The 72089-nt window shown below is 36.8% G+C and overlaps 2 protein-coding genes across 2 annotated transcripts; one reads left to right on the top strand and one right to left on the bottom strand.

Moving 5' to 3' along the window:
* Positions 1 to 58135: 58135 nt before the first annotated feature.
* On the top strand, positions 58136 to 58746 carry LOC127789620 (non-specific lipid-transfer protein 2-like). The gene has a single exon (XM_052318556.1). The coding sequence runs from the start codon at positions 58200 to 58202 to the stop codon at positions 58482 to 58484; it is 285 nt and encodes a 94-aa protein (XP_052174516.1). The 5' UTR covers positions 58136 to 58199; the 3' UTR covers positions 58485 to 58746.
* Positions 58747 to 60994: 2248 nt separating this feature from the next.
* On the bottom strand, positions 60995 to 67440 carry LOC127789586 (kinesin-like protein NACK1). The gene is made up of 15 exons (XM_052318521.1): positions 67225 to 67440; positions 65849 to 66252; positions 65642 to 65731; positions 65463 to 65563; positions 65127 to 65243; positions 64946 to 65027; positions 64779 to 64846; positions 64620 to 64679; positions 64407 to 64531; positions 63618 to 63816; positions 63370 to 63480; positions 63172 to 63264; positions 62124 to 63080; positions 61656 to 61981; positions 60995 to 61568 (listed from the first exon to the last, which is right to left on the bottom strand). The coding sequence occupies exons 2-15, from the start codon at positions 66084 to 66086 to the stop codon at positions 61241 to 61243; spliced, it is 2895 nt and encodes a 964-aa protein (XP_052174481.1). The 5' UTR covers positions 66087 to 66252; positions 67225 to 67440; the 3' UTR covers positions 60995 to 61240.
* Positions 67441 to 72089: the final 4649 nt, after the last annotated feature.

The raw sequence follows: 72089 nt of genomic DNA, 5'->3' as shown, positions 1-72089 counted from the left end.
GCATTGAAGGGATTTTGGAAACCCAGGAAGATCCAAGGGAAATTAAATAAGGGCTTATGTGGAATTTCCAAGTAAATTAAAGGATTTAAGTAAAATAAAGATGTTAAAGTGAAGTTTCATGAAATTTAATGGGATTTATGTGTGATTGTAGAAATTTAAATGGAATAAAAAGGAAAAGGTGGGAAAATGTGTAATTAATCAAAATTACATACTATATATATATATATATTGCACGGTATGTTTGCTAGAAAGAATGATAAACACAGAAGAAGAAAAAAGAAGTAGATGGTACTCACTAGTGACCAAAAGAGCTTGTCGAAAGAAAAAGTAGTTGAAGTAGTGGCCAAAATATGGGAAAGAAGTACCAACTTCGCTAGAAAATAGAGGACCCAAATTCTAGTGAGTTTTCTCATTTTTTGGTCGATTTAATTTGACTATGATTTTCTCAAGAAAGACCTCTAGGAACTGATACAGACCTTGCATATGCTATTTTGTTGAAAAAAGGGAAAGAAAGCTAATTTGGAACAAGTTTAATTTTTGGACAAAATTACAGTGAAAACAGGGGTAGTTCAAGGTTTTAGCTAGAGTGTCTTTTAATTCTTTGATGTATTTATCCCTAATGAAGTCCCTAAACCTTGGTTGGTATTTACATGTGGTTAATTTGCAAGAAATTAAGCTTTAATTGAAGTTTAATACATGGTTATTGTGACCATGGTGTCGTTGCACAACTTTTTGCACAATTCTATGCATGCTCAATGTTATACGTTGAGCATGCATAAAATCCCCAATTTTGATTTTTGTTCACAAGTCCAGAACAAGAAAATCTTATCTTTGTCATAATGTCATCCGCGAGGGGAGTACTCACTAGGAGGGGATTTCACCATTTTTGCTACTCATTTGTTTTCTGGTGAGTGGGAGAATTATACCATTCTCGGACCAAATCACCCCTTAAGACTAGTTTCCAGATCGAGTTTTCTTCCTAGTAGGTGAATCATTTACTCTTTGTGGCACCCTAAGACGAGGTGGGGTATTGCAATGATGGTATCAAAGCATAGAAGCCTAGAACTTGAGTTGATGGACTAGAAGGATGCATGTATAAAGGTCATTCAACACCATAACATTGGGTTTATTCAAGGATTATAAGCATGCATATATGATGGTTGTGAAGCACCAAATGACATCCTTGGAATTAGCTTAATGGAAGGCCACGTGTAGCAACCGCAAGTTGCCAAGTGCCACCTGCTAGATGGTAGGTAACACGCGGCAACCATCAGTTACTCCCTGAAGGCGCCCAATTGCCTTTCTTGCCCAATTAAATTCCCTACCCATCTGCCATTTCGGTTGGAATAATCATCGTGCTTGCACGATTGGATCTCAGGATGTGAACCGGTTAGATGAAAGAAACGAGAAGAAAGAAAAGAAGAAGGGAAAGAAAGATAGGGCAAAGAAGGCCTTCATCTTTGGGCTAGGGTTTCTGGTTTGCTTCTATGTTTCATTCTCTGTAAATGCTCTGTATAGCTTCTTTAGTTCTATGGTTTGATAGGTTTTTCCTTTAATCTGTATTGTGTGATTATTGGGCATTTTTGTTTCACGAACCATTGTTTGTACAAAGAATTTGTTAGGGTTTTAGGAGGGTGTAATCTTCGATTTATATCTTAGTGTAGTGAGCTCTTCTCACTAGAGCTCAACGTGGATGTAGCCTCATTTTGAGGTGAACCAAGTAAAATCTTTGCTTTTTTTTGTTTTTCGTTTCCTTTCATTTCTGTTTTGTGTATAAATGTTTATGCTTCCTATTTTGGCTATCGTAACCAAGGTTGTACGTTCTTTGTGAATACCCTAAGTTCTTGTTGTCTAATCTCAACAGTGGTATCAGAGCCATGTTAAGATCGGCTCTTAGGGTTTTGTAAATTCAATCGGTTTTCTTTCAAATCTAGGGTTGTCGTCAGTTTGTGGGTGGTCTGGGTTTTACTGAGAGTCCTTGTTGATAAGGAGTTTCTTGTGTTGGTCTCAGTCAGTGTCTAGAGCTCCCTAAGTTACCTTCATGTAAGGCAAAGATGACGTCTACCCGATTTGAAATCGGTATATTTGATGGCAAATGAGATTTCGGAAGCTGGAAAAAAAAGATGAGAGTGTTACTTTCTCATCATAAAGTGTTGATAGCACTTGAGGCAAATGATTGCAAATGGTCTGCAGACCAACTTGCAAGAACCAAGGAGATCAGAGAGGAAGCCTGTAATCTGATTTTCCTCCATTTGGGTGACAATGTAGTCTGAAAGATAGATGGTATGTCCACTCCTCTAGACCTCTGGAATAAATTAGATTCATTATTTTCTATCATGACTGCACCTAATTTAGTTTACTTGAAAGGCATGCTATTTAACTTTAAAATGAATACATCTAAGTCAATGGATGAGAACATAGACAAATTTACTAGGCTTGCATTATTACTTAGAGGTATTGATCAAGCATTAGGTGACACTAGTAAAGCTATGATTCTGTTAAATTCATTACCTGATGACTATGATGTTGTTAAGCATGCATTGAGATATATTGGCATTGTATCGAGTCTGGACCTTGTTATCTCAGGTATTAAGGCTAAGGAACTGGAACTAGGAACATCTAAGAAATTTAGAAATAACTTGTTTGTAAAGAGTAAGAATGAGAAAAAACACTTTACAAGCAACGATGATCAAACTAGTGGGTCATGGCAAAAGGGTAAAAAGAAAGACAAAAAAGGTAAGCAAAAATGGAAATGCTATCACTGTGGGAAAGAGTGGTATATTAAAAAATATTGCTATGATTTTATCAAAAAACAAAAGCAAGGGGGAAATACAAACACTACAAAAAATTTGATTTTTAGCGGCGGGTTTTTCGGCATTTAGCAGCGGTTTTGAAAACCGCCGCTAATACAGGCATCGCACAGCATTTAGCGACGGTTTTTACCAATCGCTAGTATAACCTCCGCAAAATGATATTTTTAGCGGCGGTTTGAAAATCACCGCAATTAGCAGCGGTTTTTGCGGCGATTTTGAAACCGTTGCTATTTACCGCATGCAAGCCAAAATCAAGCGCGCACTAGGCCACGCCCCTGCGCAACCACTGCCCCGCCCCCGCGCACCATGAGCGCACCCACCCATGCGTCTGCCCGCTGGAATTAAATTCCAGCAATGTAATTGCCATGTTTCGATCCCGTGACCACCCCTACGCGCGCGAAACCAGCTGATTTGCAAAGCCTCCTTATAATATATTCGCGCATATTAATTATAAAGTAATCCAACCGCTATTTTTCAAAATTCACTTTGCACCCACAAACTCAAGTTTCTAAAATTACACTTAGTCCCAAATTAAATAAAATAAAAAAGTAATTTTATTTTTAATTGAATTGAATTAAATTAAATTAATTAATTAAACTCTCAAAACACCTAAAAAAGAATTAACATATTAACTTAATTAATTGAACATAAAATGTTTTAAGCCAAATAATTAAATTAAATAAATTAATTGATTAATTAATTTAAAATAAATTAATTAATTGATAAATTTAAAATAAATTAATTAATTGAAAATTTTAAAATAAATAAATTATTTAATTTAATTGAATGAAATTAAATAAATTAATTGATTAAAAAATAAAAAAATTAGATTATTTTTTAAAATTTAATTTAATTTAATTTTTAAATTATTAATTTTTTTTAAATTAATTTTTTTATTTTTTTATTATTGAATTTTGCGGTAGTTTTTGAAAACCACCGCGAAATTTTATTTTTGATTTTTTTTATTATTGAAATTTGCGGCGATTTTGTCGAAACCACCGCTAAATTTAATTTTTGATTTCTTTTATTATTTAATTTTGCAGTGGTTTTGACAAAACCGCCACTAAATTTAATTTTTTTGATTTTTTTATTATTAAATTTTGGGGCAGTTTTGTCGAAACCGCTGCTAAATTTAATTTTTGATTTTTTATTATTGAATTTTGCGGCGGTTTCTATAAAATCGCCGCTAAATTTAATTTTTTTGAATTTTTTTTATTAATGAATTTGGCGGTAGTTTTGAGAAAACTGTCGCTAAATTTAATTTTTTATTTTTTTATTAGTGAGTTTATCGGCGATTTTGTTAAAACCGTCGCTAAATTTAATTTTATAATTTTAATTAATTAATTTTGCGGCGATTTTTTGAAACTGCCCCAAAATATTGGACAAACAGCCGTAAAAAATATATTTTGCGACAGTTGAAAAACCGTCGCAAAATACCATGTTTTGCGGCGGTTTTGAAAACCGCCGCAAAAAAATCGCCGCAAAAAACCTGTTTTTTTGTAGTGAAATGCTAATGCTAATAACTCAAACTGCTTAGCTGAAGTACTTACTGTTTCAGATTTTTCTATTGATAATGAATGGATTATGGATTCGGGTTGTTCTTTCCATATGTGTCCTAAGATTGATTGATTTCAAAATTTTAACAACAAAGAGACTGGAACTGTGTACATGGGTAACAACCAATCCTGTAGTGTTAAAGGTATAGATAACATATCTCTTAAACTGCATGATAACAAAACTAGAACCTTAATTGATGTGAGATATGTTCCTAGTTTAAAAAGAAACTTGATATCTCTTGGCACTTTAGATGAGCTAGGGTTCTCTTATAAAGCAGAAAATGGATCCATCTATGTGCTTAAAGGAGATGAACTAATACTAACCGGTGCTAAGAAAAATGGATTATATGTTTTGGATGGTTGTTATTTTCCCTCTGTTAATATTCATTCTGCATGCATAGCCAAAACTGATAAGATAGAATTATGGCACCTGAGATTTGGCCATATGAGCTTGAAAGGTCTTAAGGCACTGTCTAACCAAGGTTACCTTGGATCAATGCCTATTGGGTCCCTCGATTTTTGTGAGCCATGTGTTTTAGGCAAGCAACACAAGCTAAGTTTTCATAAAGGAACTCACCTGGCGAAGGTATGCCTAGAATATGTTCATGCAGACTTTTGGGGGCCTTCTCAAGTCCCTACCCACGGTGGTAACAGGTAGTTTCTATCTATAGTAGATGACTTCTGTAGGAAGGTTTGGGTTTTTCTATTAAAACTAAAGATCAGACTCTAGAGAAGTTTAAAACTTGGAAGAACATAGTTGAAAATCAAATAGATAGAAAGATTAAAGTTTTAAGAATAGGCAATGGTCAGGAATTTGGTAACAAGGAATTTTGATGAATTTTGCATTACCCAGGGAATACTTAGGAATAGGACTGTTAGATATACACCCCAACAAAATGGGGCAGTTGAAAGAATGAATCGGACCCTACTTGAAAAGGTTAGGTGCCTCCTATTCACCTCTAATATGCCTAAGTCCTTTTGGGGAGAGGCTTTATCAACTGTTGCCTACTTAGTAAACATAAGTCCTTCAACTGCCCTAAACTTTAAATGCCTTGAAGAAAAATGGACCGAAAGGAAAGTAAATCTTAATTATCTTAGAGTGTTTGGCTATGAATCTTATGCTCACAAGTCAGAAGGTAAATTAGAACCTAGGTCCATTAAGTGTGTGTTTGTTGGTTACCAAGAAAAGACCAAAGGCTTTAGACTATGGGAAAGACAATCTGATGGGATAAAAATCATTATCAGTAGAGATGTCATATTTAATGAAGCCATTTGCCCTTGTAAAATTATAAATACAGAAGAAACCAACATTCCGAGAAGTCCAAATGATTTTGTTATCCTAGAAGGGTCTCAAATCGAGGTGGAGCAAGCTGCAAGTAATATCAACCTTCCAGCTGCTCCAATATAACCTAACCTAGGAGGTGTTCCAGTCCCTAACCAAACCTCTAATCATGATGACTATCAAGAGGAATAAAAAGATGAACCTGGGACTGAGGTGGAGCATCATAGCTCACCCCAAGATCTTAGTGACTATCAGCTAACCCGTGATAGGAGCGGGAGGGTTTCTAGACCCCTTACAAGGTATGTCTATTCAAACCTAGTGTATTGTGCACTAGTAGCTGTGTTAGGATTAAGGAGTAGTGAGCCATCCACTTATGAGGAGGCTGTCAGCTTCAAGGAGTGTGTAATGTGGCAACAGGCCATGGATGAGAAAATATCATCTCTTAAAGTTATTGGTACCTGGGAATTGGTCCCTCAACCACATAAACATAAACTGATCCAGTGTAAATGGTTGTTCAAATTAAAAGAAAGAATGTCTCCTACTGACCCAATTAGGTATAAACCAAGATTAGTGGCAAATGGGTTTACTCAGAGGGAGGGCATAGATTACACTGAAATTTTCTCCCCTGTAGTTAAATTCAAAACCGCTCGCATGATGCTAGCAGTTGTTGTTCAATTTGATCTTGAATTAAAATAGTTAGATGTCAAAACAACATTCTTGCATGGAGACTTAGAGGAGAAAATTTACATGGTTCAACCTTCTGGATATATTGACTCAGATAAGCCTGAATATGTCTGTTTACTGAAAAAGTCTCTGTATGGCTTAAAATAATCCCCAAGACAATAGTATAAAAAGTTTGATAATTTTGTCCTAGGGATTGGGTTTATTAGGAGTCAATATGATAACTGTTTCTATTTTATTCTCTCTAATGTCCTTGTTTACCTATTGTTATATGTGGATGATATCTTATTAATTAGCAAGTCTAAGTCTAAGATAAATGAATTAAAACAAATGCTTAACACAAATTTTGATATGAAAGACTTAGGGCCAGTTAAGAAAATTTTAGGAATGACAATAGAGAGGGATAGAGGTAAATTCAGCTTAAAGGTTCATCAAAATGACTATTTAATGAAAGTTGTGAGAAAATTCAGCATGCATAATTGCAAGCCAGTGAGTGTTCCATTAGCTGGACATTTTATCCTAACCAAATCTAAAAGCCCATCATCCAACTCAGATCTTATTAAAATGGAAAATGTTCCATATGCTAATGTAATTGGAACCATTATGTATGTCATGATTAGTACCAGACTTGATCTATCTTCTGTTATTTCTTCCCTTAGTAGATTCTTGTCAAATCCTGGTAAACCACATTGGGATGCTCTAAAATATTTATTAAGATACATTCATGGCTCTATAAATGTTGGTCTAAGCTACAAGAAAATATTTAACACACTTGATCTTGTTGGGTATGTAGATTCTAACTTTGGAGGTGAAAGAGACACTTGGAAGTCCACTGTTGCTCTGTTTTTCACCTTGGGTGGAAACTGCATCAGATGGAAATCACAGCTGCAGCCTCTGGTTGCACTATCTTCCACTGAGGCTGAGTATGTAGCAGTGACTGATGTTGTCAAAGAGGCTATTTGGATTCAAGGTATTCTTTAGGAAATCCACTTGCTTCAGAGCAAGGTGGTGGTGTATTCAGATAGTCGAAGTGCGATTCATTTGACCAAGAATATAGTCTACCATGAATGCACAAAGCACGTGGATGTCAGGTATAATTATATTAAAGATTTGGTGGCTAATGGCATTGTTATTATACTAAAAGTGCCTACAGAAAACAACCCAAAAAACATGGGCACAAAGGTGCTAACTACAACAAAGTTCAAGCGTTGCTTCAACCTGTTGCATGTGGGTATTGGTTGATCACATCAACCAGAGCTATGAAGATGAGAATTGTAGCAGGCTACACTTGAGAGGATCTGGATTCACCTATAGTTTGTTGCTTCAAGGTGGAGATTGATGGTTGTGAAGAACCAAACAACGTCGTTGGAATTAGAAGAATTGAGGGCCACATGTGGCAACCGCAGGTTGCCAAGTGCCGCCTACTGGATGGCAACACACAGCAACCATCAGCTGCTCCCTGATGGCGCTCAATTGCCTTTCTCGCCTGATTAAATTCCCTGCCTGTTTACCATTTCTGTTGGAATAATCATCGTACTTGCACGATTGGATCTCAGCCCTTCATCTATGTAACGACCCACTCCCACTATCGGGCGCCACCGGTGAATAATCACCCGACAAACCACAACTGAAGGTTTGAACTATGTTTCAACAGGAAACGCCCTGAGTGGGGACTAGGCTTCATCCTTCCCTTCGCTCCACTTGAGGAATCGGTTCCAAACACAGACAAGATAACACAGCGAACTGAGATCTGAAACCTAAATGAGCCTCACATTTCTTCAGCTCGCCTCATAGCAAGCTAAAGGTGACCTAAGCACAAAACTAGCATAACACACATTTCTATGAGTATTAGGGATTTATGGGAACATACCTTGCTGATCTTTACTTGATCTGAACTTGGCTGCACCAACTAAAGCCATATACATCCAGTAATTTCACAATCAACTATCCCACTATGATGATTACAACAAACTAGATACCATCCAGTGCTCAACAACATTCACATTCAATTACAAGAATAAATATACATGATAAATGCATAACATACAACTCGGGCAACACCTCTAGTCGCCACAACAGCCTCCCGGCACCATCCCTGCTTGCATCTGGACTTGCATTATCTACAACATGGGGTAAGACCTCATGAGTCAAAAAGACTCAGTAAGGGTGCAATGCAGAAGTAAATGAAGCATGAGAGAGAGCATGTAATGCAAAGATGCAATGTAAAATGGGTAGCTTCCATGCCCTCCTAACTTCCATAAGTTAAGGCATCAACCAACCTTTCCCACAACACCAGTCTTCCATATGGCCATAGGTACACTAGAACACATATCATGAAGATGTTGACCACTACACGCAATTCATAAATAAATACTTAAAAATGCAAGCAAGACCCCCACCATTTGGGATCATCCCTTACCTGGCTTGAAGTCTCATCTCTGCCTCGGCGAGAACGCTAGCCCGAACTCCGAACTCTTTTAGGATCACCGTCTCCTCGGTCAAACCTAGATACCAATCATACCAAAAACCCCATAATTCAGAAATTAAACAAGGGGTTCAATTTCGCCACACTCCGAATTACCACCCAACAATAACTCAACCAAACAACCCCAACTACGGGCATAAACCAACCAACAACTCACGCTCCATTATCTCCCATAATGAAAATATCTAGAAAATAATTAAATTAATTTACCTCGATTAAATTTGGATGAAAAATAAAAAGAAAATGCCCCACCCGACGCTGCCTCTTGAGCTGCAACCACGCACCTGAATTCCCATTTTAAGCCTCTGGCACACTCCTCGAGCCCCAATTTAATTTCTAGAATTTTCTAGCATTTTTTCTTCATTTTTCTTCTATTTTTCATATTTTCTTTTCTTTTTCTTCTTTTTCTTTTCTTTTCCACTTCTTCTTCTTCCTCTGATCTTTCTCTCCCGCACGGCCACTGCTTCATCCTCGCGCATAGCCGCTCCTCCATTCACACAACCACCGGCCACTCCTGGCTTTTACCGCTGTAGCCTCTACCCGCGTTGCCATCGCCGGCCACCGCCATCAGCGCGAGCAACCACCATAGCTCAACCCTTCCTACGCGCTGCAATTGCTGCGACTGCCATGGCCGCTACAACTGGCTGCTCCACCACCTTCAGCCGTCAATGCCACTGCATATGCTCGTCGCGCCTCTAAACGCCATAACCAGCCACCATCATGACCTCCTGCTACTCGCCGCTCGCTTCCCTAGTCACTGCTCAACACAGCCACTTTTGGCCGCTGTTGCTTGCTACCCGCCATCGATGATGGCGAAACCGACTAGCCATTAACCACCCCCAACACAAGCTCTCACAATCTCTCTTCTCTTCCTCAGCTCTCTCTCTCTCTTTCTCTGTGTTGAGACTATCAGAGGGAAGGCACGAAGCTTCCTCCCAAGTTCACGCCTGTACATATATATATATATATATAATTACACATTTAACCACAATAATTCTCTATATTCCACTTAAGGATTTATCAATTACACTTAGAAATTTTTTATAATTGCACTTGGACCCTCCAAGCCTTCAATAATTATCATCAAGCCACTCTCAATCTTAATTTCTTCGAAAATTAATATCCGACTTTTACTCGATAAAGTTGATTTCGTCCATGCGCCTGCATGAGACCCCCATTTCACTCGAAAACACTTCAGAGTTGTCTTACTCGTAAAACCGGACCACCCCTAGGGTTTCCTTAACTTCCCGAAGATCCCTTACGACAATTCGGTACTGGCACCCATTAGGGCTTATACAAAATTTATTTCGAAAATTATTCCCAATCGGACTACTTCGCCCCAGGACCCTTACCAATCTCATACCCTCTTCCCTGGACATCCAAGTCCCGAGGCATTCCTTAACGTCAATTAAGTAAATTTTATTAATTAATTTCCTGAAACTGCCTTTCGGGCTTCCCAGACCACCTGAGGTTCTTTCAAATCACTGAAAATTATTTATTTTCCAATACCATGTAATATGGGGTATTACATTCCACTTCTCTTAAAGAATTTCATCCTTAAAATTCACTTTGCCCTACTCTTTTACCCAAGAAAACCACATTCTCGAGCAATTCACTGAACTCTCGAATTCGAGAATCTCAAAGCTTAACCATTGCTCACCATTCCTCAAGCTATCCCCACCTCGAGGTTTCATTTAGGTTACTAATCCTCCCACTCCTAAGGATATTCATCATTGATACTGCTTTGGCCTCTCGCCAAGTCACATTACTAGTCGTTGGTCTTGCCTACTGCAAACGATGTCCATCTCTGAATGGATTTCAATTGTCTCACAGTATCATTTTGTCATCCGCTTCCCATTTTCCACAACAACCCAAACCAAACACGATCATGCCAAGCACACTCAACAACATTGCATCATAAATCAGTCAACAACGATTTTACGCCGATCACACATGACAACGTTTCTTTTGCCAATCACACATAGCTACGATTTTACATTGATTAACCACAGTAACATCTTAACACTGATCAATCATAGCAATGTCACTTCTAATGCCCATCTGGCGTGTTGACACCCATGTATCCATGGCATTTCGTCATCAACCACATACATCCATAACTTGAGTCGATCCCTATAGTAACATCTCATTATCGATAGACTATAACTATACTCGCACCATATGGGAAGCAATTATCTAGCTCTTCTAGCCGCACTAAACTATTCCTCATACGGTCTACTACCTTGATCAGCCAACCTTCACTTATTGCCATGACTTGAGCATAACCCACATACCCATACATCATAGTGGGTACTTCATGCTTTAGCCAATAACGTGCACTACCCAAGTCCACATCTCAAGCTTAACAATGCACGCGTCATAACACTCTCCCAACTAGGCATTCTTTTCACATTCAACAAAAATATTGAGGCTTTTCTTATTGGCCAATACCACTCACCAACTGGGGTCACTTACCCACACCTGGAAACTCTTATTGGGCAACCCTCTTGAATGTTCTGCATCCATACCTCAATTTTCCACAATCATGCCACATGCTAGGCCTTACTCCAACTGTTAAACCCTACAACGAGTAAGGGATCCTACCATTTGCTTTATGGTTGTGAAATGTTTAACCCCAACCCTCGTCATCCTTACCGTGCATGCCACAGATCTTCGACCCCTGCCCACCTGCATAATTACTATGTTGCCCTGAGCATTAGGTGAGCTAACACCCAGTCCTCACGACCGTGTTACTTCCATACAAGCACATCGGGGCCCAACACTAGTCTCAAGCAGCATAGCCCAGGTCCGCCACTGATTGCATCGCACCTGTAGTATGACTTCGAACCTTCGAGTCTCACCTCCACTACCTTAAGTCATCATGGTTACACCACCACCCATGTAACGATTTTCTAGCCAAGTTTACTAGCCTATTTTCAATTCCATTGGAACATTTTCGAACTCCATAATTCCTCGACACAGCCTCACCCTCATAGGGCACGAGACTACATGGCCATCCCACAACAGCTTCCTTCTCAATTTGCATCTAACACCTGACTTTGCAAGTCTACCATGCCCAATGGTTCTCTTTAACCTCCTCGACAATGTCATCACCATGACCACAACGAGCCTCTTCCCAAAGTCGTAGCATCTTAAATCTCATAGATCGTCTCAACCACCACGACCTCAATCTTGGATTAGCCGTTTCCCTCATTACTTTTCCATTCCTTGAATAGCTTACTAATCCCCAAGAAACTTTGGCTTCTCCCGGATTTCTCTTGCACTTTTCACCTCCAACGAGCTCACACCATTTGGTTAGCAACCACATTGGATCTAATGCAACCATCGTCGCCTAAGACAACCTCCCACCATCGCTTGTCGCAGCATCTAACTGCCACTGTGGCTTTAGAGCCACCATCACCATTGACTGACCACTCTCACGACGTCGCAAGACCATGGCCAACTGTTGCTCACCATTGCTGCGGTCACCAGTCGGCGCCTTTAGTCACTACCGACCACCCTCAGCCGGTCACCAATTTACTCCACTAGCTGCTTTCTTGTACACCCATTAACCCTAACCATAAGGTTAAATCTCATCAATTGTCGACACACCAGGTCATCCCCCTAGCTGTATCACTCACAGCTATCGGGTGATCTAATTATCACCTGCCCTATTCACGGAAACCAATCTCATTCTCATGAATTACTCACTTGGGTTCTCACTACCCATCGGTGAAATCTCAAATTCACCCTCGACATCCCTCTAATCCACTCCATTAGATTTTATTGAATTACTGGGCTTGCAGCCAACACAACATTCCTCTAGGCATTACTCTAGCTACAGAAACCCTCTCAAGCTTAACAACTTGACTATTAGCTATGCAGCTCAACCTCCCACCAGCTCAGCAACTCAGCCCTCCCCTAACTCGGTAACTCGGCCTTTCACCAGCTTGGTAACTCGACCCTCCGCCAGTTCGACTACTCGCTAAGGAGCAACACTCAATCAAGCTTATCCCTACTTCGACTAACCACCTTCTAGAATTTGGATCTCTTTCTCAAACCAACTGATCTAACCACCAAATCTCACTGAACCCTCATATTAGTGGCATACACAGCAATCAACAAGGCCTTACGTTCACAGTCCTTGAGCCTCACATTCCTAACATTGCCATTATAAGTGCTTTCACCTGGCAATCGATCCTGTGTAACAACTGGGAACCCATCCAGTGTTACATGAGGATGGCTCCTCATTTTCACATCGACACATTCAAGATTAACACTCGATTATGCAACTGTGACCCTTCACAGATTCCGCAACCATGCCTTAGCCACATGTTTAGAGATCTATATACCTAAAACCCTCTCACGTTTCAATATTCTCATCTCATGGTTGGTTTTCATCTTGTAAGTCTTTCCCTCCATGACACTTACTTCACATGAGCTCTGGGGTCACTTGCCAACTCCTCCAATCAACCCTATATTCCCACCTCGCATAGGGTCACGTTGGGTCCACCATCCCAATTTACCAGATTAAACACGATCAGCTCCAGGCACAATGTGCTAAGATCCTTTAACAAGGAGCATCATTACACAACTTGCCATCATTCCACAAGTCCTCACTCAACTTAGAACTTAGGCTTAGCCCAGACATAACCTACAGTTCGCTCCAGATTTTCAGCGTCTAATCGTCTCCACTATAGATTGGTTACTCTCCATAGAGGGCCACGATCCCTCGTCATGAGCTAACCCCATGGCCACCTGCCATCTACATCTGCATTAGTGGTCCCTAGCATTAGACCCATCACTGGTAGACATCCCTGTAGCATTATTCCATGCTAGAGCCATTCCTCGTTCCTTGGGTTCCACTATCTTTAAACATCTCGAGACACCACATGGTCTCAACATGCGGCGAACCATTTCATCACTGCTTCATTGCCACAAAGGACTTAACCCCCACTTGGGCCTTTGTGCACTTCGCACAACTTGGCCCCCTTGCACTTACCCAGATCGCAATTCTCGACTACTCAACTGAGCTCACCTTCGACACTAAGCGACTAATCACCACGACACACGGGACGCGATTACTAATTGAGCTACCCTAGCTCCTCGGTCATAATAACCGTCACGAAAGATTTCTAGTCCTACTAAACTTAGACCCTTACTCGACATAATTCTTATTGTGCTGCTCTAGTTCCTCGACATCTGATCATCACCTACAGTTCACTATGTTACTCCGGTCAATGGGTCACCCGCCCTAACAGCAAGCCAACCCGCTAGTCATCTACCACATGATCCATAGCATCAGATCCGTCACTACGAGCCTTGCACCCGTAGCATTAATGCTACATTGAAATCCCCCGCAAACTACAATGGTTTCACCACCATCATCTAATTAAAGCAACCTCATTAGGTTGTCCTTACCTTGATAACCTCAAGCTCACACCATGAGCCTCCTTACTCCTCAAAACTTTTCATCTCTTATAACCTAAGAGCATTTCAAACCAATCCAACTCTTGAGGCCTTGCGATCTTACCTCCTAAGATCATACCTCACGGCCTTTAACCAAATCAAAAAGATCCCACTTCCCATAACAATGGATCCAGTCCATCAGAAATCTCTTATCATTAAGCTCATCCCAAAGCTTGACTACCTAGGTTCCGGCACCTATTACCCGGAACACAAACCGTCACCTCCTAAGTGAGTCGAGACCTCTTGTCTCTCTTTGCATACCCTCGTATGCATTCAATCGTTACGCCTAGCTCAGCTTTCCAACATGCCTTGCTTGGCTCCCAAGATATTGGAATTACAACCCGGGGCCTCTACATCGCTCGACCCGCCCCAGCACCCTTAGCATTCAAAGTTGGCATTTCCTATGCGTGCATAGCCCATGGAGGTCTTGTTGCCACAGCTCTCCCATCACTACACTTAGACCAACAACTTGTTCCCACCCTTCATTGGGTGGCCTCCACGTTACCCTAACAAGGATCTCGTGACCTTAAGCGTCATCCCTAACCTCAAGCATCACAATGAGGGTCTATTCACCTTTCATCTCCCGACCTTAGGCATCCCACCAGACCCCAAGCGTCACTATGAGAGTTTTATTGACCCTTCATCCATCAATCACATGAATGGTCCCTTGGCCCTACACAACATGGACTTCTAATCCAATGGCTCTCGCATGTATGCCAACACATGCCCAACTCTGACATTCCCGATCTAGATTCCCCTAAATCACAACTCAACTTGCTAAGGATTTTCCAGCTCGTTCAAATGCATGCTAGGGTCCATTTGCTACACACCTATCCTTCCATAGGATAGACCTTGTTTCGTCATGAAACCAACTAGGGTCCACCCGTACCTTAGGTACATCCCCTCCGGGATCGACACAACGATAGGAACGCATCATACCAGATGCTTCCAACATGCATACTTCACATATGGCTCTACCTCGAAGTCCCATTGCAAGCAACCTTACTCCCTAGAGACCACTGCAAGCAACCTTACTCCCTAAACATCGTCACATAACTAGTTGACGACTCCTTTCCTTGAGCCTTGAGCTAACTCCCATTATAGTTTATTATATCTCAAGCACACAAGCCTTAACTCACCTCACCCAAGCTTCAACACTTCAATCTCAAGGAATTCCCATCCTTATACACTTCATATCTCCCGAAATCCCACATTCGGGTTTTCTTTGCACTAACACCCACACTTGGATTTTCAGTTCTTTCATTGCTCGACCCGTATACGCTTTACGAGTATATCATCTCAACCATGATACTTTCCTATTCCTAGAACAGGAATATCCAAACATAGCATTCAACCCATTGCAGGCCTTATCACCTCGACCCAATCCCTAGGGTCCTTGGACCACATATCTAACCTTTAAGGTCATCGAATCGATCTCACATCCAACCTTGAGATCACACACAACCGTTCCCAACCCCAACTTAGTAGTTAGGACATTTTGACTTACATCCCAATTATGCCAGACAATTCCCAACTCATAACTCTGGCAATTTTGCTCACCTCAATCACTTAACTAACCATACATAACACCACTAACACACTATCTTTCCCCACTCATACAGCTAGCCATGCTCTAATACCAACTATAACGACTCGCTCCCACTATCGGACGCCATCGGTGAATAATCACCCGACAAACCACAACTAAAGGTTTGGACTATGTTTCAACGGGAAATGCCCTAGGTGGGGACTAGACTTCATCCTTCCCTTCGCTCCACTTGAGAAATTGGTTCCAAACACAGATAAAATATCACAGCGAACTGAGATCTGAAACCCGAGTGAGCTTCACATTTCTTCAACTCACATCATAGCAAGCTAAAGGTGACCTAAGCACAAAGCTAACATAACACACATTTCGCTGAGTATTGGGGATTTTTTGGAACATACCTTGCTAATCTTTACCCGATCCGAACTTGGCTCCACCAACTAAAGCCATATACATCCAGCAATTTCACAATCAACTATCCCACTATGATGATTACAACAAACTAGATACCATCCTGTGCTCAACAACATTTACATTCAATTACAAGAATAAATATACACGATAAATGCATATCATACAACTCAGGCAACACCTCTAGTCGCCATAACAGCCTCCCGGCACCATCCCTGCTTGCATCTGGACTTGCATTATCTACAACATAAGGTAAGACCTCATGAGTCATAAAAACTCAGTAAGGGTGCAATACATAAGTAAATGAAGCACGAGAGAGAGCATGCAATGCAAAGATGCAATGTAAAATGGGTAGCTTCCATGCCCTCCTAACCTCCATAGGTTAAGGCATCAACCAACCCTTCCCACAACACTAGTCTTCCATATGGCCATAGGTACACTAGAACACATATCATGCAGATATTGACCACTACACGCAACTCATATATAAACACTTATAAATGCAAGCAAGAACCCCACCACTTGGGATCATCCCTTACCTAGCTCGAAGCCTTATCTCTGCCTCGGCGAGAACGCCAACCCGAACTCCAAACTCTTCTAAGATCACCGTCTCCTCGCTCAAAGCTAGATACCAATCATACCAAAAACCCCATAATTCATAAATTAAACTAGGGGTTCGATTTCGCCACACTTCGAAAAACCACCCAATAACAACTCAACCAAACGACCCCAACTACGGGCATAAACCGACTAACAACTCACACTCCATTATCTCCCATAATGAAAATATCTAGAAAAGAATTAAATTAATTTACCTCGATTAATTTGGAGGAAAAATAAAAGAAAAAATGCCCCACCCGGGGCTGCCTCCTGAGCTACAACCACGCGCTTGAATTCCCATTTCAAGCCCCTGGTACACTTCTCGAGCCACAATTTAATTTTCATAATTTTTCTTGAATTTTCTAGCATTTTTTCTTCATTTTTCTTCTATTTTTCATATTTTCTTTTCTTTTCTTTTTATATTTTCTTTTCCTTCTTTTTCTTTTCTTCTCCACTTCTTCTTCTTCCTTTGATCTTTCTCTCTCCCGCGGCCACTACTCCTTCCTTGCGCACGGCCGCTCCTCCACTCGCACAGCCACCGACCACCCCTGGCTTCCGTCGCCGCAGCCTCTACCCACATTGCCATCGCTGGCCGCTGCCATCGGCGCGAGCAACAACCGCCTGCAACTGCCGCTACTGCCATGGCCACTGCAACCGGCTGCTCCACCACCTCCAGCATCGATGCCATCACCTATGCTCGTCGCGCGTCTAAATGCCATAACCAGCCACCATCGTGACCTCCGCTACTCGCCACTCGCTTCCATAGTCATTGCTCAACGCAACCGCTTTTGGTCGCCGTTGCTCACTGCCCGTCGTCAATGATGGATAAACCGACCAGCCATCGGCCACCCCCAACACAAGCTCTCACGATCTCTTTTCTCTCCCTCAGCTTTCTCTCTCTCTCTCTCTGCGTTGAAACTATCAGAGGGAAGGCACGAAGCTTCCTCCCAAGTTCGTGCCTGTACATATATATATAATTACAAATTTAACCACAATAATTCTCCATATTCTACTTAAGGATTTATCAATTTCACTTCAAAATTTTTGATAATTGCACTTGGACCCTCCAAGTCTTGAATAATTATCATCAAGCCACTCTGAAGCTCAATTTCTTCGAAAATTAATATCCGACTTTTACTCGATAAAGTTGATTTCGTCCCTGCACCTGCATGAGCCCCCCATTTCACCCGAAAACACTTCAAGGTTGCCTTACTCACAAAATCAAACCACCCCTAAGGTCCCCTCAGCTTTCCGGTGGTCCGTTACGACCATTCGGTACAAGCACCCATTCGGGTTTATACAGAATTTATTTCAAAAATTATTCTCATTCAGACTGCTTCCAGCGTCATTAGCCTCTCCTCGGGATGCTGATCAATCTCATGCCCTCTTCCCTGGACATCCAAGTCCTAGGGCATTCCCTAATGTCGATTCGATAAATTTTATTAATTAATTTCCTGAAACGGACTTTCGGGCTTCCCGAACCACCCAAGGTTCTTTCAAATCACTAAAAATTATTTATTTTCCAATACCATGTCATACGGGATATTACAATCCATGCTTTATGAGGCCTGATCCCAGCCATCCATCATTGCTTTTAATCTCACCCCTCGAGATGTGAACTAGTTGGACAAAAGAAACAAAAAGAAAGAAAATGAGAAGGGAAAGAAAGATCGAGCAGAGAGGGCCTTCGTCTTTGGGCTAGGGTTTCTGGTTTGCTTCTATGTTTCATTCTTTGTAAATGCTCGGTATAGCTTCTTTAGTTCTATGGTTCGATAGGTTTTGCCTTTAATCTGTATTGTGTGATTATTGGGAATTTTTGTTTCATGAACCATTGTTTGTACAGAGAGTTTGTGAGGGTTTTGGGAGGGTGTAATCTTCGATTTATATCGTAGTGTAGTGAGCTCTTCTCTTAGAGCTCAACGTGGACGTAGCCTCATTTTGAGGTGAACCACAGTAAAATCTTTGCCTCCTTTCATTTTTCGTTTCCTTTCATTTCTATTTTGTGTATGAATGTTTATGCTTCCTATTTTGGCTATCGTAACCAGGGTTGAACGTTTTCTGTGAATACCCTAAGGTCTTGTTGTCTAATCTCAACAATATATAAAGGTTAAGGGTCTGACTGATAAGTCCATAAAGATTCTACAAGTTTGTGAGTTATGTATTTTGTTGTATACTTATTATTGATAGCTTATTTGTTTGTTTAAAATATGTGAATTTGTTATGATTAGATTTGATTGCTAGTCAACTTGTGGATTTTTAGGACAAAATGGCACATTTAGGACAAGGAGCTTCACGAGAGGGCATAAAGGACTAGCGTCGCCATAGGTACTCAAGGTGGATGGACAAAATACAAATGAAGAATGTTACGGCATGGTGAGAAGCTCAATAACTACCTCCCTTGGGTTGGAACATAAGATGCAAAGTGTACCTACTCTGGTGCAGTAGCTTGAATCTGACTTGGAAAGTATCAAGTTCGTGATTAACCTCTTGCTTGAGAAGTGGCGAGAGATGCAAATGTAGTGAATTGGTTGAAAATGTACCTAGATATGGATCCACCAGTATTTAAGGGGATGGTTGATGTTAGTCCCAACATGTGGGTGAGTATGGCTTCGAGCAGACCACAAAACTTTTAAGAGCACCTAAATTGTCCTAAGGATTAGTGGAGTAGAAGTGTGACTTTTATGCTAGAGGATAAAGATGGATTGTGTGACGGTAAACTATGCAGACAACAGTGAGGTTTTAGAAGACCCAGTGCAAATGGAGTCCAACATATTACCCCCATTATGTGGGCTTAGTTTGAAATTGCTTTTAAAGCAAAGTATATGTTTGTTAGTTGGGGAGAAATGCGCTGAGAGGAGTTTATGAGGTCAACGCAACCAAATTTAATGATTATGGCCCATGTACCAGGTAGATGAATAGGAGAGGGCCTAATGTTTTATACGTGGATTGTGCACTGAGGTGTAATAAGCCATGAATGTTTAGGACATACAAACATATTACAAAGTAGTGAACATGAAGGCCACTACATTGGAAACAAATATGATTAGTCGAGGTTTCTTGAGGATTGCAAAGGAAGCTATAGGAGATTTTAGAGGCACCAAACCTGCCCGAGACAAAGACTAAAGGTTTAAGCAACTGAGGCCATTGAAGTTTAAAAGGGGTATTGTTTGCCTACAATGGTTGCAAGCATCTGGGTAGAAAATGTCAAAAGGATGAAGAATGATGCTATAATTATGGGGAGGTAAGCCATTTTGAAAAGGAATGGCCAACCAAGAAGGATTCTAGAAGAGATGACCACAGGAGAAGGATAGTGACGTGTTCCAAGTGCCATCAACAAGGGCATAACTCTTGAGATTTCCCCAACAGGAAACCCATAGATGGAGGAAAAAGATTGGAAACAAAAAGTGCCACCACTGAGAAGGGCATACAAAATTACAAGGTCAGTAAATAGAGGTTATCCCCGAAGGTATACAAGGTATTTTTCTAATTCTCCATATCCTGGTACATGTTCTAATAGATCCGAGTGCCACGTATTCATTTATATCACATGTTATAATAGAAAGCTTGAAACTAAAACTGGAAGAATTAGAACATAGAATGGTCATAGCTACCTCGATGGCATAACTTATCAAAATTGATTGGGGTATACGATTGTGAGGTTGAAATTATGGGCTTGACCGATCTATTTGTATTAGAGATTCATGATTTTGATGAGATCTTTGGAATGGAGTTTTTCTCAAGGTACTAGGCCCAAGTAGATTATCATAAGAAAATGGTGAGACCTAAAGGGTAGTGTTAGGATTTAGGATAAAAAATAAACCACAATCAAACCATCAACATAGGTAAAAGATTTATGTGAAAAATTCAAATTGAAAAAAATTACAGGCATAAAGAACAAAATATCACTATGATGATATTACTACAATAATAGTGAAATGATTGCAATAATTCTAGAATATTGGGTATCTATTTATAAATTTACCACTCATCTATAAATGTATATAAAAAATGACTAAACTATATAAATTTATATCCTGATCAAAAGATGAGACACGAAGAAAATAAATCTTGATAAGCCCCGGAGATAATCTTAAATTTTAGATGTATCCCAATCACAGTTAAATTTGAATTCTAGGTCACAACTATCACAAACTCTATATTGACACGAAATTTAAATATGAAATTATTCATAGTTCTTTCTTCCAACAAAATCACCGACAATTAATTTTCTTGATGAATACCAACCAAATTCACATAATGCACACTACAGTCAATATCTTTAACCGTACTCAAAGCATAGGCAACAAGATTTGCCTTAGTATATCTTTACTAATTTAATAACTCTTCCTTCACCAATGTACTTATAGCCCTTTAAATCAATAGTACTCAATGAGATAAGATTTCTCTTAAGGTTGGGATCATGTTTGACATCAGTTAAAGTTCTAACAATGCCATTAAACATCTTAATTTTAATTATTTAAATGCCAATAATTTTACAATAATTGTGTCTCATGAACACATCACCAATAAATAATGTTTTATATGTCGAAAATCAATCCCTATTAGGAGACATATACTGTGTCAACGATCCAATTTTCACAAGACTTGGTAATTTCATTAATTATAATTAAAAGTTCCTTATCACTATTATTTTTAGCAACATTAGCTTCGACTAAAGTCTTTTTCTAGTCAGATTCTTGTTTCTTAATTTTGTTCTGAAACTTTAAAAACTCATTTGTTATGAGTCTTTTCTTCTAAAAATAGTTATAGGTTTTGTCTTTATTTCTAGACTTGGATCTGGTAGTGAGATACCTTAATACTAGATTTAGATGACATTGATTAGGGAATAAATCATATGATGTATTGTTATATATTAATAATAAAGACAAGTTTTCATAATTCATTACTCTCTCATTTTTGTATGAATCAGTCCCTAGATATCTTGTATGAGATATCATTCTTAATTATGTGTTAAGAATATGTGATCATATTTTCTAGTAACATGATTTCTTAAATGTTTTGAGTCCTTAAAATTTTCAAATGGGGACTCTGATTAATCAATTATGGATTGACACGCTAGTTTACTACCTCAATTAGTATATGAGATACTAATAGAAATAGTGGTGAGTCACATACCACAGAGCATGTCATGTTTATAGTAATCTCGTAGGTGGTTGTTAGAAAACAACGCACTGAACGTGATGCCGATGACATATCATATGGCATGGTGGATAATGATCTTATCGTTTAGCTTCTATAGTATAACTGATCCTTTGATTTAAAGCGACACGGTTGTTTTGTTTATTAGTGTGGGAGATTTGTTAGTGCGCCCAACCATACAATGATGAGGTGGGGACGTTTATCTTATGTCTTGTTTTCCCTTTGATGATAAAAAAACTTTATATATTTGGTATTTAAAAATGAATTATATTTCATTATTGAAAATTGAAAATGATCAATCCAATCAATGGCAAAGGATAAATATACTTTCAATGTATGCAAAACCCTTTGTATTTATTTTTCCTGTGATAATGTTTTCATAATAAAAAAAACTTATATATTTGACATTTGAAAATGAATTATTTTTCATCTTTGATAATTAAAACTGATCAATCCAATCAATTGCTAAAAAATAAATACGCTTTCAATATATGCAAAATCTTTTGTATTTATTTTGTAATCAAACGTATTTTTGGAGTGTAAAAAAAAACTCTTTCAAAATCATACACCCTTTTTAAAAGTGTAAGGAAAACATGTTGATGACGAATACATTTGGACAAAACTTTAATAAATATTGTTTGAAAAATATCCATCACCATTTTAAATGAGTTCATTACTTGAGTATACAACAATTATACTAATTATAAAATGAGACACTCAATTACATATGACTTTATACTCAATTAAGAGAATAAAATTTTTGACTTGATATATTTAATTGATATATATTACTGGAGTTTTATGGATTTGTACTCGATTAAAAAGTTATTTATCTTTTGTATCATCTATTACACTATTTTGATCATCATCATTAATAAGCATCTTCTTATTTTCCCATCAAATCAAAACTTAATAGATGACTCAACACCACTGTATAATGTTGACTTGTCAAAATTATCGACTGTTTTTATAAAGAAGTCAATCGTTTGTTTAAAGCCATGAGTGTGATTTACTATTAGTGCGACAAAAAAGTTCTGGATCGGGGCATCATGAATGATTAGGAAATGAGTTTTTTGATGTGTTATCTAATCACATTGATAAAATCAGACACAATTATTGGGTTTGTTAGTTTATCATCCTATGATCACTATAAATCGTTTGTATCTTTTACATTTTTAAACTCTCTCAAATATTACATAATATTTTTATTAAAAAACTCTTTTACATAAAATCATATCATGTTTATTATTATAAAAATATTTTTAAGATGATCCAAATTTGTATTCACTCAATTTAATCTCCTTTTTGTGTATGTGATTTCATATATATCAAAGTCTGTCCAACATTAATGTGCCCCTCATTTGATGCTTCATGGGTCTTATTAAATTGCGAAAGTGTCGCCATTGAATTGGCTATCCTCGGAGAGTGATGCACTGTAGAACTGACTGCTTCCATTACTAATACTGTCGGTTGTTTTATGGCCCTATCCATTCACGTGGCACTTCTAAATGCACATGTACTAATGATGTGGGCAACTGGCATAATCAAGATAAAAGAAGACTTTTTTGTAGTTTAAATAATTTTCTAACATTTTTACGGTACTTTTAATTTTACTTGCTCATAACAAAGAAAACTAAAAGCAATCAAACCGATAATATATCAGAAAAAGAAAAATAAAAACAGTAAGGGAGTTTGTCGTGACATCATTTTAATTGATGGTTTGTTTTGGATAACATGTTGATGACGAATACATTTGCACAAAACTTTAATAAATATTGTTTGAATTTTGGATTTCTCTTGCATGGGTCTTTCGATGCCTAAGTCAAACGTGATAATGTTGCAGAATGATTCAGATGCAGTGCAAATGTGTTAGGTGGTATCTTCCAAATAGTAGAAAGCCTTTAGAAGGGTACTTGCGAAAGAGCTAGAAGGGAGCCTTTGGATTTGGCAGAAAGATTTGGAAGATGAAGAGTCATGGGGTATTTATAACCGTCGAAGGATCGGGACATATGTCACACGGACATATAACCGTGGCATGACACTTCAGGTGAGGATGTCCGACTATCACTAGGTCATGCTTCGAGAGGGCCAAGCCTTCGAGGAAGCTAGTCCCCGAAGGGTTTGTGGAGGACTACCCAAGCCTTCCGAGAAGTTGGTCCTCGAAGGGTCTTTAGAAAGTTCCTCGAGTCATCGAGGAACAAGGCCCTTGAAGACCCTTTTAGGAGAAAGCCCTCTCCCAGGCCCAAACTAACTTCTCTAAGGGAACTCCCTCAAAGGCCCTTCGGAGGAAGTCTCGTGGAAGGTATATGTTACAACATGGAAGGTTGAATATTATAAATACAAGCCATTTTGAAGTTCAAAAAACAATTATGAAGGAGATTGAGCTCAAACATTTTCTAATTTCACTACTACATTAAATTTCCACGGTTATATCTCTTAATGTTTTGTTAAGTCTTGTTCATTTCTTATAAACTTTATTTCAGTCTTGTTTTAGCAAGAGATTAGAGAGATATTTTTATCCTTATAACCTGTATTTATTGTTCTTTCTACCGGGTTGTACTAGAAATCTAGCTTGGTAGCTAGTTGGTTGTATTGGATAGTGGTTTGGTAATTGAAAATATTTTTTTAGTGAATTTGAAAATCTCTAACTAGGTGATAGAGTAATGGATGTAGGTTGGAAAAAGTTGAACTACTATAAATTGTTTGTGTTCCTTATATTTTTAAACTCTCTCAAATATTACATAGTATTTTCATTAAAAAACTCTTTTGCATAAAATCATATTTTGTTTATTATTTTAAAAATATTTTTAAAATCATCCAAATTTTTATTCACTATCCCTCTTAAGTTTGTGGTGCTATATAATCAAAGTCTATCTAACATTACTATGCCCCCCATTTGATGCATCATGGGTCTTATTAAATTGCAAAAGTGTGGCCATTGATTTGGCTATTCTCGACTTGTGATAGACTGTAGAACTCACAGCTATAACTATTAATGTCTATTGTTTATGTGACCCTTTCCATTCATGTGACACTTCTAAATTCTCATGTACTAAGATCATTTCCAACGGGTTCGCAATCTCCAATCGCTAAGCCATTTGTAGCGACCCAAACCCAAATTTAACCATGCAACGCTGCTCGCCATCGCCAAAATTTTGGCGAAGCTCAAAACCATCGCTAAGACTAACGACCCAAATTTGTTTGCTATTTTTCCCCACCACAACGGCCATCAACACCATAAGAGGATCGACGCATGCGGGGAAGGCAAAATCGACCATCGGTGAAAGTTGCAGACATGGTGGAAGACAACTTCGACCACTAGATCCGGCGGTTGCGGTGACTAGCGAAAGCGACGACTGTGGCGATGAGCAGCAGTAATGGTGATGACGACGAGCAAAACCGCAATGACGTCTTCTTCCATAAATTTTGGGGAATTCTTCGACGTCTTCTTCGAGCAAGAGGAGCAGCAAGTTTTTAAGTGATTTTGGAGAATTTTTTTTTATTTATTTTTGTATTGGATGATGGATATTGTGTATTTGATTATTAATTTGTGTATTAGTAAAAATTATAAATAAGAAAAAATAATAGAATTGAAGTTTATTAATAAATTAATAAAATAGAAAAGAGAATAGTCACTACCAAAAATTTAATTTTTTGCGGTGGTTTTAAAAATCGCCGCAAAACACGGTATTTTGTCGCTATTTTTTTAACATTTTGCAGTGGTTTCCCAAAATACCACTAAATTTAAAAATTAATTTAATAATTAAAAATTAAAATTAAATTTTGTGGCGATTTTTTAAAAATCACCGCTAAATTTAGAAAAATAATTAAATAATTAAAAATAAAAATTAAATAACATTTGCGACGGTTTTGAAAAACTGCCTCAAAATTTATTAAAAAATTTAATTTTGCGGAGGTTTTTTGAAAATCACTGCTAAATTCAAAAAATAATTTAATAATTAAAAATTAAAATTAAATAACATTTGCGGCGATTTTGAAAAACTACCGTAAAATTTATTAAAAAATTTAATTTTGCGGCTGTACGGCCACTAAATTTAGAAAAAAATAAAATTAAATAACATTTGCAGCAATTTTGAAAAATCGCAACAAAATTCATTATAAAATTTAATTTTAAGAAAATAAAAATAAATTTAACAAAATTTTAATATATAAAATTTGAATAATTTTAAAAAGAAATTTTAAAAAATATATAAAATCTTCTTTTTTATTTTTTAATCAATTAATTTATTTAATTTAATTCCATTAATTTATTTTTAATTTATTCCATTATTCTTTTAAAAAATAATCAATTAATTTATGTTTTTCAATTTATAGTAAAGAATATAAATTATAATTCTGGAAAATAGTGGATGTATTAGTATATAATTTATATGAGTGAAAATTTAATAATAATGCTTCGCAGCTCAACTGGTTTTGTGCGCGTATACGCATGTTCTGGGTTTGAGTCTGGAGAAGGGCAAAGAGCATCACCACGTGGAGCACAGACATGCTGCCACGTGGGGCAGGGGTTAGGCACGCTGGTGGGGTGGATATGGGCGCGAGGCTGGCCGCACGCACGAGAGGGTTGTAGATATTCAAATTTTTTGAATTTTGAAATTTCAAAATTTTTTGAATTTTTGCGACTGTTTTAAAACCACCACAAAAATTTAATATTTTAGAATTTTTTTTGCCGTTAAATATTTTAAAAATCGTCATTAAATCGCTTATTTAGTGACGGTTTTGAAACCGCCGCAAAAAATATGACTTAGAGACGGTTATTCCAGCAGTTGCTGAAAAACGTCGCTAAATGCTCTGTGATGGCTGATATAGCGACGGTTTTGAAAATCGCCGCTAAATTACTTTAACTACCATCAAATGCAAAAAAAAAAAAAAAAAAAACGTCATTAAATGTCATTTTTTTGTAGTGAGTGAGTGTGGTTGGAGCATACATAATTTTTGAGACAAAATAGAAATAGAAATAAAAATAGAAAGTGAATTATTTATAATATAATAGGGATTGACAAAGGAAAATGGGTTGGAGATGGTGTAATGATATGAGCAACTATCATAATCAAGATAAAAGGCAAACTTTTTTGTAGTTTAAATAATTTTTTACGTTACTTTTAATTTTAAAAACTAAAAGCAATCAAACAGATAATATATAAAAAACTAAATAAATAAAAACAACGAAGGAGTTTGTCATGAGATCATATTAATTGTTGGTTGATTTGGATAACATGATGACGAATACGTTTGCCCAAAACTTTAATAAATATTTTTTTTGAATCATGGACAAACTATTTAAACTATAATATCTAATTTTGATGGCCCTCAAAGTGTTAGGTCAAACTTTTTAAAATGAAAAAAAACATTTTAAAAAGAAAAAAACATGCATAAGTGTTTTCGATAACTGAAAATAAGTCTATGAAATAAGTTAGAATAAACTATCATACATCTATCTATCGATAATGAATGCATACAATCGAAATCTAGTAAACTATTAAATGATTCCATCAAATTGTCGATTGTTTTTGATAAACCTTGAAAAACCTATTGGTTGTTGATTGTGGTTTTCAAATTTCAAATAAATTGTTGATTGCCTTATAAAATGGTCGACTAGTTATGTTTGAAAAATTATTAACAATTACTTTTTTGCATACTAAATTTTTGTCATTTTTGCTCTCCAATAGCTAGTTTTATGCCTGGAAGGTTGAAGACTATAACTACAAGTCATTTTGAAGTTTAAGAAACAATTAATATGGCCATTGAGCTCAAACATTTTCTCATTTCACTGTTACTTTAAATTTTCACTATTTTATCTCTCAAAGTTTTGTCAGGACTTGTTCTTTTATTATAAACTTTATTTCAACCTCATTTTAGAGAGATATCTTTATCCTTATAATTTGTATTTATTGTTTTTTCTACCCGCTTGTACTAGAAATCTAGCTTGATAGTTAGTTATGTTGGGATGAGTCGTAACTTAACCCTAATCAACCCTTTATAACTTAAACAGACAAACCGATTTCATATATAAATAAATGGACTGAATCATACATAAACATAAACAGAATCAAAAAACGTAAACACCAAGGATTTACCGTGGTTCACTCGTTAAAGAGGGTTACGTCCACGTTGAGCTCCGACAAAAGGGAGTTCACTGCACTATAGGGATAAAAACGTTTACAGCCACCGATTACAAACAAAAAACACTCTCCAATCTCACTGTACAAAATGATCTCTTAGAAATTAACTAAGTCCCATAACCACAATCTAAGATCAGAGGCCTACCACTTAGAGTACGAAAACAAACAGAACATCTATACAGAGAGAATGGAAAACCAAAAAATGATCAACAAACCCTAATCAAGACAGATAATCGGAGGCCATCTTCCATCGCATCCCGATGCAACTGTAGCAGATATAAAGGAGATTCAAACGGTACAGATTGCATCGTATAAAGGTGAAGCAGAGCATCGACGATCGGGGAAGAGGCATTCTAAAAGACAAAGCACAGCATGCCAAATGAAATGGCAAGACGGTTTCCGTTTTGGCCCTCCACCCAGGGCCCAAAACGTTGCCATTTTGGGCAGCCATGGGGGTTGCTAAAATGACCCTCCTGCTCTGCCAGAAACACTGTCGTATTGAAGCTTCACTTTCAACAATCTCCACCTTGAAGCTTCAATCATTAAAGGGACAATCCCCTAACAGTGCAGCAAGCTACAACCTATGCCATCATTACTCATGTTGTTTGGTTTTTCAACCAACTGTGACATGCAACAAGTCCAAACAATGTTTGAACTTGGCTGCAGTCACAATTTTTGTCCCCATATCAGCTGGGTTGTTTTCTGTTGGGACCTTTTGAATACTTACATTTTCTTTGGCTACTTGGTCCCTTACAAAATGGTACTTTACATCTACATGTTTGGTTCTCTCATGATATACAAGGTTCTTACATTAATGTATGGCACTCTGACTATCAGAAAATACTACAACCTTACCTTGTAACATATGAATCTCTTTTAACAAATCTTGGAGCCAGATGACTTCTTTGAAGGCATCAGTGACAGCCACATATTCTACCTTAATGGAAGACAGTACAACCAGAGGCTGCAATTGAGACTTCCAACTGATGCAATTACCTCCTAAGGTAAAAAGAAAGAAGTTGTAGATTTTGGAGAATCCCTGTCACCAGCAAATTCAGAATCCACATATCCAACAAGATTAAAAGCATCACAATTTCGTTTATAAATTAACCCAATATCAGCGGAGCCATTAATGTACCTTAACACATACTTTAAAGCTTCCCAATGAATTTTACCAAGGTTAGACATGAATCTATTGAGTAAAGATATTGAAAATGTTAGATCAGGCCTAATACTAATCATTTAGTACATTATGGTTCCAATGACATTAGCATATGGGATTTTTTCCATTTTAAGTATTTCAGAATCAGATATAGGACACTGTTTCTTAGATAAAATGAAGTGACCAACCAAGGGAACATTTATTGGTTTACAACCAGACACGCCAAACTTTTGAACAAATTTTAACAAATAATCGTGTTGATGAATTTTCAGACAAGAGTTACTCCTATCTCTTTCAATAATCATTCCTAAAATTCTTCTAGCAGGCCATAAGTCTTTCATATCAAAGTTGGTATTTAACAGAGATTTTAACTCACATATTTTAGACTTAGACTTGCTAATTAATAAAATGTCATCAACATACAGTAGCAAGTAAACAGGAATATCAGATAACATAAAATAGAAACTGTTATCATATTCACTTCTGTCAAAACCAATCCCAATTGCAAAGTTATCAAATTTTTTGTACCACTAACGTGGGGATTGTTTTAACCCATACAAAGACCTTTTTAACAAACAAACATGATCAGGGTGTTTTTTGTTAACATAACCAATAGGCTGATCCATATAAATTTTTTCTTCTAAGTCCCCATGCAAGAAAGCAGTTTTAACATCCAGTTGTTCTAATTCTAAATTATACTGAACAACTATTATAAGCATCATTCGAATAGTTTTAAATTTAACAACAGGAGAAAATATTTCAGTATAATCAATACATTCCCTCTGGGTAAACCCTTTAGCTACTAATCTAGCTTTAAACCTTAAGGGATCAGAAGGTAACATACCTTCTTTGACTTTGAACAACCACTTATATTTTACCAGCTTCTGCTTCTGAGGTCTTGGGACCAATTCCCAAGTGTTGTTGGTCATCAAAGAGTTCATCTCTTCATCCATAGCCTGCTACCATTTTAAACAGTCATGGGAGCTGACAGCCTCCTCATAGGAGGTAGGCTCACTACTCCCCATCTCCAAACCTGCCACTAAGGCACAATAAACTAAATCTGAGTAGGAATATCTTGCAGGAGGCCTTATAGTCCTCCTGCTTCTGTCCCTTGCTAGCTGGTAGTCCCTTAGGTTTTGGTGAGGAGAGTCATATTGCTCTTCCTCACCTTTAGGAGCTACAAATGGCTCCTCATGATCACTTTCATAATCAGATGGTGGGTCAACTTCAGGGTTTGAAACATCTGAGGAGGAAGTAGCTGACAGACCAGGAACAACTGCCGGTTACTCCACCTCATTTTGGGTATTACCAATTATAGGGAAGTCATCTGGGGTGCTAAGTGTGGGATAGTCTTCCAAATATTCTGATTTACAAGGGAAGATAGATTCATTGAATATAACATCTCTGCTTATTATTATCTTAACTCCACTTGAACTCTTATCTCACAATCTATATCCTTTTGTACCATCTTAGTACCCCACAAAAACATATTTGATGGATCTAGGATCCAACTTTCCTACTGATTGGTGGGCATATGCCTCACAACCAAAAACCTTGAGATAATTGAAATTTAATTTTCTACCTGTCCATTTTTCTTCAGGACACTTTAAGTTTAACACAGTGGAAGGGCTACGATTTATCAGGTGGGCAGCAATGGAGAGGGCTTCTCCCCAAAAAGTTTTAGGTAGGCTAGCTGTAAATAGAAGACACCTAACCATTTCTAACAAGGTCCTATTCATTCTCTCAGCCACCCCATTCTGTTGGGGTGTGTTTCTCACGATTTTATGCCTAACAATGCCATGAGAGTCACAAAACTCATCAAAGTCTCTATTACAGAATTCTAAACCATTGTTAGTTCTTAGAGTTTTAACCCTTTTGTCATATTGGTTTTCTACTAAGGCTTTCCATGTTTTAAATTTGTTTAAAGTCTGATCCTTAGCTCTAAGAGGAATAACCCAAACCTTCCTTGTAAAGTCATCCACAATGGATAGAAAGTATCTGTTCCCACCGAGAATAGGCTTTTGAGAGGGACCCCACAAATCAGCATGCACATACTCTAAGTATACCTTCGCCAGGTGAGTTCCTATATGGAAACTCATCCTGTGTTGCTTGCTTAGGATGCATGACTCACAAAAGTTCAAATGATCTGTAGGCACTAAATCAAGGTAACCTTGGTTTGACAGTGCCTTCAGACCTTTCTGGCTCATATGACCAAATCTCAAGTGCTAAAGATCTGTCTTATCAGCTTTAGCCATGCATGCAATTGAACAATTAATAGGGGGTAATGAATAACCATTTAAAACATATAAACCATATTTTTTAGTACTAGTGAGAATTAGGTGTTTATCCTTAAAGACATGCATATTCCCATTTTCTGCTTTATAAGGATAACCTAATTCATCTAAGGTTCCAAGAGATATGAGATTTTTTTTTAATCCAGGCACGTATCTAACATTAGTGAGAATCTTAATTTTGTTATAATGCACTTTCAAAGATACATCACCTATGCCTTGAACACAACAAGTTTGATTGTTACCCATATAAACAGTTCATGTTTCTTTGTTACTAAAATTTTGAAACCACTCAATGTTTGGGCACATATGAAATGAACAACTAGAGTTCATTATCCATTCATTAGCAACAGTTGAACTAGAAACAGTAAGAATTTCAGCTAGGTTATTGGAGCTGCTTGCATCTACCGATGCATCCCCCCCTTGTTTTTGTTTTTTTAGCAAGTCATAACAGTATTTCTTTATGTGACCCTCTTTCCTACAATGATAGCATTTTCATTTAGGCTTTTGCTTACCCTTTTTACCCTTACCCTTAAATCCTGAACCCACAGTTTGGTTACTATTTCCTATATTATTTCTCTTATCAGGTTTACCTTTAACATACAAGTTGTTGGCTGGCTTCTTAGAGGCATTTAATTCTAATTCTCTTGCCTTAATTCTAGAAATAACAAGGTCTAAACTAGGCACGATACTAGTGTATTGTAAAGCATGTTTAACCACATTATATTCATCAAGCAGTGAATTTAAAAGGATCATAGCCTCACTGGTATCACCAAGGGCTTGATCAGTTCCTCTTAACAATAAACTAAGTTTGGTAAACTCATCTATGTTTTCATCCATAGATTTAGAAACATTCATCTTAAAGTTAAATAGAATACTCTTTAAGTAAACTAAATTTGGAGCAGATAAAACAGAGTATAACTAATCAAGTTTATTCCATAGTTCAAGAGGAGTATTCATGCCATCTACTTTACGTATAACACTATCACCAAGATGCAGAAAAATAAGATTGAATGCTTCTTCCCTTACCTCAGCAGCTCTTGCAAGCTATTCTGCTGTCTATTTTTCTTTGTTGGATTCAAGTACAATAAGCACTTTATGATGAGAGAGCAGGACTCTTATCTTTTTCTTCCAACTACCGAAATTGCTTTTACCATCGAATGTACCGATTTCAAATCGGGTTGATGTCATTTTCGCCTTGCACGAAGGTACCCTAGGAAACCCTAGACATTGACCAGACTTACTCAGCAAAAATAATAGACCAACAAAAGACTTACAGTAAACCCTAGGAATCCAAGAAAGACGATACCACACCAGTAAACCATAACTGAGATAAAACTTAGTCGTAGGTACTGCGAGTATAAAGGCTCTGATACCACTGTTGGGATGAGTCGTAACTCAACCCTAATCAACCCTTTATAACTTAAACAAACAAACTGATTTCATATACAAATAAATAGACTGAATCATACATAAACATAAACAGAATCAAAAAAACGTAAACACCAAAGATTTACCGTGGTTCACCCGTTAAAAAGGGCTACGTCCACGTTGAGCTTCGGCAAAAGGGAGTTCATTGCACTATAGGGATAAAAACGTTTACAGCCACCGATTACAAACAAAAAACACTCTCCAATCTTACTGTACAAAATGATCTCTTAGAAATTAACTAAGCCCCATAACCACAATCTAAGATTAGAGGCTTACCACTTAGAGAATGAAAACAAACAGAACATCTATACAAAAAGAATGAAAAACCAGAGAATGATCAACAAACCCTAATTAAGACAGATAATCGGAGGCCGTCTTCCATCGCATCCCGAGGCAACTGTAGCAGATATAAAAGAGATTCAAGCAATGCAGATTGCATCGTATAAAGGTGAAGCAGAGTATCGACGATCAGGCAAGAGGCAGGCTAAAAGACAAAGCACAGCACGCCAAGTGAAACGGCAAGGCGGTTGCCATTTTGGCCCTCCACCCAAGGCCCAAAACGTTGTCGTTTTTGGCAATCATGGGGGTTGCCAAAATGACCCTCCTGCCCTTCTAGAAATGCTGTCGTATTGAAGCTTCACTTTCAACAAGTTAGTTAGTTGTATTGGGTAGCGATTTACTACTTGAATTTGAAAATCTATAACTAGGTGATAGAGTAGTGGATATAGCTTGAAAAGAGTTGAACCACTATAAATCGTTTGTATCCCTTACGTTTTTAAACTCTCTCTAACATTACATAGAATTTTCATTGAAAAACTCTTTTGCATAAAATCATATTTTATTTATTATTTTAAAAATATTTTTAAGATTATTTAAATCTTTATTCACCCAATTTACCTTCTCTCTTGAGTACATGGTGCAATATATATCAAAGTCTATTTAACACTAATATGCCCCCATTTAATGCTTCATGGGCCTTATTAAATTGCGGAAGTGTGGCCACTGACTTGGCTTTTATTGTGTGATGGACTGTAGAACTAGCAACTATCGTAACTAATAATGTCGGTTGTTTATTTTGCCCTTTCCATAAACTTGGCGCTTCTAGATCCACACATACTAGTGATGTGGGCAATTGGCGTAATCAAAATAAAAAAAAAAAAAAAAGAAGTTTTTTTTTGTAGTTTAAATAGTTTTCTAACATTTTTTACGTTACTTTTTAATTTTACTCGTTCGTAACAAAGAGAAATAAAAACAATCAAGCCAATAATATATCAAAAAAGAAAAATTAAAATCAATCAAACCAATATTATATCAAAATATACCCAAAAAAAATTATTATTATTCAACAATATCATTTAACCACTACATGAGCCACAAGGAAGAGAAGAGATGCTTGAAGCTGGGATGGAGTGACAATTGATGCTACCTGAAAATTATAATTATGTTGGTTGAGTTTTGTGGGCTTCAGTGAGACAATGAGAGCCTTCAATTTATTTTTAAATTTTAAAATAATTAAATTTATTAATTTAAATATAATTAGGTGGCATGGGAACCATTAATCAATCCTATACTAATCTATTGACCTCATAAATTAACTTAAATAAGATGTTTTAAAAGTCAAAACACTCACTATTGGGACATATCACAATTTTTATTCATATAAATATGTCGCTCGATATAAATTTAACATATTAAAAATATTTAAAATTGTAAATAAATTTTTTACAAAATTTAAAACTAGTCTAATAATTTGAAAACATAAAAAAGCTATGGTTTCAATGATGAAAATCGTACCACTTTACTAAATATTATTTTTCCATTCGAGTAAGGATTTGGTCACCTCTTTTAATGAGGTTGAACACAACGCCTAACGGGATCTCTCTTCTTTACCTATTTTGTTTTTCGTTCTTTTTTCTCTCTCTTTCTCTTTCTCTAATAGCGATAGTCGACGTGCAAGAGACAAGGCGATGAGGGTTGGTGATGATTGTCGCTACTAAAGCAAGAAAAAACAAAAAAGAGAGAAACAAAATCAATGAGAGAAAAAGGTTTTTTTTTTTTTTTTTTTTTAACGGAAGTTATGTTAACCGCGTTAGAGGGTGAACAAATCCTCACTCTTCCCATTCCAAACAAACACGCAATGGGATAGAAAATCGTACCACTTCACCAGATTTTTAAAGCAATTTAGTACTGGTGAAGGTTTGACACGTGAGGCCCACAGCGCCATTTTGAAGTTCAAGAAACAATTGTGATGGAGATTGAGCTCAATCATTTTCTAATTTCACTGTTATGTGTCTTAATGTTCTGTTAAGGCTTCTTCATTTATTGGAAACTTTATTTCAATCTTGTCTTAGCAAGAGATTAGAGAGATATTTTTATTCATGTAATCCGTATTTATTGTTCTTTCTACCGAGTTGTACTAGAAATCTAGCTTGGGTAGCTAGTTGGTTGTATTGGGTATTGGTTTGGTAATTGGAAATATTTTTTTAGTGAAATTGAAAATCTCTAACTAGGTGTTGAGTGGTGGATGTAAGTTGGAAAGGGTCGAATCATTATAAATTATTTGTATTCCTTATATTTTTAAACTTTTTTAAATATTACATAGCATTTTCATTAAAAAACTTTTTTGCATAAAATCATATTTTGTTTATTATTTTAAAAATATTTTTAAAATCATTCAAATTTTTATTCACCATCCCACTTGAGTGTGTGGTGCTATATAATCAAAGTCTATCTAACATTTCTGCCCCATTTGATGCATCATGGGTCTTATTAAATTGTGAAAGTGTTGATTAAGCTATTCTCGACGTGTGATAGACTGTAGAACTCACAGCTATAACTATTAATGTGGCCTTTTCCATTCACGTGGAACTTTTAAATTCTCATGTACTAAGGCCATCTCCAACGAGTTCACTACTATCTCCAATTGCCAAGCCATTTGTAGCGATCCAAACCCAAATTTGACCCTCTAACGTTGCTCGTCATCGCCAAAATTTTAACAAAGCACAAAACCATCACTAAGACTGGCGACCCAAATCCGTTCGCTATCTTTCCTCATCACAACGGCCATCGACGCTGGAAAAGGATTGACACAGGTTGGGAAGGCAAAATTAGACGTCGGCAAAAGTTGCAAACGTGGCGGAAAAGAACTTCGACCACTAGATTTGACGATTGAGGTGACTAGCAGAAGTGACAATGATGACAACGAGCAGAACAACAATGGCGTCTTCTTCGAGGAGTAGGAGGAGTAGATGGAGCAGAGTTTTCTGGTGATTTTGGAGAATTTTATTTATTTATTTTTGTATTGGATAATTGATATTGTGTATTTGATTATTGATTTGTATATTTAATTATTGATTTTATATATTTAATTATTATTTTTATTTATGCGTGTGTTTGATTATTTTGTGTATTTAGTTATTATAAATAAGGTAAAATAATTAAATTAAAATTTATTAATAAATAAATAAAATAGAGAAGAGAATAGTAAATGTAGTTGGTGTATACACAATTTTTGAGATAAAATATAAATATGGAATAAATTGTTTATAATATAATAAAAATTGAGACAGAAAAATGGGTTGGAGATGACCTCGTAGACTGGAGATGACCTATTTATGTGGGCAACTAGCATAATCAAGATAAAAGGTAAACTTTTTTGTAGTTTAAATAATTTTTTAACATTTTTTTACGTTACTTTAAATTTTACTTGCTTATAACAAAGAAAACTAAAAGCAATCAAACCGATAATATATCAAAAAAAAGAAAAATAAAAACAACAAAGGAGTTTGTCACGAGATCATATTAATTGTTGGTTGATTTGGATAACATGTTGATCGAATACGTTTGCCCAAAACTTTAATAAATATTTTTTTTGAATCTTGAGCATAAACTATTTAAACTATTTTAAATAATATCTAATTTTGATGGCCTTGGAAGTGTTAGGTCAAAGTTTTAAAAATAAAAAATAAACATGCATTATTGTTTTTGATCATAGAAAATAAGTCAGAATAAACTATTAACTGATTCACTTAAATTTTCAAATAATTATTTTGAGCTATCGACTGATACACTAAAATTGTTAACTGATCAAATTGCATGCTTTATGTATCTATGTGCCGATAGTGAATGCATACAATCGAAGTCTAGTAAACTATCAAATGACTCTATCAATTTGTCGATTGTTTTTGACAAATCTCGAAAAACCTATTGGTTGTCTTTTACTTTTTCTAAAAATCTATTGATTATGGTCTTCAAATTTCAAATAAATTATCGACTTCTTTATAAAACAGTTGACTGATTATGTTTGAAAAATTATTAATTGTTATTTTTTTGTATACTGAATTTTTGTCATTTTTGCTCTCCAATGACTAGTTTTGTCCACGAAAGGTTGAAAGCTATAACTACAAGCCATTTTGAAGTTCAAGAAACAATTAAGGTGGTGATTGAGCTCAAACATTTTCTAATTTCACGGTTACCTTAAATTTTCACTATTTTATCTCTTAAAGTTCTGTCAAGACTTGTTCTTTTATTATAAACTTTATTTCGGCCTTATTTTCGCGATATCTTTATCCTTGTAATTTGTATTTATTATTTTTTTTTTCTAACAGCTTGTACTACAAGTCTAGTTGATAGCTAGTTAGTTGCATTGGGTAGCGATTTGCTACTTGAAAATGTTTTTTAGTAAATTTAAAAATCTATAACTAAGTGATAGAATAGTGGATGTAGCTTAAAAAGAGCCACTATAAATCGTTTGTGTCTCTTGCGTTTTTAAACTTTCTCTAATATTACGTAGCATTTTTGTTGAAAAACTCTTTTGCATAAAATCATATCTCGTTTACTATTCTAAAAATATTTTTAAGATTCTATAAATTTTTCTTTACCCAATTCACCCACCCTCTAAAATATGTGGTGCCATTTTCAAAGTCTATCAAACATTAATGTGCCCCCCATTTGATGCTTCATGGGTCTTATTAAATTGCGAAAGCGTGGCCATTAATTTGGCTTTTATTGTGTGATGGATTGTAGAACTTACACCTGACGTAACTAACAATGTCGGTTGTTTATGTGGCCCTTTCCATTCACTTGGTGCTCCTAAATCCACACCTACTACTAATGATGTGGGCAACTGGCGTAATCAAGATAAAAATAAAGCTTTTTTTGTTGTTTAAATAATTTTCTAATATTTTTTTACATTAATTTTTTAATTTTACTCGTTCACAACAAAGAAAAATAAAAAAAAATCAAGCCAATAATATATGAAAAAAAAAAAGAAAAATTAAAATCAATCAAACCAATATTATATCAAAATATACCCAAAAAAATTATCATTCTTCAAAAATATCTTTTAACCACTACATGAAGAGAAGAGATGCTTGAAGCTGGGATGGAGTGACAATTGATGCTACCTGAAAATTATAATTATGTTGGTTGAGTGTTGTGGAATAAAATGAGACAACGAGAGCTTTCAATTTATTTTTAAATCTTAAAATAATTAAATTTATTAATTTAAATATAATTAGGTGGCATGGGAACCATTAATCAATCCTATATTAATCTATTGACCTCCTAAATTAACTTAAATACGATATTTTAAACGATCCAAACACTCATAGACGTATCACAATTTTTATTCATATATAAATACATCATTCAAGATAAATTTAACATTTTAAAAATATTTAAAATTACAAATAAAATTTTTACGAAATTGAAACTAGTCTAATAATTTGAAAACATAAAAAGCTACAGCTACAATGATGAAAATCGTACCATTTTATTAGATATTGTTTTTGTTATGGGGTATTTCCCAAATCACTTCTTGTGGGCTGGATGAGATCTAGCAAGTCGACTCAATCTCTTGAATCCCAATAGATCTAAGGCCGAGCTCGTCAGAACAAGATCACGCGTCGCAAATAGCTAAGCTCAAGTCGCAGAACCAAGCGAGCTCCCAACGATACTTCCAGCTCGCTGGCCTAATCAAACGAGCTTATCAGCGATACTTTTAGTTCGTTGGCCTAACCGTTCAGCTCACATAATAACAAAGTTGTTGAATAAATGAAGGCATGATTCATCTACTTTACCTAAGGCAAACCAGATCCCTAGTAATAGAATGAAAATTATAAACACCCCCACACTATTAATAGGGGTTAAAAATACCATTATAAGGAGATAGGCAATAATGATATATTGTTATTCTGTCGGAATAGGCAGATAACAGTCGTGCATTAGGCATTATTTTGGTCGACTCACGTAAAAATTTCCCTGTGTGTGACTTATTAGTTGTTCTCATTTGTTCTTCCTCTTTGTATTTTTGCTCATTTTTCTCATTATGAGCCTACGAATCACAATCGACCAACTCCAAATGTCGATAATTGTTTTATTCGAGTAAAGACTTGATCACCCCATTTAATGGGGGCGAACACAATACCATTAGTTGTTACTAATAAGGTATCTCTCTTCCACTCACTTTTTTTCTCTCGTTTTGTCTTTTTTTTTTCTATTCCAATAACAACAATCAACGTGTGAGAGACAAAACGATGAGAGTTGGTGGTGATGGTGAGTGCTAAAGTAAAAAAAAAAAAAGAAAAATTAGAATGAGTGGGAGAGAGAGGCCCTTTAATCAAAATTAAGGGGAGATATGGTTAAACGTGAACAAATCCTTTACTCTTCCCATTCTAAACAAAAACACGAAATGGGATAGAAAATCGTACCACGTCACTAGATTTTTAAAGTAATTTAGTACTGGTGATGGTTTGACACGTGAGGCCCACAGCGGCACGTGGTGGGGTCTACAAACAATCAAGTGTTCGGCACGATAACTTAAGAATCCCATGTCTCAAACCTCAATCAACTTAGCATTTGTCACTCAACATCACGCTACATTACATTACCTACATTAAACATATACAATAGTTAATTAAATATTAATTTGGCCACGAGGTTTAAATTCATCCTTTTGGGTTTATTTAAGTATTTATATATTTATTTTAACAAAATCTTAAATAAATTTTATGATTGCTTCTCAATTTTATATAGTTTTTAATTTTAAAAGGATAATTGAAATTCATTGAATATTTACATATTTATTTTAATAAATTTTATATTTATATTTTAATTTTTATACTTATTTTAATATTAAATGAGTAATTAGAACCCAATGTAGGACTCATTGTCATCCCTATTCGAGTTCCTCCAAAACCTCTTAGGTTTGTGACACATCACTAAAAAAATAGTCTAATGGTGAATAAAATAAAAGTTAATTAACATTCCTCTTAAATTATCTCATAATTAAAAATTAATATAATTATTATCTTAGTTATTAAGTATTGTTACCACACTATAACAATTAACATTTATTTATTTCGAAAAAACTCAACCAACCGTCGGCATGGTTAGGCGAGGATACAAGGTATGTTGGAAGAAGCCAACATAGCTCGAATGGGTCCTCGATCCGTTGTTTGGGAGGGCAGGAAAATATTCTTGAAGAGGTAACTCAAATAGGTTACTCTAGAGGAATGGTTTGCAAGGCATAAAGTAGTCAAAGGGCACGTGGTGATTTCTCCCACGCGAGCCTTCAAATGCTAACTTCAACACTGCTATAATGAAGTAGAAGATCCAGATGCAATGTGAATGAAATGTGCAGTTGGTTGTCTTGAAGGGTTAGGATTCTCTCAAAGAGTCGTGTGAAAGGGTTGTTCGAGTCACCTGAAGAGTCAGGAAATATGAGAAAAAGGATAGAATCGAAATTCGAGATCAAAGATTCCAATCCCTTGAACATGAGGGGTTGAGGGGAATTTATTGGCATGACTGTGACACTGGCACACACATGTGGGGGACACGCGGCTCCTTGAATTCCAAGTTGTGTAGCTCTCCCGATTGCATGTGATTGCCCAAATGCTAGATTTACATTTCATCAAATATATGTAATTGGCACTAATGATGTAATCTTGTTCATAAATAACAAGTTATATTTTCATTCATACTTTTTATGAATGAGTCCCTAAATTTCTTGGTAGAGATCTTATTCTTAAGTGTTAAGAATATGTAACAAAGATCTTTAGTTTGGGATTTCTTAAAAGTATTCTCGATTCTCAAATTTATCAAAAGAAGAATATGATTTATCAATCATGGATCAACACGTGGGCTACTACCATTAATTATCATGAGATGTTAATGATAATAGATGGTGAGTCACGTGCCATATTACATGAGATGTAGATAATAAACGTATGGGTAGGTGTTAGTTAAACATCTATTAAATGTGACGCTTGTAACATGGCTACGAGAATTAATGATCTGTTACTAGTTTTCGATTGTGTATTTGATCCTTTCATTGGAAGCGATAGAGTTGTTTTAGGTACTAGTGTTGGGGATTTATCATTGAGAGGAACCATCAAGTATAAGAAGTGGGGATGCTCTCTATGTGGTTTCTGTGTAGTGGTGTATAGAGGCAGATGCTCACTAATGCGATCCATTGTCTTTTATCAGATGGGAGTGAACATCCTATATGGTCTCAGTTGGTTGTGGTTGGAAAACCCCTATCTAGGGTAAACTTGATCAAAAAGAAGTTTACAATTGTTGGAAGAAGTTTCATGATGCTATCTCAATCACACTGTACTAGATCTAGCATAGTTATCGAGTCTTGTGAGTTTAATTAGTCCATAACTTTCACTCAATTAGGATATTAGTCAATGGAATGATTATAGTGCACAGTAATCGAAGAGCCTTAATAGGTTCATCCGAAGTATAGACTTCATTGTCATTAGAATCATCCTGAGTCTTGGCGAGAGGATACTCAGGATCTTTTAGGATACTTTAGGGAGTTAAATAGATCCTCTTAGTACGCCGAAGTGTTTGACCGGCGTCAAAAAGTTAACGTGTCCTGATTGCTACATGGATGTGAATCTAAAAAGTCACACACACACTGAGTAATGTATCATATTAGTGAACCTTTGCTATTAGGAACTTCATAATTTTGTTTTTGTTGTTCAACTTTGCCTACCTCTGCAATATGAATTCCATGATAAGAATGCCATAAGAACGCCACATATAGATACTTGAGAAATCATTTGTGCTACATTATTTGAGGAGATAACTATAAGGTTATCGTGCGAAAAAGAGATAACTAGGGGCGAGTATTCCAAGATGTGTTTGCATGAAAGTATTTAAGAAGGCATATGTGCATTTTTCTAACACCATTCAAATCCTCTTTTATTGCAAAAAGATACTTCATTTAATGATATTTTTGTTAACGCGGTTTTGCAGGTCTTAACTATATCCACAACAATACCAAAAAGAGAATAACAGTAAAAGAAATAATTAATGAGACAAATGATAATTCTTATTTTGCCTACATCCACATATCCTCGCGTACATGGATATTTTCTTTATGTGGTTTGAAACATCTCACCTATGTCCGCAATACATATGAGGTATTGTGGAGTCTTACCAAATTTTCCTTTCCTTTAGTGTCCATCATCTCCACTTTATTTGAGGCTGAACGTGGAGATTTACTTTCATGGACTCATCCACAGTCCCTTAGCTAGGGTTTAAGATTGTCTTGGTTGGTCGAGAATGAGTTAGTCAAGTTTGCCATCACATGCTAGAAACTCCAACTAAACTTGTGAAATGCATCTAGATCTCTTCCTCAAAATTTGTTAGAAAAAGGAAAAAGGTGAACCAAACTCGTAGGTGAAGTGTTTCCTTAAGGAACCTCGAGTGCTCATTCCTTCTTTTCTTGATGAGCTATTGATGTTCTACCCTTGTGTTTAGTTTTGATGATGAAAAACAATACCTTATTTTATCCCTAAGTCATGAGTCAACCCTATGGTTTTCAACAAAAATCAATTTCAAATGCTTTGTTAAAATGAAATCCAAAAAGATTTATGATTTTCTATATTAGTTGGAGATTTGCAAAGTCAAGTATTTAGTCTTAAAATAATCTCTTAAAATGATTTTCAAATTAGCTTTGAAGTCGTTGGTCAACATAGAGCTAAAATTGTTCTAAGACAAAAGACCATCTTTGACATATATGTGTTTGATGAAAATCCAATCTTAAGTATGAAAAATCATTTATGTTAATCTCATACTTCAAAATAAGCTTTCATATTTTGAAACGTGCATGAAAGGTTTTGGCTTGAAACTTAATTGTATGAAAAATCCTTTAGTTCATGCATCATGTCTTGAAACTCATTTTCATAACGTTTCAATATTTTTTCTAAGTCTGGAAGACTAGCACCTTATAAAGAGACATATATGAAAATGTTTCCTTTTTAGAAAACTAACTCCCGGTAATTCAATAGCTAACATTCATTAGTGATAAAATGATTTTTAACGAATTTTTCAAGAAATAGAAAGTGTATATCTTGGAGGTGGTAAAATTGCAAAATCTTAAGTTCCTACTAAAATCTAAATTCTACTTTTTTACTCTTATAGATTTTGATTTTTTAGATATTTTTATTGAATCCAAATGGGGGGTACTTTCTTATTTACATTTATGTATTAAAGTAAATGGAAGGTAAAATATAAATTAAACAAAATAAGGACATTTACTTAAATTAAAGAAATGTAAATATGTGGTGATGTTTTGTATTAATCAAGTGTGCTTCTACATGTTATCTGTTAAGTTTCTAGATTTTCCAAGAAGATAGTCGACTATGTTGTTTAGTGCTGTCGACTATGCATAAGGATAGTCGACTATGCTTGTTTAATCTGTCGACTATATATGGCCTTTGTCGACTATATTTCATTCTGTCAACTATTGTGTAAGAATAGTCGACTATGCTATTTCATCTGTCGACTATGTTTGTTCATGAATTTCAAAATTCTCTTTGTAATTTTTGATCTGTCGACTATGTAAAAGGATCTGTCAACTATGAGAAGTTTTGGTTGAGAAATAGTCGACTATGCTTTTCTGTCTGTCGACTATGGCTAGTTTTATTTGATAAAATAGTCGACTAACATATTTTCTCTGTCGATTATGTGTTTCGCAAAAAGCTTCCAACGGCTATTTTTTCAAATCCCAACGGCTCCAAATGGCTATATTTCTCTTCAACTTTGTGGGACACTTATATATACATGTCATGGATGATCAAGAGAAGGCTAATGGACGGGAACGAATTGAATGCTTACATTTTATATTCATTTGTATTTAAAGTGTTTTGTGCTTTCATTGTTATACTTTTCTCTCCAAGGCTTCGTTCTATTATTGTTAATACATTCATTTAAGCCTTGTTTAATCTTGAGAGACATTGTAACTAAGAGATTCATCTCTTAGATTCTCTCTCATTCTATATTTCCTATGCTTCTTAGTTTGTGTAGCTAGATGACCCATTTTGAGTGGGAGGTTTTGTATTTCCTAGCTAGGTGCTAGAGGGCTTGCTTGTATAAGCAAGAGGTTGTAATTCCTAGTCTTGGACTAAAGGACCTACTTGGTTTAAGTAAGAGGTTTTAGTGGATGGTTTGAAAAATCCTTAGTGAGGAGCTAAGGTAGTGGATTAGGTTTGGTTAAGCCGAACCACTATAAATCCTTGTGTTTTCTTATGCTTGTGTTCTTTGATATATTTATCTTTCTAAGCATTTCATTATTCCTCCTTGGTTCTCATATTTATCTTTGTTCATTTGTCATTTTTATGGTTTACGCTTTAAAACTCTAAAACCTCAATCTATATCAAAAAGTTTTTATTTTAAGTTCTATTATTTAAGTTTTTAAAATAACCAATTCACCCCCCCTCTTGGTGTGTGCCATAGAACCTACCTGTTCTAATAGCTATACCTTTCGAATAAGATGGTATGCTCAAAGTCAACTTTGTGTTGCCTCAATGCATCATTAGACTCTCGATAGACGCTAGATAGGCAAAAGGAGTGTTGCACTTGCACAAAAAAAAAAAAAAAAAGAGAATAATTAATAGATGAAGCAAGAGTAGTCTCTCCCACCGTAGTTGACATGATAATGTGGCTTACTAAGGTTTGTGGGTATTCTCAATGATATTCTTTAGCTGAGAAGCATCATTAAAAGTAACCTTTCATGTTTCCCCTCGCATGCAAGCTTGTGTATCTTTAGAGGTATCATGCGAGGGGGGCCCTGAGATGTTTTTGATGAGCATCTTTAAATTTTCCTTTTGTCACTTCTTCATTGCATCATAGTTCTTTTTAAGCTCCTCGTATTCTGCAGAGGAGAAGGATTATCCGAGAAGACATTTCCTTCGACTGGATGACCGAGGAACTTGCTGAAGGGAGTTATTACCTGAAAGAACCTAGGGATGTTCTTTGGGGTCATCATGCATCTTGTTGGAGAAAAATGGAATTAAGCCAAAAGAAGGTTTCCTAGAACAGTGCAAAAGAGTTCTTCAGGGAAATATGGCGAATGACTGGAGGCTGGTTGCCTCAAAGAAATGACGCAAAAAAGTTCTCCAAAGGGCCTTATAAGGCATTCGAAAAATAGTCTTTGAGCTCCGGGGGCTAGTTATTCTAGCTCAATGGTTCTCCAGTTCGGGTGCTCCTTGCATATACCATTGAATTTGACTTTTTGCTCATTCTTCACTGACAATGCCAAATTGTTATTGCCAAACTATAACAATTAACATTTATTTATTTCAAAAAAACTTAGCAAACAATAGGTAGGGCCAGGCGAGGATACAAAGTCTATCTGAAAAAAGCCAACACACTCAAAATGGGTGCTCAATTTGCTATCTAGGAGAGTAGGAAAACATCCCCAAATAAGTCACCTAAAGAGGTTGCTCAAGAAAAGCGGTCTGCAAGATAGAAAACAGTTAGAAGGCATACAAAGATTTCTATTGTGCGGGCCCTTTGATACTTTAGTCAAACACTATCCTAATGAAGTATAAGATGCAAATGCAATGCTAATGAAAGATGCAGTTGGTTGTCTTGAAGGGTTGAGATTTTCTCGAAGAGCTATGCAGGAGGGTTGTCAAGGTCATCTGAAGAGTTAAGGAATAGGAGAAAGAGGATCGCAATGGAGTCTGGGATTGGAGGTTCTAATCTCGTAAACATGAGAGGTTGAGGGGAATTTATAGGCATGACTAGGACACTTGGCACATAAGTGCGGGGGATGTGTGACTCCTTGAATTCTAGGTGGCACGGCTCTCTTGAGGTTAATCTCAAAAGGACCTTAGTGAGAAACTCCGCCGAACGAATGATCCCACCGAGGAAGAAGGCCTAAAGAAGGGTAGGCCACGTTGTGCGAAACAACGTGGGGTAAAGTAGTGCGGGATCTAGGTCTCTTTTAAGACTTGCCTGAGAGGATTGTTCGACTAAGTGATGCATGTAGAACAAGTCTTTAGGGGATTGGACCTGAAAACCTCTTCTAGGGGTAGGCTTTCTCCTTAGATCCATCATTTCCTTCTTCTAGGACTTTTCTCAAACTTCTTTGGGGGAATTTCCCTAAATGTAGGTTACAACATTAAGAATACAAAACAAGCTCCTGAAAATAAATAAAGCTAACACCCATAACATTTTTTTTCAATATTAATCTCTTCAATATAATATCTCACACTTTTAATTATTCATTTCTCGTAATCTCAACTTATTTTTATTTTCAATTATTGTTATTACTCAATAGCTGGCTATAAAATTTCTTTAAAATTATTAAGTGTTGCTGCAAAAAATATAACAATTAAAATTTATGATGTGGGGTCCACTCGATCTTGGTGTCTAGTGAAGTTAGGTTGCCATAAGAGAAGCTGCCTCAAGGGAGTTCACCACTGGGATACCCGCCGCAAGGATTTAGCAACAAGCTCCTTTGCCACAAAGATCTTCCTTCGCCACAAGCTCTTTCACTACAAACTCTTCGCCACAAGGTTTTGTCACAAGCGTTTTTGCCACAAGCTCATTCGCCACAAGGTTTCCCCATAAGGCTTTAACTTCGTTGCTAGGTCTCACTGCAAGCTTTTTTGCCACAAGCTCCTTCGCCGTAAGGTTTTAACTTCACCGTTGGGTCTCACTGCAAACGTTTTTGCCATAAGCTCTTTCACCACAAGGCTTTAACTTCGCCACTAGGTCTCTCCACAAGCTCCTTCGCCACAAGGTTTCACCACATGGCTTTGCCATTAGCTCTTTTTTCACAAGTCTTCGTTACTAGCTCTTTTGCCACAAGCCTTCGCCGCTATCTTTTTTGCCACAAGCCTTCGTCGTTAACTCTTTTGCCACAAGCCTTTGCCGTTAGCTCTTTTTCCACAAGCCTTCGTCGCTAGCCTTTCGCCACAAGGCTTTGCCATTAGCTCTTTTGCCATAAGCCTTCACCGCTAGCTTTTTTGCCACAAGCCTTTGTCGCTAGCTTTTTCACCACAAGGGTTCGCCACTAGCTCTTTTGCCACAAGCCTTCATCACAAGGATTTGGTTTCACCGTAAGATCTCGCCGCAAGGATTTGGCCCTGTTGATGCTCAGAAAATGGGTTAGAAGGGTTGCAAGAATCTTTCCCCACGAAGACCCTCTGATGCCAAAGTCAGTATCGGATCCCAATGACTATTCACGAAAACAGTAAATATGCAGTCAAAGTGTTTAAGTTTTACCAAAATTGGAAGTCCTTTTCAGTGTCATGTAGCTGGATATTTATAGGGCACAATTCTCATGGATGTTTGGTATTGACACGTGTCACTTGCTAAATGAACCATGTTCGAGGTGTGTGGCTGCAATCAAGTCTTTGTCGCAAGGCCGCTTCCGCAAAGGGGGGCTCGAGACACACTACCTCAAGGCCTTGCCACAAGGCTTGCTGCAAGGCCGCTGCCGCAGAGGGGGGCTCGCAGCACACTACCGGAAGGGCTTGCCATAAGGCTCGCCGCAAGGCCGTTACCACAAAGAGGGCTCACGGCACACTGCCGCAAGTGGGCTTGTGGCACACTTTCGTGAGCCTTTTCATTTTTTCTTTAAAAATTCTCATTTTTCTCAACCTATTTTTCATGGCATAACAATTACCCCTCACAGCAATTGCCCCTCACTCTTTTGTTTTGTCTTTAGACAAAATTGAAGAGTAAAATATCAGCTAAGGAGCTGAGACTAGCACCATAACTCAATGAAGTTCTAGGATACCCAAAGATCTTACGTCAGCCGGGGGCTTAGGCTTAGGTTCTAGATTATCTCTGGGCAACCAGGCCCTTGAGAGATAGGTTTCGCTGCGGGATTCTTGTCGGGAATCCGAGCTTGCCGGGAGACTTAGGCGCTAGATCAGCCAAGGAATCAAGTCTAGCTTGGAGCATAGCACCGAACTCAATCAAGAGATCCCAGTGAGCCTACTAACACAGGCTTCGGTGCATCCGGTAATCCTAGGAGGGATCATAGCACATTAGCTATTGTGTTCTCCATGTCCGTCTTTCGAGGTTAGTCTACCTTAGGGAATCTGGGTTTGGCCAATGGTTCGGCACGAGATTCCTACTAGACATCCAAGTTTTGCTAGGAGACCTAGGCACCAGATCAACCAAGGAGTTGGGTCTAGCCTAAAAAGCATAACACCTAACTCAAGTAAGGGATATGGGTGAGTCTGCAGGCATAGACATCAGATGTTCTGGTGATCCTGGGCCAACTTGTGGTCATCGACACCAGATTGTAACTAGGTGACCCAAATCCGTTAAGCGGGATCATGACAGAACTGTCATATGGTTGTTCCATCTCTCTTCATGCCTTTCTTGGACTAGTCTACCTTAGGGGATCTAGGTTTGGCCAGTGGTCCAGCGCGAGATTCCTACCAGGCATCTGAGCTTGCCGAGAGACCTAGGCGTCAGATCAACCAAAGAGTTGGGTCTAGCCAAAAAGGCATAGCACCGAACTCAAACGAGAGATCTGGGTGAGTCTGCAAGCATAGGCATCGGATCTTCTGGTGATCTCGGGCCAGCTCGTGGTCATCGGCACCAGATTGCCACTAGGCGACTTGACCTTCGGGAGCAGGCTCATGCTGGAGCTATCATGTAATCACTTCACTTCTTTTCCACCTTCCTAGGGCTAGTTTACCTCTGGGGATCTGGGTTTGGCCAATGGTCCGACGCAAGATACCTACTAGACATCCGAGTTTTTCGAGAGACCTAGGCGCTAGATCAACCAAGGAGTTGGGTCTAGCCAAAAAGGCATAGTACCTAACTCAAACGAGGGATTTGGGTGAGTCTGCGGGCATAGGCATCGGATGTTCTGGTGATCCCGAGCTAGCTCGTGGTCATCGACACCAAACTGCCACTAGGCGACTCGACCTTCGAGAGCGGGCTATGCTTAAGCCGCCATACCTGCATCATGTTCTATAACACATACAAATAATCTGGGCCCGTGGAGATTTTACGTGGTTCGGCTTATAGTTTTGCCTACTCCACGGGAATATAGGGGGTATACTTTTTTATTTATTGGGGAATTTTATTATAATAGAAAATTAAAGACAATCCCGGCTCCTAGCCGGGTTGAGTAATGCTTCTGGTGATAGGCTCGGCTTTGCGTCTCATGCTTCGTCCCCTTCCCTAGGGTTAATGATTGGTGAAGCTGGGAAGTACCTCTTGAGATGCACAGTGTTCCAAGCTTTTCCTATTGCCTCGCCTTGTAGCGTCTGTATTGTGCACATGTTGGGGTCTAACATCTTCTTAATTTTGTAGGGTCATTCGCAATTCGGGCTGGGTTTCCCTTCCTCTTCTATTACCTTCCCCTATGTCCAAAATTTCCATTTGGACGATAAACTGTTCTACTCGGTCAAATAATTCAGTCACGGAATTTGGCTTGGAGAAGGCTAAGGATCTTCTAAGCGGGGCGTATGTAGTTCCGTTTAGTAGGGCTGACGCTGCCAATCTAACTGGGAGATCCTTTACTTCCTGAGTCGCGGCTCTGAATCACTCGATATATTGCTTTAGGGATTCATTCGGCTTCTACTACAAGCTCATTAAATATATAACACTTTTCTTCTTTGGGAGATAGACGGAGAATGCATTTTGGAATTCTTTCTTCAACTGTTCGAACGATCGTATATACCCTGCTGGTAATTTAGTGAACCACTGCTGAGCCTGTTCTTTCAGGGAGAGTGGGAAAGCCCTGCACCGAGTGACCTCATTCCATCCATGCAACACGACCACTGCAACAAAGTGTTGTAGGTGCTTCTCTAGGTCCTCCCTTCCTAAGTGTACTGAAAGTTACAGCTGTTCGAACCTTGGTTGCACTGATTACCTTTGGAGTTCTTCAGATAGAGGAAACCCCTTTGGGGGAGTTTCCTTTGGCACTATTATTACCCGATTCTGCTCTAGCACCTCTTCTATGAGACGTTTGATGTCAGAAGCCCTGAGTGTTTCATGTTCTGCTTTATTTTTGCAAAGAGATGGGACATAAGGAGTACTTGAGTGGGTGTTTTCTACTGTTTCTTTATACATGGGAGCTTTTCTTGCCCTCTTGTCATGTATCCTTCTCGAGTCTATCATTTCTGGGACTTGGTTATTTGGCCATGGAGTTCCGATTCTTATCCTATACTGTGTGGTCCTTGGAGGGTTGTCTTGGGATCTCCGGTGTTCTTCCCCTGCATCTGTTTGTCCCATGTGGGGAATGTGAATGTCCAGCATCAGTTCATGTAGCAAAGCAGTAATTCCCTATAGTTTTCTCATATTCTCCTCATTATTCATCCTAAGTTCATCATTCTGTTGTTTCAGTTCCTCAAAATCCCTCTGTAATTGTTCATAATCTGAGAGTAAGACTATGGGTGGAGCTTTCCCCGTGGGACTTGGAGGTACTGAAGTCGCCAAGGGATTTCTATTTGGAATTGAAGACTGTCCAAATGAGTGTTGTTCCTACATAGCGGGAGTTGCATGTGGGATTCTCCTCAATCCAACTACGTGTACTTTTCCCTATTTTGAACTCACCATGCCCCCCAGTCTAGCGGTTTGGTGGCCTTCGAGCATAGGAAGGTTCCCTGAACACACTTCATTGTCTAGGTGATCTTCTGAAAATTATGATACCATAGGGTGTACTCGACTGAGGCTTATTGTAGCTCTCGTCCTGGTATGAGCGCTTCTTCGAGTGGGCTAGGCGGGTTCGCCAAACCAGTTGATCTTGTCCCTCTCGGCATCTGGTGTTAAGATTGGATTTTAGTTGCGTTTCCCACAGACGACACCAAATTGTTGTTGCAAAAAATACAACAATTAAAATTTATGATGTGGGGTCCACTCGAGCTTGGTGTTTGGTGAAGTTAGGTTGCCGTAAGAGAAGCTATCTCAAGGGAGTTCACTGATAGGATGTCGGTCGCAACGATTTAGCCATAAGCTCCTTTGACAGAAAGATTTTTCTTCGCCACAAGCTTTTTTGCCACAAGCTCCTTCGCCACAAGGTTTCGCCATAAGGCTTTAACTTCTCCGCTAGGTCTCACCACAAGCTTTTTTGTCACAAGCTCCTTCGCCACAAGGTTTCATCGTAAGGCTTTAACTTTGCCGCTAGGTCTCACTATAAGCTTTTTTGCCACAAACTCCTTCGCCACAAGGTTTCGCCGCAAGGTTTTAACTTCGCAAGTGGGTCTCGTCGCAAGCTTTTTTGTTAAAAGCTCCTTCGCCACAAGATTTCACCGTAAGGCTTTAACTTCGCCACTAGGTCTCGCCACAAGCTCTTTCGCCACTAACTCTTTTGTCACAAGCTTTCGCTGTTAGCATTTTTGCCACAACCCTTCGCCACTAGCTCTTTTGCCACAAGCCTTCGCCGCTAGTCTTTTCACCATAAGGTTTCGTCACTAGCTCTTTTGCCACAAGTCGTAGCCACTAGCTTTTTTTGCCACAAACCTTCTCTACTAATTTTTTTGCCACAAGGCTTCACCACTAGCTCTTTTGCCACAAGCCTTCGCCGCTAGGTCTTGCCCAAGGATTTGGCCTCGTTGCAAGGTCTTGTCGCAAGGATTTGGTTTCGCCGCAAGATCTCGCCGCTAGGATTTGGCCCTGTTGATGCTCAGAAAATGGATTAGAAGGCTCGCGGGAATCTTCCCCCGCGAAGACCCTCTGATGTCAAAGTTAGTATCGGATCCCACTGACTATTCACGAAAATAGTAAAGATGCAGTCAAAGTGTCTAAATTTTACCGAAATTGGAAGTCCTTTTCAATGTCCTATAGCTGGGTATTTATAGGGTATAACTCTTAAGAATGTTTGGTGTTGACATGTGTCGCTTGTTGAATGAACCATGTTCGAGATGTGTGACTGCAATCAACTCTTTGCCGCAAGGCCACTTCCGCAAAGGGGGGCTTGCGGCATATTGCCACAAGGCCGCTGCCGCAAGTGGGGCTTGTGGCACACTGCCACAAGGCCCTTGCGGCAAGCCTTTTGCCGCAAGTGGGCTTGTGGCATACTTTCGCGAGCCTTTTTATTTTTTCTTTAAAAATTCTTATTTTTTTTTAAACCTATTTTTCATGGCACAACATTAAGAAAAATTGTTAACTTGAGTGTTGAAAATGGTATATATTAAATAATATTAATAAAACAAAATTTTGTTTTTTTATTAAATGATCGAATGGACATAAAACATTGAAACAAATGTACTGTAAATATTCATCAGGTACTTGTACTTTACTATGTATAAAAATAAAGCAAAAAAATTACCATGGGAAAAAATGCTTTGAAAATTAACTCCAGTTACAATTAGGTGTTTATTTTATATTTTTAATAATTAAAATAACAATTATGTTAATTTTTAGTGAAGATATAATTTTAAAACGATACTATGTTTTTTATAATGAAGATATTAATTTGTTGGTCGTGTTATAGAATAGATTTTGGTAGACAAAAGCAGTAAAAAAAAATATATTATTAAGAGAGGCACTTTCAAGAAGTTGTCTTTGAGATTGTAATTTCTCCGTGATCATGCAAATGACAACTTATAAACTCTAATCTCCAGATATAATGTCTAATCACTTAGATCATAAAAAAAAAAAATCACTTCATGAAACATTGGGAGGCTCATCACTTCTATTGAAATAATAAAAAATCATTTTAACTTTTTAACTCATCATAACCCAACTAACTTAATAATAGAAAAAAAAAAAAATCAGGTGTAAAGAGCAAAGAAAGAAGAATAGAAGAAGTTTTTTTATATTTTAGTTTGAAAAATAACCCCTATTTATAGGATTTAATAGGTGTGTATGCAATCATTCACAAATGTTACTTCAACTATACATTCATTTTTTTATTTCTTTATCTTTATAATATATACTCTTGTTATTATTTAATAATACCCATATATATATATATAACAATTCCCATTAATTTTATAATAATAATAAAAATTAGTAAATACATAAAATAAAAAAAATAAAAGAGAAGTTCATTTAAATATTTGGAACGCACATCCAAAGGTGGATGAAATCTTGATCCTTGGATTGAATATTGGTGTGTCATGAGAAAAAGCATCGAAACATAAATTAATAAATGGATCAACCCAACTTAATTGGGATGACCTAGCGACAAAAAGCCGCAGGAGATTTGTTGCTAGTGACTGACATGGCTCACAGGCTAACAAAGAAGATTGTGAAAGGTCTCTGCAAAAGGCATTGGCTGCGAGAATACCACAAAAGCCATGAGCACTACTAAAGCAATGAAGGTCGTGAGCTCAGAAGACATTCGTGGGTTTGTGATATGAGGCAGAGATGGCCGTGGGCTCAGAAGGAGCCACGGGCTTGTGATCTTAGAGGGGACGAAGGTGATCTCGAGGCTTTAAGAGGCACAAGAGAGGCCCCGTGGCCTCTCAATACTTACGGAAAACTCCCACAACACCTCATATCCCCAAAATAGTGACACCGTCACCAAAGCATTTCCCCAAATACCGAGAAGAAGGGTGGGAGGGGTCCCACACAACGCAAAAACCAAATAACTTCGACATTCGAAAATTCTTTCGAGAAAAGGATAGACAACTATCTGTAAGAAATTCTATCCCCAAAAAAAGATAAGATAAACGTTATTTATAAGAATATTAATCCTAACTAGGTTAGAAAAGATTAGGATGGACGTTAACTATAAGAATCTAAATCTTAGTCTATTATAGATTATCTATGCTCTTTTATAAATAGGTAGGCACTCATTTTGAAAAAAGTATATCTCTGATACTAGTTAAAATTCTACTCTATAGTTTTTATCATTTTTAGTATTTGACTTAAGTATCGGAGTGTTTGTGCGGGAACCTCCTCACGCTCTCTAATTATTTTCTTTCTTGCAGACTTAAGCAGTTAGATGACGACATCTTCTATCAAATAAATTTATTGTTGTATCTCGATAACAACAAATATGAAACATCTTCACATTATGCAATGGTTTTAATCCTCAAAGGCAGAGCTTTAATGGGTCTTTCGTTGATCCTATCTTAACAAGTATTCTAAGGTCTTACTAAAAATGTGTAGAGAGCAAGCTCTAACTTTCATACTTGGAGAGGTAGACTCATCAAGAGCATCTAGAACCACTATAATCGTTCCTACTTCCATGTAGAAGCTATGAATTCTACCAAGGACTTGGCTGAACCTATGATGTTGTGCAAAATACAATGCATAAATAGATATGGAACTTTAAAGAAATAGTTATATGGTTAAATACAATAGAATAACTCTTACCTCCATTATTCCTCAAATGATAATGGACTAGTAATGCAATAACATGTCATTTCTAAGGATAATACTTGAGTAAATGATTTTTGAACAACAATATATTGATATATGTGTGAAAGAATAGATTTCAAACAAGATTATCTCTAAATTGGTAATAATCTCATACTACAAAAAAATTGATTTTTTGCAGCAGTTTTAAAATCGTCGTAAAACATGGAATTTTGCGACGATTCTCAAAAAATCGCCGTTAAATTTAGAAAATAATTAAATAATTAAACAATAAAATTGAATTTAGCGGCGGATTTTGAAAAACCGTCGCTAAATTAAAAAATAATTAAATAATTAAAATTAAAATACATTTATGGCAATTTTTCAAAATCGCCCTAAAATTGACTAAAAATTGAATTTAGCAGCAGTTTTTGAGAAATCGCCATTAAATTAAAAAATAATTAAATAATTTAAAATTAAAATTAAATTAACATTTGTGGCGATTTTTTCAAATCACCACAAAATTCATTAAAAAATTTAATTTAGTAGTGATTTTTCAAAATTGCAGCTAAATTCAAAAATAATTAAATAATTTAAAATTAAAATTAAATTAACATTCGCAACGGTTTATTAAAAATTGAATTTAGTGGCGGTTTTTGAGAAACCGCCGCTAAATTTAAAAATAATTAAATAATTTAAAATTAAAATTAAATTAACATTTACGGTGGTTTTGAAAAACCGCAGCAAAATTCATTAAAAATTTGAATTTTACTTAAGAAAATAATTAAAAATTAAATTAATAAAAAGAAATATAAAATCTTAAAAAGAAATTTAAAATTTAATTTAAATTAATTGCAAAATTAACTAAAAATTTTAATTTTAAAAAATAAAAATAAAAAGAAATTTAACAAAATTTTAATAATTTTAAAAAATATATAAAATCTTTTTTTATTTTTTAATCAATTAATTTATTTAATTTAATTCAATTAATTTATTTTTAATTTATTCCTTTATTCTTTGAAAAAATAATAAATTAATTAATATTTTTTAATTTATATTAAAAATTATAAAATATAATTATGAAAAATAGTGGTTGTTTTGATATGTAATTAATATACGCGGTTATATAATAAGGGGACTTGGCAAATCAGAAGGTTTCATGCGCGCACTCGCATAAGGGAGGTTGCGGGTTCGAAACTGGGGAAATGAAGGCTAGAAATTTAATTTCTAACATTGCCACATGACTGAGCGGGTCCAGGTGGCTGAGCATGCGCTGGTCTGGGTGAAGGCATCGGCGGGTCAACCATGAGAGAAATTAAATTTTTATTTTTTTTTAATTTTTGCAGTGGTTCTAAGAACTACCGCTAAAATTAAAAATTTTAATTTTTTTAATTTTTACGACAGTTCAAAAACCATTGCTAAATATTTTAAAAATTGTCACTAAATCACTAATTTTGCGCGCGGCTTAAAAACCGTCACAAAAAATATGATTTGCGGTTGTTATTCCAGGGGTTGCTCAAAACTTTCGCTAAATACTCCGCAACAGCTGATTTAGCGACAGTTTTCAAAACTACCGCTAAATTACTTAGTTAAATACAAAAAAAATCACCACTGAATACCAATTTTTTTGTAGTGCCATACCATACCTTTCATGGTTTTACTGATCCTCTCAGAGGAGTAAGGAACCGAATAGGTGGCCACCCCTTGAGTAGAGGAACTGAGAGCCTCTTGGTTCAAAATCGAGAGGTAAGAAGCCCTCGGTGGTGATCATTAATGTGGCCACTTTGTTGAGCAAACGAATCAAGAGCCACTCGATTGAACCAAGTTTTTTTTTTTTGGGGGGGGGGGGGGGTTGTTCCTGCCCTCCGCTTGTGCTCCAATTTTTTACTTCTTTCATTTTTCTTTTTTTGATATATTTGATTCATATCAGTTGATTCGACACATAATTTCTTTATTAATATTTGCGAGCATATCAAAATGTTTTTATCTCAAGATATACTTCATGGTTTGAATTTTAGAAATAATTAATTATTCGTCAAAATAATCCTTTGTGTTGTTCCGGCATTTATGATAAGTTGAATTTGAGGTTTAGTGTTTAGGATTCAAGTTAGTTATGAGAATTTTGTAAGTTTATTGTCAAGAATTTATGTAAAATTTATTTAAACTGTGACATTGAATGTTTCTTGTAATAGACCCACGTTGTCCCATTACTTGAAACAAATAATACAATTTATTTAAAGCATTACGTAGAATATCGGTTGAAGTTGATTGATGTTGCCCCAATTAATTGGATGCCACTAAAGTGGTACGGCAGGCAACTACTAGTGAGAGTTTTCTCTCACTTCCCCACGTTAAAGAGTTACACTTTAACACGAAACTTAGAAAATAAATTCTTATAATTGGAAGAGGCGTGAAGTCGACCACTATACACATTAGTAAAGTTAAGGGTGACAGATTTATCATTTTTAACAGTAATTATAAATTCTCTATAACAATAAAAAAAAAAAATCATTATAATCATGCACAAGAAAATTACTACATTATTGATATATTCACCTCTATTTTTTTATCAAATAAAAAAATAAAAATAATTTTTGTGGTTAAAAGTAATGGCCGCGCGACAGCGTGTGAAGATGGAATTTTATTACAAGCAACACATTAGACATATCTGAAAGGGATGTATTCCTGTGAAGTCGGTCATTTAAGTCTTGGCCAATTGATGGAATGCCAGCATTAGAAAAATATCAAGGTTTTGGGTGCATCCCATGCTTACCTTCCACGTCTGTCTCCACTTCAACTTCACTTTCACCTAATTCTTCTATGCATTAATATGGCTTCAATAATTAATTCAACAGTATAAGTTACTATACATGTCTATATATTTCTACACTTATTTAGAGAGAAAAAATAAGATTTAAGCTCGATTGACACCTTTAAATTCACCAAGGCTACAATAAATTAAACGACGCCTTTAAATTAAGCGTGCCATTTTTAACTTGGGGTTGCTTAATAATCATTCTAGTGGACTATCAAATAAACCTTTGTTAATAACCATTTAAGAGAGTATATATTATCAGCATTCATGTCCTTGTATGCTTTTGGAGAGTATGACAAATGGCCACCTAATTATGCAACCAAGTGACCGACACTACTTAAATTTATTTAAGGACCTCAAATTATTAAAATCATTTCTAGTGTTATAAGTTTGGTTTAGGTGTTGATTGGGATCATCTGCGCCGTTGAGTTCCCAACTTTGACAGCAATTGCCAGTCTCCCAAAATTCCAAATGGCTCCCAAAAGCACGCAATTAATGATGCCTTCCATTAATTTCCACATCAACCCAATACACATATATATATATATATATAATATATTCTGTTTTCTGACTTGTTCTAGATCATCACCTGTCAAATTGAGATGGGCATCATGACAAAAGAAATTAAATAGCAGTACCCAAATGGGTCCAATATGTCTGCGACGTAGCCCCATCCCTAGCTATCCTCAGTACTGTTCACTAAGCAATTTGGTGGAATTCCAATTTCCAAACACGTTGAAACCCCTATAAATTGAGAAGCAGCCCAAGGCCACAAACGTACCCGCATCCCCCTCTCTCTCATTTGAGCCTTGAATCGGTGTTGGTGGTGAAAATGAAGGCAGCAGCTGTGGTGGCGGCGGCAATAGTGGTAATGCTGGTGGTGGTGGGGCAGGGGCCAGAGGTGGCGGCAGTGACATGCAACCCATCAGAGCTGAGTCCGTGCGCGGCCGCACTCACTTCCAATACTCCCCCAACAAAGGTGTGCTGCGGCAAGCTCAAGGAGCAGCAGCCTTGCTTTTGCCAGTACCTCAAGAACCCTAATCTCCAGAAGTTTATCAGCTCACCCAATGCCAAGAAAGTCGCCTCCAGTTGTGGGGTTGCCGTCCCCAAGTGTTAGAGATATATATATTCCTTCTTCTTCCCTATCTTCATGCATGGTTATATATATATATATATGATTGAAATGAAGAGGGAGAATTCATAAGACTTAGGCTAGCGTATGTCTGGTTCTATGTATCCTCATACATGCCATCATTGTATGAGCATTATCTAGCACCTAGTAGTTATGGGGGGAAATAAAGTCAGTTCTCTTGTGCTGAATCAGTTCTTGCCACTCTATGTACTAGTTCTTGAGATAATGGCACTATCTTTAGTGGTGATGCGTGCATGCTGTCTTTTGGTTTTGAAGATTTTGCTATTTTTCTATAGAAACGTTAGAACTCATAATATTAAGCGGCGGGCTCAAGGGAAAGGCTACTAAAGCCTATGTCTAAGGCCCTCAAAAAAGGGCCCAAAAAGTTTTCAAAAACCAAACCCTACTCAAAAAGGAGATTGTAGGCCAATTTTTTTTTTTACTTTTAATTGATAATTGAAAAGAGAGTGAGAGGGAGAGAGAGGAAAAATTATAAAAAAAAATAAAAAATATATATATATATTTTATTTTTTAAAAAATTCTTAAATTACTAATGACTTAGAACCCAAACCCTTGAGCCGCCCTGATATTAAGACATGGACAATGCTAGAGTTGTCTGAACTTCCTGCCCAAGAGGGGGAAATCCCCTCCTCCTTACGCCCCTTCTCAGATGCTCTGTTGCAGAAACTATGAAGGACAAATAAATCATTTTCCTACAGGTATTCATCCAACAAATATTGTAAAGAAACAGATCATTTAGGTTCAAGCTGGAGAAATACACAATCTAGATCCCTGGGATTGGAAGGATCCCTAGAGCTAGCAAAAGGAATTTGACCTAAATTAGGGGAAGATGATAAAAAGGAAGAACCCAGACTCAATTCTATGCCTATCTATGCCTACAACTTTACTACCACTTAGAACTTTAGATTTCTTATGTCACTTAGGCAAAACAAGGAACTGTTGTATTAATTATTTTTCTTTACATAATTAATCCCAAAAACTCAATTTTTTTTTTTTTTCTGTTTAAAAAGAAACACAAACGAGTAAACAAATCCATTTAAACCTTTTCTTCTAGCGCTATGTTAAAATTCAAGTATGAGATAGTCTCTAACATTATTTCACACAATTTGAGAAACTCAAATTCAAAATTTACTTCAATTTTGAAAATTTAATACGATCATGCAATAATGTTAGGGTTTTAAAAAAAAGGAAAAACAATGGGCAATCTTTCTTTTATCTATCAGTCTTATAAACTCAAATTCTAGTCCAAAATTAAAAAAAAAAAAGAACAAAATTTGTAAAATCAATTCTTAGTCAATATTATTTCATACTATTACCAAGAACTCATTCCCGAATATCATATTAATACTCAAATGCTCAACTACTCAAATTATTATGATTTTTTAATTATTCCAAAATTTTAATTTTTTCTATTAACTTTTATTCTGCATAATCTGCCTAATTTTGGCAAAATTAGGCAACCTAATTTTTGCTTAAGTTAGATAACCTAATTTTGTCCTTTGGGGGGTATGCGCCATGTATAAATACCTCCCTTCTCCATTGGTTTTGACATTCCATTTTTTTCATTCTAAATCATCACATTCTTTATTGTAAGAGGTGTTTACTCTTATTATTAGAGAAAGAGTGATAATTGTTATCTCCTTATAATTTGAGAGTATTTGTAATTTTTTTATTCTTTTTAATGAGATTCTTCTTTCGTTTGCCTATAGAAGTAACCTATATTAGGTGAATCATGTAAATTTTTATGTTCATTTTATTTTCAATTTGTCTCATTTCAACTATTAGTTGCGAGCAATCTAGAACCAATCATTTCCAACATAATCTACCATTGCAAATCATCATTATCACAAGTGTTACTCCCACTTTGTGGGATAGTCTGCATGAGTTTCTACGCAAAATAAACTGTGGTCTTTTCGTTTTTTTTGCTCAGCTAAAACAAACTATTTTAATTAAGAGAATCGAAAGGAGAAACCTCAAATTTAGAGATCTAGAGTGTATATTTGACCTCAATTTTAAGGGTTTAGGTCCCAATATGTAAAACTCCAAGAGATCAAGTTCAAATTCACTCACGAGCAATTTTGCCCATAGCATTTGGCCTCTATCTGTGAAATCCGAACACTTGTTCTAATAATCTTTGCCCCTTGCCCATTTCCATAGCTTCTCCGATTTCATCATCACTGTTTTCCTGATGAAGAATGATTTTCTCATGGGGGAGTGGTGAAAATGACCAGTCTGCCCCTGCATTGGTTTAAGCAATATGAATATTTGGCTGCCAAATTCGTAATCTGCATCATCCTTCTTTTCTAGTTCCTCCTTTAAACCTGCGATTGGGTTTTCACTAGAGACAGTTTCCAACTTTCCCATCACTCTACTTGCTCTCTTTTCAACAGCAGACAGCAGTTTTCATTTGATTCTAATAAAGCAAAAATACAGCATCATTAGTTACAGTGAAATGCTAGACTAAAAGGGTGTCATAATAAATGAATCAGATTTCTTTTATTTGAGAAATTGAGAAAAATAATGTGCAAATACCCAAAATCTCATCATGTAGAATGAGAATTACAGACTCCAATTAATTAACCCAAATCTAATCATGCATGGTGCAGCAAGGCAGCCACACCTACAGGGAAGTGACACTCAAAAATTCAACACATTTACATTTAAGAAAGAGTGAGAGAGAGAGAGAGAGAGTATGGCACACAAGCTAAAATTTCAGTTTCTCACAAATGAAGAAGGTTTGAAATATGGTTCCAGCCCATAATCCATGGCCTCTTGTCGGATGGGATTGCAAAGTTCAGCTCAAACATTTCCTTTGACAAATTTCCACCTTCACAAAAACCTACAAGCTTGGCCACTATTTCAGCACTCTCCTCTACATGCTTGGCATCATGTGGATTTGTCCAAAGTTTGTTGATGAATTGGATCCTCCTCTGTTTCCCTTCGATCGAGATTTTCCATTTAATGTATAATGCATCTCTCTCCTCAGCTGTCAAACGCGTTGTTAATCTCTTTGCAAGGAACTCCCTTTCTCTTTTCAGTGCTCTAATACTGCAAGTATACAATGCACAACATAAGTGGCCTCATTTAAAATGAAAGGCATGCAAATCTCAGTAAGTAGCATCGGGGAGAATCAACCTTGATGACAATGAGATTGTTGGCTCATCTCCAACAACAGCTGGGCTTGCGCTCCCAAGTTCTGCAAAGTGATTCTGCAACCACGTCAAGCGCCTCAGTTCAACTTCCATGTATATCTGGTCAGCTGGATCCCCTTTGAATAACAGATAAAACTGTGTCCTGTGAATGATGGAAACATGACACACATCCCATAACTCAATAATCTGCTGCCTTTGCTCCCTGAAAATTACATGCCATGTAGCAGGGGACTCCATTTGTGTGTCAGCTATATTATCATCGTTTTCTATATTGTGTCCAGCTGCTTCATTTGCTTCAAGCTCAAGCACCTACAGGGATAACATGTGCAAATGAAAGAATTAAGCAAAACAGTAGTTCAAGATGCCCCAATTAAAAGAAATCTCAAAATGCATATGAAAACAAACAACTGATTTTGGTGAGAAAATTGCAAAGAAAAACTTCTATTTTTACCTGGCAAACTAGTAGCTGTTTTTGGTATTGTAGCTTGGCTACACGTTCTTTAAGCTCTGTTACATATGCTCTTATGCTTCTCACATTCTCTTCAGCTGCAGTCTGGAACATCTTCTGCATTTTTCTCATGTTAACTGAACTAGAACGTCGATATGGCGTACCTTCCTTCAATGCACCCTCTCCACCTTCTTCACTCTTTGTTGGAGTATCTCTCTCAGACATTGCTGGGGTTTCACTAGAAACTATATCATTGTTTTCTGGATCTTTATTTTCAGTCTCTGACTCCAATACTTGACGAGAAGTCGATAGAGGTGAGCATGGAGATAGTAAAAAGTTGTGCCGGTTAGCACTATTGCTTGGACCTAAAGGAAGTAGCTTCTTTCTTTTTAACTGATTCTTGGCTTTCAGGGAAGCCTCACTGCTGGACTCTTGAGCATTATTGTTAGGAAGTGACATAACCAATTTGTCTATAGACTTCTGAACATTTTCAAGTTGCTCTTCCAGATCTGCAATGGTACTTCCTTGGGTGTGGAGTCTAGTTATTTCATCCTTAAGGTTTGCACTCACACTCTTGTTAACAGCAACCATGTTTCCAACTTCAACTTCTTTTGTAAGTGGTCTAACAGCACGCATTTCCCTTATTTCTGCTTGCAGCTTAGCAATTGTCTCTGCAGCATCTTGGTTACCTAGTCTATGACAAGCCACTTCCTTTTGGAGTACTTCTAGAGCATGATTTGCTTCCTCTCCAAGCTGCTCCTGAAGGTGTTCAAGTTTCCGAATTTCGTGCATCAGTGTGAAAGGAGCAGTCGACGAGTGCCTCATAGCATGTCTTCCTATTGTATTTCTTATTTTATCTCCTCGGTCTTGCTCCTTTCCATCAAGTTTTGCAGATAATGTACCCGAAAAAGATAGGCACTTCTTTGCTACTGGACTCTGTAATTCAATCGCCTTTAATCCCTGAGGTAGCCAGCAAGCCATCAGATGATTATAGAAAATAACCCATGTAATAACGTGAATTCAATCAAGGGGAGCAGAGAGGGAAAGCTACCTGCTGTTCCCCCTCAAGTTTACGACGTAATTCATCTACTTGAGATTGAGCAAGATCTCTTTGACGTCTCAGTTCTTCGATTTCCATCTCCATCTATGCAAAATAGTGAAGGGAAAAAAAATAAATGCTAATATTCAAGAGCAAATCCTTTCATGACAAATTAGGAACTCATCCCCAGATCTAAAAACTGCAGATTACCTGCTGAATTTTCAGATCTTTTTCATTTGATGGCTCAGGGGTCCGAAGCTCCGCTTCGAGTCTAGCCACTTCCTTCTGTAAATGTTTTACAAGCTGCTTATCCGAAACAACCTGATCAAGTATTTGAGAAAATATTAAAAAGGCCTCAATAATTATGTTTTGAATAAATAGAAAATAGTTTCATCTCATTTGAAAATACTTGAAAATTGAAAGCAAGCCAAGGAAGGTGAAAAGCTAATAATTCATACCATATTAACTTGTGCATTATTTGTCACTTCCTTTGCTCTGGTAGCAAAATAAAGAGTATTCCGGGATTGTTCGACATGACTGAGTGCTGGGCTCAAAGTGCAAATGATGGCAGTGCGGGCATTTCCACCGAGAGAGTGCTGCAATATGCGTGTGAGCTTTGAGTCTCTATAAGGTATGTGACCACTTCTTTTCCCAACACTGCGATTGGCAACAAGTTTACTTATAAATCAAGGCAGACATCATTTCATCATGCAATGGCCTCTCACAAACCAAGTGACCAGGAAATCTAGTAAGCTCTTGCAGAGGCACATGGGATATTTGACATGGCATTTCCATAAATTTAGAAAATCTTCAAACAACTAATAAAATTTAAAAGTATGATCATGAACATACAAGCAAAGTAATTTACTTCTTTGAAGTCCATCCCAAGTATAGAACAATATAAAAAGGCAATCCATGAAGCCAGTTCTATATATAATGAGACTGTATGCTGAAGGTAATTTTTGAGGTTCTATGGTGTAAATTTCTTTCATGTGGTGGTGAACTAAAAGGATTTTGGGATTTTGAGACACTATGGGGTAACAAATATAGACAACCAAAACCTTAGACATTCAAAAGTCAAGAAGTTCATAATACTAAGCCATTTGGAAAAATCAAAACTGGAGGAAAAAGGGGGCTAAAGAAATCAAATTACAAAAATGACAAGAAAAAAAACACTAGAAATAAGAGAGCTTTTTACTGGTCCACAATTTGCGAACAATCAGAAATATATTTTTTCAAGCACTGACCTGAGCTTCCTTATTACAGTTGTCAGAGTCATCAAGCTAAGATTAATATGGCAGCCTTCCCTAAGTCTAGCACCATCTGCATTCGTCTGTGAGGCTCTTTCACTGCCAGCTAGATCAACAAAATTCTGCAGCACATCAATATAACAGTTACAATCTCAATTGCCATTCACCAGGCTATTTGCCCAACTACATGAGAGAGATCTTTTAATTTACCAGGCTTGCCACATAAGATCTTATGCGATCAGAAGTTTCCCGCAGAGTACTTTCTATTGTCTGCATGGTCAATCAAAAATAATTGTAGTGAAGATTAGTTGTAATTAAACGCATTGCCTATCTATAACTGCCAACATAAATTACAAGTGATAAGCTTACCAGCTTTATTATCTGGTGTGAGCGGGAACTGGTGTCATTTAATGCAGTTTCACCCACTTGCCTCTGGGCTGCAAAATGTGTACATACTAGTCATAGGTTAAGATGCCAGTTGAGCAATACAAGTACACAAAGCTATTTCACTGGTGCCAGAAGGTTCAAATGGTTACCTTCACAAATACTGATCAAATGCCTTAAATGCTGATCATCATTTGCAGTTTCTTCTACCAACTTCTCAACCACAGTTCCTTTCTGCATCCAAATAGTTAAAAGTAGCCAAACATTACCAAGGGGAAAAGGAATAAACATATTATTCATATAATCATAATAATCAGTATGTGCAGATCCTACCTCTGGATCATCTAAAAGCTTGAGATTACGCCCAGATTCTGAATTTAAAAGGTCCCTGACATTCTCATTATAAATTTCCAGCCCAGAAATTTTTATTCGAAAATCTCTCTCTGGACTCTGTCATGATGACAAACAAAACATATGCTTAGATTGAATGTGACAAATCAAAACCTGATGTTAATGTTGAATACACTAACTTGCTAATGTTGAAATTTGAACAAATGAAGTGGAAATTTGGCATCATGATTTAGAGATATTTTTTAACTGAGTATTTACTTGTGTCCAAATTTGATAAATAATCCAATTACATAATATTTTTAGTGCAATCAAGCTTACATTCATTATATGCTGATAGATATCATTAACAGCTTTCTCTGTGATTCCTCTCATTGTGTAGGTCTTCCCGCTGCTAGTTTGACCATATGCAAATATGGTTGCTGCAAGGAAGGAAAATTTCTGTGAGCACTCAAGGAAACTTTCAAAAGGGATCTTGAAAATAAAATGTAAAGTATTACCATTGATACCCATTAAAGCAGACAAAGCAACATTCTTCACCCCGTCCTCATATACTGTTTCAGTTAGACAAGCAGGACCAAAGACTCTATCTGAAACAATTAAATTTATGTTGTTTAATATTCAAATGCTTCAAAATATGTGTCTACATAAAACGAAAGTATCCAGCCAGGAGAAACTATGAAGACGAAATGGTGTTACTTCAGTACCAAATATAAATGAGACTGGTTGAGTAACACGCTCCTGAGCTGGTGTTTTATACACAATTGTATGGTCATCTGTGCATTCCCATGCTACTTGGTCTTTGGCCAACTGCTCCCGTTTGTTTAAAGGCCTTAACCGTACTGTTACAACAATCTTCTCTTCCTTAACTTTCTGACCACCTGGAGTGGATACTGGAGTCCTGTCTACTTTTGAAGCTGGTGTACTGGGATTTTTAACTGTCATATTTCCTATACAAGGATCTAAAAGTTTCCCCCTTGACAGTTGAACTTAGAAGAAGAATGTGACAGGATACAGTCACAGCCTCTCTAAAGAGAGGCTAGAGAACTGAAATAGCCACAAGATGAACAATAATTGCAAAATTACTAGCTGTCACACTTGTACAGTGTTTCTGTCACAACAAACCAATAATTAGAATAAGTTAATGAATAAAATAGAAATGAGAAAAGTTGGAATTCAACGAAGAAAATTATATACACGATTGTTTAATATTCAACAAATAAAATAGAATGATTGAAGGAATTCAAAGCCAAGAGCTTCAAAAACCAATTAAGAATATAAAGTGTAAAGCTCTGAGGTAAACTACATTCCAGTACAACCCAGCAAAAATAAAAATTCGCAGTATAATGAACTTATCAAATTCTTTTTAACTTTTAGATGTTGATGAAGATAAATAACATCAATGCCAATTTTTATTTCCTCGGTAAAAATTCCCAATTACTAATAGTCCACTGACAGGAAAAGAATCATGCCCAATTAAGAAAAATTCCCAAAAATGATAGAAAGAGTGAACGCTAAATTTTTATAATTCGGTCATTCAGTAATAGTCACTCACAAGACAAGCGACTATAACCAAATAAAAAGTAAAGCTAAATTTCTATGTTCACATTTTAACAGTTTCTTTCAACGTCATTCATATTGTCATTTGAATCCCTAACACCTGAAAAATGAAATGAGACAACATGAATCCTAACAATGCCTACGAAAATTCTGAAAACCTAAAAGAAATTTAAGAAACCGGTATCTTAAAACCAAACAAGTCAATAAAGATATAAACAGTCCACATCAAGTTGAAGAACGCAGAACAAAGAGCTGTTAAGATATTACAAATTTCGCCACAAAAAAAAAAAAAATCGTGTATTTGAATCACCGCCCAGATTTAGGGATCTGGTGTGAAATCTGAATTAGCAGTGAATATTTACCATTTTCCAATTCGCCGGTCATCTATAATTGCATATGCATATGTAATGTATGTAAATGTGTATAAATTACCATACATATCGACATCAAAATTCGCCTGAACCTAATTGTAAACTTGTAACGTTCACCACTAAAGAAATAAAAGCAATTAATCGGCACAAACCTCAAGGCAGATCGAATCGTCGTCTTCCACTCGGATTGAACCAAATCAAACCTCACGAATCGACGTAGAATCACAGTTCAGAGAGTGAGAGAGATGAGCGTTTAGAGAGAGAATTGAGGGAGAGAGAGGAGCGTTTAGAGAGAGAATTGAGGTGGAGGGTTCCAATAAAAGAGAGAAAAGCTACAAGGAAGTGTCGAGTTTTGAATTTGGAGTCCCATAACGGCTAGTTGAATTTCTCGGGTACTTTTATGGGAGACGTCAATTTCTCGTGCATTCATTGATTTCAGTTTACGTTTCGTCAAATATCGCCGTTTAAAGCGTCTCTGGTTTTGAGCTTGTAACGGATTTCTTAATTAATTATTTCGTTCCCCGACAGTAAAGACAAAAAGAAAAAAGTGCAAATTGCTACTATGCCCCTTCAGTGTTGTATATTTATGGTTTGACACTACCAGTTTTCTTTTTTTCTTTTCAGTAAATAAGGGATTTCATTCACAGAAATAAAAAGAATTAGAATAGAACAAAGTCAAGCAAACTCTGAGCAAACACACAAAACAACAACAAAAAGTTAACATCAACAACAAATAAAAAACACAACGCAAATGTGGATTTATGATTCAAAATAAATTGATATGTTTATATATTTGGATTTCATTTTATTTCCATGTCATTTGGCTTTATTAATATGTAAATTGGCAGGTTATTTGTGGGTTGTTGATCATCTTATTAAATCTTCCATCCAAGAGTTGCCATCAAAAACCGATTTGTATATAAAGCCTATTGGTATTCCAATTTGCCAACACAAATAACAAAAGCCAAAAGTCGAGAGAGTGCAGATACAATTGAAACCCTAAATCGAGAATTAGGTATTGATCTTCTACTATTTTTTCATGGAATTAAGTATGAGAGATGTATAGAAGATTGTTTTAAGAGTGTTAGAATCGTTTGGTTGATTAAGCATTGTATTACCAATATCATTTTCTTGTTTCGGTTATTGATTCTAATTTCATTGTAATCACTATAAATCTCTGTAAATTCATTGTCTATCATTTTAGTAGATTAACTAGGGTGAAACCTTGCCATGAGTAGGATCTATTTCAGATTTGAACACATAAACGTTGTGTTACAAAAAAGGATAAACCTCAACCAAACATTCAAAGCGGAAGACACATAATATTCAATACTGTAAGCATGCAAATAATTAAGAATAAATCAAACACATAAATACCAAAAATTTACCGTGGTTCACCCGTTAATGAGGGCTACATCCACGTTGAGTTCCAGCAAAGAAAGCTCACTCCACTATCAGATCAAAACGATTACAACCTCGGTTTACACAGATTAACTCTCAACCCTCACTGTACAAAATGATTCTCACCTTTTAAATCGGCCCCATAACCACAGAAACTAAAGATCAGAGGCCAAACCCTAGAGAGAAAACATACATATACTATACAGAGAGAGAGAAGAAAATACAGAGAATAAACAGATCAAACCAAGCAAGAGGAAGGTAATCAGAGGTTGTGCGCGCTGCTGATCTCGAGGCCACTGTAGAAGATATATAGAATGATGCAATGGTGGCGATCGAGATGAATAAAGGCATAGCAGAACATCAACGATCGGGCACGCAGCAGGCAAGGCAACAATGAAGTACGCCAAGCAAAACGGCATAGCTGGTTGCCGTTTCAGCCATCCACTCAGAGGCCCAAAACGTTACCGTTTTGGGCGGCTCTAAGGGTTGCTGAAAAGACCCTCCAGCCCCTATGCCAAACGCAGCGTTTTGAAGCTTCATCAAAGTACAACAATCTCCACCTTGAAGCTTCAGCATTTTAGGGACAAGACCATAACAATGGAGCATGCTAGACCCTTTGCCATCATAGCTCTTGTTGGTTGTTCCTTCAACCAACCGTGACATGCAGCAAACTCAGACAGTGTTTGAACTTGGCTGCAGTCACAATTTTTGTACCCATATCAGCTGGGTTATTTTCTGTAGGGACTTTTTGGATAAATACCTTTCTCTTGGCCACTTGGTCCCTTACATAGTGGTATTTTACATCTACATGTTTTGTCCTTTCATGGTAAACAGGATTCTTACATAAATGTATAGCACTTTGGCTATCTGAAAAAACTATCACCTTACCTTGTAACATCTGGATTTCTGTAAGGATACCTTGAAGCCAGATGGCTTCCTTGAAGGCGTCAGTTACAGCAACATACTCAGCCTCTGTAGAGGACAGAGCGACCAACGACTGTAATTGAGACTTCCAACTTATACAATTACCACTTAGGGTAAAGTAATAGGCTGTAGTTGACTTCCTAGAGTCTCGGTCACCTGCAAAATCAGAGTCTACAAACCCTACCAAATCAAGAGTATCAGTTCTTTTCATGTAATTCAAGCCAACATTTAAGGAGCCATTAATATATCTCAGTAAAAATTTTAGGGCTTCCCAATGAAGCTTCCCAGGGTTAGACATATATCTACTAAGTAAAGAGATTGAAAAAACAAGGTCTAGCCTGGTACTGATCATGGAATACATGATGGTTCCAATTACATTGGCATAAGGAATGGATTCCATTTTTAACCTTTCAGAATCTGATGTTGGACATTGGGCTTTAGACAAAATGAAGTGATGTCCTAAGGGTGTATTCACAGGTTTGCAATTTGACATTCCAAATTTCTGTACAGCCTTTAATAAATAATCATGTTGGTGAATCTTTAGACAACTTTTACTTTTATTTCTCTCAATTACCATCCCTAAAACTTTCCTGGCAGGTCCTAAATCTTTCATATCAAAATTTGTGTTCAACATTGATTTTAGTTCATTAATCTTTGATTTAGCTTTGCTAATCAATAAAATGTCATCAACATATAGTAGCAAATATACGGGTATATCAGAGTGAATGTAGTAAAGGCAATTATCATATTCACTCCTCACAAAACCAATCCCAATAACGAAATTATCAAATTTCTTATACCATTGTCGTGGGGATTATTTTAAACCATACAAAGACTTGTTCAACAAACAAACAAAATTTGGATGGTTTTTATTAACATAACCAACTGGTTGTTCCATATAGATGGTCTCTTCTAAATCTCCATGTAAGAAGACAATTTTAACATCAAGCTGTTCTAATTCTAGACATATTGAACTACTATAGCAAGCATTAAACGAATGGTTTTAAACTTGACAACAGGCGAAAAGATTTCAGTATAATCAATGCCTTCCCTCTAAGTAAAACCTTTTGCAACTAATCTAGCTTTGAATCTAAGGGGATCAGAGGATAACATCCCTTCTTTGATTTTGAACAGCCACTTACACTTCACTAGCTTTTGTTTCTGAGGTCTTGGGACCAATTCCCAAGTGTTGTTGGTTATTAAGGATGCCATTTCTTCATCCATAGCACACTGCCACTTAATGTTATCTTGAGAGCTAATAGCCCCCTCATAAGAGCTAGGCTCACTGCCTCTCAAATCCATGCCTGCCACCAAGGCACAATAAACAAGGTCTGAATAGGCATACCTAGCAGGGGGTCTGACTGACCTCCTACTCCTATCTCGAGCCAACTGATAGTCCCTCAAGTTTTGTTGGGGGGAGTCATGATGCTCCATCTCAGCCTCAGGGACTTCAGTGGGTTCCTCTTGATCACTTTCATGATCAGATGATGAGTCACTACTGGGGTTAGGATTAATAGGGGTTGAGGCAGCTGGCACATCAGGCATTCCTTATGGCAGCTCCACCTAAAAGTGGGTATTAGATCCTATCACAAAGTCTTTTGTGATACTAGGTTTAGGTTCAGTTTCTGTATTCTCTAATTTGCAAGGGAAAACATTTTCATTAAATATAACATCCCTGCTTATGATTATTTTAATTCCTCCAGAACTCTTGTCCCATAACCTATAGCCTTTAGTTCCTTCTTGATATCCTACAAAGACACACTTTGAGGACCAAGGATCTAGTTTTCCTATTGATTGATAAACATAGGCTTGACACCCAAAGACCTTTAAATGATTCAAATTCAATTTTCTGCCTAGCCATTTTTCTTCAGGGCATATGAAATTTAAAACAGTTGAAGGGCTCCTATTGATCAGATAGGCGGCAGTGGACAGGGCTTCTCCCCAAAGGGTTTTAGGCATACCAGCAGTAAACATTAGACACCTGACCTTCTCTAAGAGAGTCCTATTCATCCTTTCAGCTACCCCATTTTGTTGGGGTGTGTTCCTAACAGTCTTATGTCTGGTGATGCCTTGAGAATTACAGAATTCATCGAAATCTCTATTACAGAATTCTAATCCATTATCTGTTCTTAAAAATTTAACCCTCTTATCTGTCTGATTTTCTACTAAGGTCTTCCATACCTTAAATTTTTCAAAGGTTTGGTCTTTAGTCCTAAGAGGAAATACCCAAACTTTTCTAGCATAATCATCAACAATGGATAAGAAATACCTGTTGCCACCAAGAGTTGGTGTTTGAGAGGGACCCCACAGGTCTGCATGCAAGTACTCTAGGCATACCTTCACCAGGTGAATTCCTTTATGGAAGCTCTGCCTGTGTTGCTTGCCAAGGGTACAAGGCTCGCAAAAGTTTAGGGACTCTGCAGACACTGAATCAAGATAACCTTGAGAAGACAGTGCCTGCAGACCTTTCTGGCTCATGTGACCAAGTCTCAAATGCCATAGATTTGTCTTATCAGTTTGAATAGTACATGTAAATGAAACAGAATAAAAAGAACAACTATTTAACACATACAAGCCATGCCTTTTGGTACCAGTTAAGATTAGGTTATTATTTTTAAACACATGCATGAAACCATTTTCAGCAGTATAAGAATAGCCTAATTCATCCAGAGTACCAAGAGAAATTAAATTT

The sequence above is a fragment of the Diospyros lotus genome, chromosome 14 (assembly GCF_014633365.1).
Source record: "Diospyros lotus cultivar Yz01 chromosome 14, ASM1463336v1, whole genome shotgun sequence".
NCBI classification, from domain to species: domain Eukaryota; kingdom Viridiplantae; phylum Streptophyta; class Magnoliopsida; order Ericales; family Ebenaceae; genus Diospyros; species Diospyros lotus.
This window is presented reverse-complemented; position numbering and strand designations above follow the sequence as displayed.

What these genes read in the sequence shown, in the direction of transcription:
- LOC127789620 (XM_052318556.1), top strand. Translation starts at nt 58,200, where the DNA reads ATGAAGGCAGCAGCTGTGGTGGCGGCGGCAATAGTGGTAATGCTGGTG.
- LOC127789586 (XM_052318521.1), bottom strand. Translation starts at nt 66,086, where the DNA reads ATGACAGTTAAAAATCCCAGTACACCAGCTTCAAAAGTAGACAGGACT. An exon ending in AAGATCTGAAAATTCAGCAG is followed by an intron (nt 63,265 to 63,369) that starts GTAATCTGCAGT and finishes TATTTTGCATAG; the next exon opens with ATGGAGATGGAAATCGAAGA. An exon ending in ACAATCTCATTGTCATCAAG is followed by an intron (nt 61,569 to 61,655) that starts GTTGATTCTCCC and finishes GTATACTTGCAG; the next exon opens with TATTAGAGCACTGAAAAGAG.